Consider the following 72,089-nt stretch of genomic DNA (forward strand, 5'->3'; position numbering starts at 1 on the left):
TTTTGCATGCTTTGTTTTCTTCAAGATCTTATCAAATGACTTTGGGGTGAGAGAGAGAGAGAGAGAGAGAGAGAGAGAGAGAGTGTAAATATGAGAAGTTTGTTTTAGAGTATGTTTTTTTTATTTGATTTCCTCGGTTTCTTCTTTGCTATTATCTTCCCCTATGTTCTTGCCTTCTTTGATTCCTTGTGTTTTGCGCATTGGGTTTAGGTTTGTTGGCTTGCTTCTCTACTCTCAACTCGCTCTACCAAGTTTCTACAAGTTTCCAAATCTATTGTCACCTCCTCCATTGTCTTCCTAGAGTTTCCTCCCTAGCTCAACAAGAGCAACCTTCAACATATGGCTTGGTTTCTACCCCAGCTGATAGCTCCTTATCATCTCCAATGTAGTGCCCTATTATGCACCTTGTGGTATCCTCCCACAATTTCTTGGTAATGTGTGTTCCCTCTTCTCCCTCATCTTCATCACCGACAACTCTAATCCATTGCCTACTTCTATTAGGTCCTACCAAATTGCAGGCAATGCCCAATGTTCAAGCTCTTGCTACTGCAGAGGTTCCTTGTCATTTTCACTTTTGGTGGCTTCTAATGGTACCAGGTTTTGATTTGCGTTAGAAGAGTTTGTTCTTGGTGCAAGTGCCTTTCTTTTAGAGGCCGCTGTCATCCTCTCTACACTTAGCTTGTGAAGGGACTTTTTATTCCGACTTCTGGTTATTATAGTTGTCATGTGGCCAATTATTTGCAATTAATACAATTTCTAGATTATTGCCTTCATGCTTGCTTTATAATCAATGATGTATTTCCCCTAAAAATTGGCACCATAATAAAAATCAGCCTCCTTTGACGTCAAAAGAATGGGACATGGGGAACCCACACCAAAGGAAAACTATTGAACCGTTTAATTAGTCATCGGCAGCATAAACACGTGCATCTTCCCACTAGTGTGGCTTCTCTCTCTCTCTCTCTCTCTCTCTCTCTCTCTCTCTCTCATTGTCCTCACTATTGCCGGAGATGCAGGGCCACATTGCCGGATGAAGCAAATTGCACCACGTGGCCCCCTGATTGTCTCTCTGCTTAATATATAGAATAGATGAAATATCCAAATATTCGCAACTTGTTAATACACATACCAGTAGAATGCAACAGGCGAAGTGACTCTACACGTTTTTGCTGAGTATGGAGGAGAAGCTTGCAAAATTTGAAGGACAAGAGAGAGAAAGCACCACTAAAAAAGGCAAGAAATTCTTCAATTCCATTTGGCTGAGAGAGAATAGCCGCTTCTCTGAAGTAACTTTAGGGCTCTCTCTTGACTCCACATAAACCTGCAAAGTGTGCATGAAATTGACAGAAAAACATACTTTCTATTGAAAGTTACATGTGGCCTCCCTGTGACTCTCCCTAAAAGCCTGCAAAATGCAAACAAAATGAGCGCACACATGCCCACCCACCCACTCACTCACATAAAAGCACGCAGAGAGAAAACAAATTCAGAACCTTCTGTAGGGACAAAAGTTCACTGAAAAGAATTTACATTACTGAGTTACAGCCGTCTGTTTACAAAATTTTCATAATTGACGTCTCTATTTCTGTGATCGCTGCAATACTAAAGGTGATACAACGCACTACTGTGTGAGTAAGAATTGGCAAAATAATGCACACAAAATTTTGTTCCCCACCTTGCGTGCATCACGAGTGATGTTCATCGCAGTGGTAGGTCAGCAACGCTCCGCCAAATTGTGGCTACATTGCTGCATAAATTTTTGCCATATTATTTACGGCACAAGGCGCTTTGCCTGGGTGGAGGAAACTGTGCCAAATGTCAACAAGGCAAGTGTATGTTGAATTTGCAGTGCAATCAAGCTTACAAAATGTGCTCAAGATCTTCGCAACCGTCGCCACAACATAATGCATAAAACTAGCATGCCAGCCCCAGCCAATGCAACCTGCACACAGCATTATCGCGTCATTAATGACTATATCAAATGCCCTTCATTATTGAGACGGTCGTGTCATCAATCATGGCAAGACCATTGAATTGGGACTCACAGTATATGGGACACACAGACACAATATATACATGTGTGTGTGTGTGTGTGTGTGTGTGTGTGTATACATGTATGTGTGTGTGTATTGTATGTGTACACACACACACACACACACACACATATATACATGTATGTGGACGCAACCATGATGTAACCAGCAATCTCTTAAAGGCAAACAAGTTCCAATACCTTGCCCTCTGAACCTAATTTTCGTTCGAATCCATGAGCTAATGCCAGAAGTTGCCTTAGCTTTGGGAGCTGTGGCATCAGAATGACTGCCGTATACTGATGTTTGCATGGCAAGGGTAAAATCCTTTGCAAAGCGTCTTGCATTGTATCTGCTGTTAACATCAAGCGAACCGAATTGCGCCATTCATCTTGCAGCTGCAAAAAGTCCGGGAAAAACAAAAAAACGTTAAGGGACTCTGTGCCATTCTTTCATCTGCACGATTCATGAAGTAGTAAGCCTTCACGGTTCACAGTAGTAACAAGGAGCTCTACAAACTTCAAAGACTTGATGGATGTAAATATGGCAATGTTATAATGAAGGATTCCTCTGAGAGGCCGGGAAGGGGGGGGGGGGGGTACACTATGGCCTTCCTAACAAAAGATAATAAATAATTTCATCCTTCTAAAATATCACTTTTTCTGGCATTTTTACCTGAAAAGATTCACTCAAAGCCCCTGTGTAAAAACGGGATTGATATGCACGAAGTATTCGGTCAAGCCAAAAGCTATTTTCCTGAATCAAAGAAGCTCAGCAAGGTTAAATTTGGTTGAGTGTGTTAGCCTGCAGCACAAAACCAGAGATCACTTAACAAGTATTTAGTAGGAGTCTGTCAGTACCTGCTGGCCATTTTCAAAAGTTCTCTTCTCCAGTTCCAAGATGGTTGCCACATCATCTACTTTAGGAGCACTGCCTTGCAGAGCAGTTACCTCATCCAGTGCAAAATCAACCTGAAATTGTTTTCCTTATGCAACAGGTCCAGAATGAACACACACGCATGCAAGCATGCACGCACAAAAACAGAAGATTAAACAAAAAGGTGCTAGCATTTTACCAGCTTCCATGAACTTTCTGGATCACAAGAGAAACTTATAGCAATATCACCACGCACATTCCCCACCCTCGAGGGCTTGTTTCCACCCAAGAAGGCAGTGACAGCTGCAGAATATACCTGCACATACTAATGTTCAGACATTCCTTTTCTTAGGGGAACTGCTAGCCTCGAATCCGTATTGGTACTGTAGCTAACCTGGCCATGTTTGAAACGCAGCACTTGTATTATGCGTGTCTCAAGGAGCTTACATATGAACCCTGTAAGGTGTACTTCTTCCATCTTGCCAAGAAGAAAAAAAAGGGGGTGAATTTTCTGAACAATAAGGGTATTTCTCATCTCTCTCTCTCTCCAAATAATGAACATTGACAAATTGATTTGAATAACATAAGTTCTAACACAATGTGCTCAAAAAGAACTAAGGGAGCATTTTTCCGTTTTTCCAAACCTCTTCTAAGTCTCAAAAGAATTAGGAATACAAAAGACGATGACTAGGTTCTATTCAGGCAGATTAGGACAACAATTAAGACAAATGGTGCATGCTATTCCTAGGCAGTTAAGACGTTTAGAACCTTGAAAAGTTCAATGACAAAATTTCTAGAGTAATGCTAGCTTCAATACTTTATGCTCTTTTCATGAGATATTAAACCACACAAGGGGTCATCAGTCGGGCAATCACTTAGGCATGCGCAGTTCCTTCCAAAAGCAGCCCCAAGGAGTGATGAAGGTTGTTTCCAATTGATCCTCCAATGCAATCACATCAATACACTTCTTTACTTCGATTTAAAGAGTCGAGGTGTTTACAAGTTACAACCCATGATGTTGAAAATAAGCTCAAATATGCTTGAGTGAAGCCACTGAAGCAAACAATTTACATCCCAGCTAGTCGATAAGCATTAAGGATAGTCAACCAAACCCCACAATCAAGCATAAAGTATGTGTCACAAACTGCTGATGTGTCAAGTGTCACAAAGTGATGACGTGGCGGACAACAGAAACCCTAATTTCTGCCAGAAACCCTAAAATTCCTGCAAACCCTAATTTCCGGAAATCGCGGAGGCGGATTTTTTTTATTTTTATTTTTTTAAATTTGGAAAATGATGAGCGACGCAAATTTCGCTTTTTCTCTACTTAAATGAGAAAGAGAGAGAGAATGCTTTTGCTTTCATGTTTTGACTCTCTATGAGAGAGAGAGAGAGAGAGAGCAATTGCTTTTGATTTGAAGCTTTTGGGGCTTTGCTTTTGGGCATCCCTTGTAACCTTTAAATTAGTGGTGAGGGCCTCACTTCTCAGAGCATCTGGACGCAAAGTCTGAGAGTGAAACCCTACCGCTCTCTTGTACTTTGATGATTGATTAATACAAAAAGAAATACCGAAAGGGGCGCCAGTCTTTGGGGCCAATATCTCTAGGCACGGAACTCCGCCGGGCCAGTGCAAATCTATTGTGATCTGTGAATTGTTTTGAAGTGGTTATTTGGTGCGGTCGCGGTTGATTCTTGACTTGGAGTGTCCAAGTCTGTTACAGTGGTATCAGAGCACGGCCGATTTCTCTTCTACGGGAAATCCGATCCCCGAATTTTTTTCCGCGGCACCTATGGCTTCAGGCAATGATCAGTCGACTCCCTCTGCATCTGGAGATGCGGGCTGGGATCACAACGAAGATTCAGACAGAGAGTATGGCCCGCCTCGGCCTACTCAGGCGGAGCAAAGAGAGATGGAGCGTCGTCAATTGATTGGCGATGCAACAAAGATGATGCTCAATTTTGCCAAGGACCCGAAGATGGCAAAATATATGAACCAGACCTCTTTGGAAGAGGTACAGATGGAGTGGCAGAGAACCACAACACCACTCCCGAAACCCGCTCTCAAGAAACCTTCTGCCTCCAAGAAAATATACGGAGCAGGAACTGGAGAACGTGGTTGATGCACGGATTGCTCAGCTTATCGACGTGCAAAAGAAAGACAAAAAGCACGGCAAAAAGCAGAAGAAAGGCACTGACTTCCCGGGATATTTGGGTCGTCGGTTGACATTTGACAAGGCAAAGAAACGGAAGAAGCGTGTTCGATTTGAAGGAGTACCCAGTTCTTCTTCTTCTTCTTCTGACAGTTCTTCTAGCTCCTCGGATTAGAGCGAAGAAGACAGAAAAAGCAAAAAGCGAAGCAAGACACAAAGCTTCGGAAAGGGCAAGAAAAAGGCAAAGAAGGCTACATCTCGCCCAGAGACTGACAGTTCTACTGAGGACTCGTCTACAAACAGCTCAGATTCCGATGACGGAAAGTTTTATGCGAACAAGAAGAATTTTTTACAAGGCTAACTAGTATGACTTTCTCGAAGATAAAAGCAAGAAAGTCCGAGAGTTTAAGGAAGGTGGCCACTCGATCAAGTTTGATACTTTTCAGGATACTCAGATGCTTCGAAGGCTTTGTCTTTTATACAGCAATTTGACATCACTTTCGCGGGAGGACGCTATTCAGAGCACTCCAAGATTCGGAGAGCTGCCTCTTACTTTAAGGGGAATGCTCGTACTTGGTGGTCCACGCTTCTATTAAGCAAGACTGTGCCAGTTACATGGCTGAAATTCAAGAGGCTTTTTATTTCTTCTTGGTTGACCCAAGAGTTTGAGCGAGATATACGAGCTGCTTGGAACCATCTCCGGATGACCAAGAGCGATACAGTGAATTCTTATTGTGAAAGATTCTGGAGCTCTTTTCTACCCGCCTCTTCATTCAAGAAGATCTCGTTCAGAGAACAGATTGAGCGGTTTACCTTGGGTCTACCTACAGAGATCCGAGATCACTGCTTGGAACAAAAGTCAGCTTCTATTCAAGAGTTGATGAGTCATGCGAAGCGGGGCTTTGCCATTCACTCTGGCAGTCTGACCTACCCCACAGATGAGGCCATGACACAACGAGCCGAACAGAATTCTGGGAATGAAAGTAGAATGAAAAAGAGCAACCTAGAGAAAAAAAAGGATGCACGACCCAAGCTAACTCCTGAGAAGAGAGCTCGCTTCATGAGAGAGGGGAAGTGCTTTGGATGCGGGGAACATGGACGTATTTCCGCAAAGTGCCCTGATAAGGCACAAAAAGAACAGAATTATAAAGACGACGACAGATCTGAGAGTTCGAGAGCAGCTGAGGAATGTGGCAAAAAAGGCAGATAGAAAAGCAGAACTGGTACCACATGGCGTGGGACCTGCACCGAATCTAATGAATGAAAGTACAAACTTTGCCGCTTTCGGGGCAAAGTGAAGGATCAGGAATCTCTTTTGAAGGAGCCAAGGCCAACTTCTTTTCACTTGGAATTGGCGGCTCGATTTGGAACTACACCCGACAGACTGACGCCACAGGCAGAGGTAGTTCGACAGGCACCCGGATGGGATGTTGTCTACACCGAGCATTGGCAAACTTTGATTGCAATGACAGAGGTGTTCAGGGCACGCGAGTGACGTTCTACTCAGGATCCCTTGGTACCACAAGAACTACGCCGTGGTTGACTACCGGGCCGAGAAAGCGACTTTGATAAATGAAGGGCTTAGAGATTGTACTTGATGAACTTCAGTTTTCTTACTCATTCTTTTGGGAGAACTGAACGATGGATAAAGGTTGAATATGTTTTGACCTGAAGAAAAGAACGCCAAGATTTTTTCTCCACGCTCATGCCGATTGCTTTTGAGAGGGACTAAAGATCATACCATTGATCTGATATCTGGAAGCACGCCACCGAATCGGCCACCTTATCGTGTGAGCCGAGTACAGAATGAAAAGATTATGAACCCAGTGAAAGACCTCTTGGAAAAGGGTCTTGTCCAGCCTAGTACTTCACCGTATTGCTCTTTAGTGTTGTTGGTTTTGAAGAAAGACGGATCTTGGAGAATGTGCATCGATTATAGCACTCTCAACGAAATCACCATCAAGAACAGATTTCCGATTCCTAGGATCGATGATATACTCGACAGGTTACAGGGATCCTCGTGCTTTAGCACGATTGACTTAAAGAGTGGATATCATCAGATCAGGATAGCGCCAGGAGATGTCTACAAGACAGCTTTTCGGACGACTTTTGGGTTATTTGAGTTTTTGGTGATGCCTTTTGGCTTAACCAATGCTCCTGCGACATTTAACTGGATGATGGATAGGATTTTTCGAGAGTACAGGCTATTTGTTGGCACTTTCTTTGACGACATCATTGTTTTCTCCAAGAATGAGGCAGAACACAGAGATCATCTGCTTCAAGTCTTTCAGGCATTACGAGATCACACGTTAGTGATTAATGCAAAGAAAAGTGAATTTTTTCCTACCAGAGATACACTTTTTGGGACACATTGTGTCAGCAACAGGAGTGCAAATGGACCCGGCCAAGATAGAGACTATCCGTGATTGGCCCGATTTGAGGAATGTCCATGAAGCTAGAAGCTTCTTGGGACTGTGTTCGTACTACAGGCGGTTCATACGAAAGTTTGCAGAGGTTGCTTCCCCTTTGCATACCTTGACACAGAAAGGAGTACCTTTTTCGTGGGGACCCACAGAGGTGACTTGCCTTTCGGACATTGAAAGAGAAATTGACTACGAGACCTATTTTGACTTTGCCGGACTTGCAGAAGTCATTTGAAGTATTTTGTGATGCTTGTGGTCGTAGTCTGGGTGCGGTCTTGATGCAAGAAGGCCATGTCATAGCTTACGAGAGTCGTTTGTTCTCTAGGCCGGAGATGACAGCACAGATCTATGGGAAAGACCTTTTGGCGGTTATCCACGCTCTTACTCAGTGGCGGCATTACCTACTCGGAGCGGATTTTACTGTCTTTACAGACCATCAGATTTTGCGCTACTTCTTGTCACAGAAGCAGCTTTCGGAAAAGCACATGCGGTGGGTGAACATCTTGTCACAGTTCCACTTCCAGATTGTCCATGTGCAGGGACAGAAGAATGTGGTGGTAGATGCTTTGTCTCGAAAACCGTTGGTTCTGGCTATTTCCGCAATACATCATAGGAGCTTCGAGGATATGGTCGATCAGTGTGCCACAGATACAGATTTTGCAGATATTTTCACACGGATACGGGATGGGAAGACAATAGCTGGATACTCCCTTCGGGAAGGGTACTTGATGAAAAAGACTATGTTGTGCGTTACACAGCCGTTGAGGGAAAAGGTTATGACTGATTGCCACTGTCCACCTTTTACGGGTCACCGCGGCATTGCTACCACCATGAAAGGGGTGAAGAGAGATTTCTTTTGGCGGAGACTGAAGAAGGATGTGGAAGAGTTTGTACGCAGTTGCTTGGTATGCCAGAAGGTCAAGTTTGACAGGCATAAAGCACAGGGATTGTTACAGCCTTTACCCATACCCACCCGCCCCTGGGAAAATATTGAAATGGATTTCTTTTTTTTTTTTATCTCCCGAGAATACAAAATGATCACGATGATTTTCCGATTACATAGCACGCCTGAGACGATTGTCTCCGACAGAGACCCCAGATTTATCAGTTTGTTTTGGAAGGCAATTTGGGAGAACATTGGCACGCGGTTGCAGTTCTCGTCATCGTTCCACTGGCAGACTGACGAGCAATCTGAGATTGCCAATTCAGTGATTTTAGATTTATTGAAGTCTTGTATCTCGCATCAGAAGACTCAATGGGAAAAAAACTTACCTTTGGTGGAATTTACCTACAATAACACGATACACTCTTCAACGGGGAAGACGCCATGTGAGATTGTTGAAACTGCTGCGAAGGTTCCATCCTTCCTGAGCACGAAAGATTAGAAATTTGAAGCGGATGAATATTCGCGAGATTTGGATACGACTTTTGCCAAGGTTCGCGAGACTTTGCAGGAGTCTCAAGAACGACAGAAAAAGGCATCGGATCGCCATCGTCGCGACTGGAAACTGAAGGAGGATGATTGGGTGCTCTTACTTTTGAGAAGGCACGCCTGCGAAAGAAAAAGGGAAAGGAGAGGCTTTTTCCAAAGCTTAGTATGTGATACTACGGACCTTTCCATATCACTGACAAGATAAATGATGTCTCCTTCCGATTGGAACTGCCAGATACTTGGAGGATTCATCATGCATTGCATGTGAGTCTCTTGAAACCTGTTAAGGGTGATGTGCCTGATGATGGGGAGCCTGATGAGCAACCCAAAGTGGAAGAAAACGAGGAGATCCTTGTTCCTGAACAGATTTTGGCACATAACGATACGAAGAAAGGTAAAGTCCGAAGGCGGTTCTTGGTTAAGTTCAAGAACTTTCCTGCATTTGATGCGAAGTGGATGGAGGAGGAGGACCTAGCAGATACTCCTCGGATTGTGAAACTTTACCTCGATGTTTTGGTTTAGCATAGTCAAACGGAACCCAGAATTCAGCTTGGCCGGAGATCTGGTGCAGTGGGATGCACAAGAGGGGAGTCACTCCACTCCGTTGTCAACAGATGCCTCGATTTTGATACTAAAGTCACTGATGTCTCTTTGAGCTTCAGGGATACTGAGAGCTGACAGTATTCTGCTGGATGACTTTATGAAATGGAATTCCTGATAATGATACTGATTTGTTCTTGACTTCTTGTGAGTGCACGAACTGATGCCGAAATGACTGCAGCATTTTGGTCTGATTGATCTCGAATAGACATGGTTGCAATAGGGGTTAGTCAATCGGACATCGATGAGGTCCCGATTGGACCTAGATGTGATTGCTCGCTACATTGCCGATAAATCATGGTCTAAGATCCGAATGAATGTTGAATGTCATGTGATGTCCTGTGATGTCTGGTGATGTCTTGTGATGTCGTGTGATGTGACTGTCGATTTTGTACATGTGCTAGATGTGTGTTCCTAGTACGTAGGTACTAACAGTCAGTGTCTGCTAAGATGGTTTATGGCTTTTGTCGGTTTTGCAGGCGTAATCGCGGTCGATTACAATGTTTTCAAGAGGGGGGTATGTCACAAAGTGATGACGTGGCGGACAACAGAAACCCTAATTTCTGCCAGAAACCCTAAAATTCCTGCAAACCCTAATTTCTGCCAGAAACCCTAATTTCCGGAAATCGCGGAGGCGGATTTTTTTATTAAAAAAAAAAAAAGGAAAATGATGAGCGACGCAAATTTCGCTTTTTCTCTACTTAAATGAGAAAGAGAGAGAATGCTTTTGCTTTCATGTTTTGACTCTCTGTGAGAGAGAGAGAGCAATTGCTTTTGATTTGAAGCTTTTGGGGCTCTGCTTTTGGGCATCCCTTGTAACCTTTAAATTAGTGGTGAGGGCCTCACTTCTCAGAGCATCTGGACGCAGAGTCTGAGAGTGAAACCCTACCGCTCTCTTGTACTTTGATGATTGATTAATACAAAAAGAAATACCGAAAGGGGCGCCAGTCTGTGGGGCCAATATCTCTAGGCACGGAACTCCGCCGGGCCAGTGCAAATCTATTGTGATCTGTGAATTGTTTTGAAGTGGTTATTTGGTGCTGTCGCGGTTGATTCTTGACTTGGAGTGTCCAAGTCTGTTACAGAAGCCACTGAAGAACGGGGCCAACCTACAAATCCCGACCAAGAGGCCTAGGCCCTAAACCCTAAGAAGCAGCAGCAGCATAAGGAGTTTTTCACCAACTTACAAAGCCTTGCCGAGTGGCCTATTTTTTTAAAAAGAGTTCCCACCAACTTATGGGACCCATTCCCGATGGGCCCAAGTGACACAAAGGATATTAAAGAAAAGAGTGCGCAGCCAGCTGATGACGTGGCATGACTGTACGGATAGGTCGCAAATCGCGCTAACAAGTGCCACGTGGCAGGTGTATGCAATTCTGGGTTTCGCGCTGCAGTATGCTAATGTGGCAACTGTACAGATTTCCGCAAAACGAGCTGGCAGCTTTTTGGGCTAATGCTTTTGGACCAGATGCTTTTGAGTTTGAAGCTTTTCATGTAACTGCTTTTGAGAGGCCAAGGGCGTTTAAATATGTGCCATGGGCTCATTCTCTGGCACGCTTTTGGGTGAAGGTGCAAAGGATGGAGTATCGGCAATGTATTGAGTTCAAGTAGCATAAAGAAATGATGAAAGGAGCACCACGGTTTGGGGCCAATGATCTATTGGGATGGAACTCCGCCACTCCCCGTCTCGTGTTTCATGCACTCTCTATCTCTCTCAGTTTAGCTGTTATTTGAAGTGCTTAAAGTTGTTCAGTATGTTCTTTCCCTTGGCACGCGGTGCCCGTCCCCGTGACAATGGTATCAGAGCTTCACGCGTGTGCTTTTCAAAAGGCATACCGGTTCTCACAAAGAGCAAACAGAGCAAAATGGTGCTTCCAAGCTTTACATGAAACTTTCGCCACTCCCACTCTTACTTCATCGCGCATCGGGGCCTCCGGCGCACTCCCGTCTTCATCGCTCTATCTTGCAAGGCATAAGCCATAAGGAATTCAAGATCACTTGCACGAGAAGGATCGAATTTTTTGTCAAGCCACCATTTTTCTCAGAGGCAGAGCCATGCAGTGGTGGAAGTCTATAGGCTACCAAGACGCGCACTCCAAAGACTTCGCAAGCTTTTAAGAAAAAAATTTGCTTGACATTTGCCTTCAGACATGTTCCTTCAGATTTTACCTTCTGACAGAGTGGGGTATCTTGAAAGGCTTGCCACAAAAACCCTAGCACATTACAACTTGAAATTTCTCGACATCTCTCAGCAGGTGTCTCTTCTCGAACCGATAACCTTGGTCTAGTGAAATTGATATATCTTGGAGCTACCATCACCGCCACAGGAAGACTATCTGTCAAGGCTTGTTTCAACTATTCAAGAGTTTATGGACCATGTTGCGGTCGGTTACAACCTTATGGAAGAAATCTAACCCTAATCTTGGTGCAGGTCTCCAGATGGAAAGCCAGCCGTCTTTTCGAGCTCGGCTGATGTCGAGATTGCTTTTTAAGTTTGAATTTTCTTTAAGAACTTGTTTGGTGATCCTGTTTGGCATTTGTTTGAAATGGATGGTATCTAACTTAAACCTATCTTGGTGCCAATTTGAATTGTTTGACTCTGGTTTCAATACTATTTCCAGGTGAAGTAGTGAGGAATGCTATTTTGGTTTTGTTTGACCTCGGGACAACGCAGACGAGGTGTCTAGGGAGCGTTTCGTTATAAGCATGAAAACCTCCGAACAACGCAGACGAGATGTCTGGGGACCGTTTGGTTGTATGATTGAACCTCCAAACGACTCAGGCTCCGGTCTGGGGGGCATTTGGTTGTAAAAGGCCTCTATATCTCCCGGCTCGGACCTTTTTAGGTTATTTGCGAGAGAAGTGATGAGGGAATAACAACTCATGGCTCGGACCATTGTGGTTATTTGCGGAGGGAGTGTTGATCGGCGACTTTATGTTTCTATGTCTTGTAACATGCATATATGAGCATTTGTGTTGCATTGTGATGTGCCAACCACTGAATACTCCTTATTGGATGAGAGTTTTCTTGGAAACCAACGATCCAGGATATAAAGAGCTTAGATCTGGAATGAGACTCCTTATTGGATGAGATTTTTCGCCACATGAGATTTAAGGATTTTCTTACAAGGATATCAAAAGCTCCAATCTGGAATGAGAAAACTGATTGTCCCTCGAAACGACCCTCCGGAAATTTTTGAGTTAACTTAGTTGTTTTACAAAGATGCTATAATCACAGACAATTACTTTCTTTCAAGAATAAAGGATGACACAAACTGCTGACATGTAAGCCACTAAAGAACAAAGCCAACCTACAGATCCCGACAGAGAGGCCTAAACCCTAAGAAGAAGAAGCAGCATAAGAAGAAGCAACAACAGAAGAAGTTCTCACTAACTTACATAGCCTTGTCGAGTCGCCTATTTTTAAAAAAGAGTTCCCACCAACTTATGGACCCCGTCCAATGGGGCCCAAGTGACACAAAAAAAGAGTGTGCACCCAGCTGATGACGTGGCATGACCGTACGGACAACCCACAAATCACGTTGACAAGTGTCACATGGCAGGCCAAGGGCCTTTAAATATGTGCCATGGGCTCATTCTGTCACAAAGTGATGACGTGGCATGACCACCCCAACAAGCACATAAAAATGATTTTATAAGTTGTTCCAACTTATATGTTCCTTTCCGACGGGGCCCAAGGGACATAAGGCAATTAAAATATGTCAAGAAGTTCAAATTGCATAAAAGGTGCTAATCTGGCAGGCAGTACGGACGTCCGCAAAACGCGTTGGATGCTGACATGTCACTATGCACGGATTTCGGCAATTTGCGCTAGCAGCTTTTGGAGCGCTAGCTTTTGGACCAGAAGCTTTTGAGACTTGAAGCTTTTCATGTATTGCTTTCACAAGTAACAAGGCCCAAGAGCCTATAAATTGTAACTAGGACCTCTCTGTCCCTCAGATTTTCATGGGAGCAATGAGCACAGATGACCCACGGAATTTGTACTTTGCTCAATTGATAATATAAAAATAAATATTGAAAGGGGCGCCAGACTTTGGGGCCAATACCTCTGGGCACGGAACTACGCCGGGGAACTACGTCGGGCCATGTCGAATCTATTGACCAGGCGTCCCCAGGTGCAGTTCTCACGCACAGATGCAATGCAAACATAGATTCCTCGCGGGAAAGCATTCGCGCTTCCCGGAAAGTACTTAAAAATATTCCCCTTTTCAGAGAAAGCTTCTCAAAACCCATATATATTCTTGTGCTTGTGTCTTGACGCCTATTCCTTTTTCCCGTTCGGTTTCCTGCCATACCAACGAGATATCCTGTCACAAGACGAGCACCATGTGCCAATAGAAAAGAACAGACTGACAGACTTTTAGCACTTCAACAACAACTGAAACTGAAAGAGAGCGAGAGCACACGCGACACGGAGTGGCGGAATTCCACCCCAGAGAGTATTGGCCCCAAACCTTGGCGCCCCTTTCGGTATTTCTTTATATTGCATCAACACAGTATAAGCCGGTACTCGACTCTGCACCTTCTCCCGGAAGAATGCATGAGAATGAGCCCTAACCTCATATTTAAAGGCCCTTGGCCTGAAAAGCAGTTACAGTGAAAGCTTCAAACTCAAAAGCAACTGGTCCAAAAAGTACTAGCGCCAAAATCTGCCAGCACATTTTGCAGAAATCTGTACAGCTGCCAGATCAACATTGTCAGCACGTTTTGCGAAAATCTGCCACGTCAACGCTGTCAACGGAATTTCAAGGATGTCCATACAACTGCCACGTCATCGGTCCACGTGTGTGTGTGTATGGGTCCTGCTTTATTTTAATGCCACTTGGCCCCCATTGGACGGGGTCCCCATAAGTTGGTAGAACTTCTTGTTCTGCTGTTGCTTGTTCTTCTTAGGGTTTAGGCCCCTCGGACGTGATCCGAAGGTTGGTTCTGTTCTTCAGTGACTTGACACGTCAGCAGTATCTGACATTACCCCTTCTTGAAAAAAAGTAATCGTCCGTGATTACAACATATCTGCAAAACAACTCAAGTTAGCTCAAAAATTTCCGAGGGTCATTTCGGGGGACAATCAGTTTGCTCTTTTTGTTAAGGAGTTGGCTTCTCCTTTCGGTTCTTTTGATCAAGGAGTTGTACTTCTCCTTTCGGCTCTTTTGTTCAAGGAGTTGGTTTCTCCTTTCATCCAGATCGGGATTCTTGATATTCCGGCGTAGTAAAGTTAGCCATCACACCCAGACCGCACCGATCTTCCACGGGTGTCTTGATGCACTAAAACTAGATACCCAGCCAATCTCATCCAATTAGGAATATTCAGTGGTTGGCACATAACAATGCAACACAAATGCTGACATATGCATGTTACAGACACAAAAAACGCCGCCGTTGAGCGCTCCCCCAAGACAAACGGTCTACGGTATGAAGCTACTCAACGACTACCTCGTCACTCCCCCTGCAAATAACCTAAAAAGATCCGGGCCATGAGCTTAGAGGACTATACAACCAAACGCTCCCCAGACCGCAATCTGCGTCGCTTGGAGGTTCAACCATACAACCAAACGCTCCCCAGACATCGATCTGCGTCGTTCGGAGGTTTTCTAGCATACAACAGAACGCTTCCCTAGACATTGGCATGCGTCGTTATGAGGTTTTCAAGCAGGAATCGAACTACGTCGTTCCGAGGTTTTCAAACATACAACAAAACGCTCCCCATGCATCGGCCTGCATCGTTCCGAGGTTCAAACTATACCAAAACAGTATTTCTCACTTCACCCGGGAGAAAAAAGTCACCAAACAATGAAACCAGTATTAAAACCAGACTCAAACATTTCAAATCGGCACCAAGACAGGTTCAAAACAGATACCATCCATTTCGAAAAGTCGATTGAATTTCCATCCTGTAACATGCACCAAAAATTAGGGTTAGATTCCTTCCATAAGGTCGACCAAAACATGGTCCGTCAACTCTTGGACAGACAATGTTTCTTTGGCGGTGACAGTAGTCCGAAGACAAAGCAATCACACCGGATCTCCAAGTTTATCAGCTCAAGAAAAGACGTCTATTGAGAGATGTCGAGAAATTTCAAGATATAATCTGCTAGTGTTTCCATGGCAAGCATTTCAAGATACCCCACTATGCCAGAGGTTGTAACAAACTGCTACGTGTCGAAGCCTAAAGAATGGAGCCAACTTACAAATCTGGCCGAGGGGCCTAAACTGTCACAAAGTGATGACATGGCTGGCCGAGAGCAGAAACCCTAACCCTAATTTTTGTCAGAAATCCTAAGTGCTGAAACCCTAATTTTGGAGACCCTAACCCTAAAACCTGCAAACCCTAATTCTGGAAACCCTAACCCTAAAACTGCAGAAACCCTAACCCTAACCCTAACCCTAAGGGCAGCAGGGAGATTTCCGAAAGTTGCGTCGGCTGATGATGTGGCAGGCTGTACGGATTTCCGTGATTTACGCTGGCAGCTTTTAGGCTTTGCTTTTGGACCAGAAGCTTTTAAGTTTGAAGGCTTTTCAATGTAATTGCTATTTAGGCCAAGGGCCTTTAAATATGAGGTTAGGGCTCATTCTCTGGCATGCTTCCTAGAGAAGGTGCAGAGTCTGGAGTGTCGGCTTGTACTGTGTTGATACAATATAAAGAAATACCGAGAGGGGCGCCAAGGTTTGGGGCCAATACTCTCTGGGGTGAAATTCCACCACTCCGCGTCGCGTGTCGTCTCTCTCTTTCAATTTAATTGTTATTGAAGTGCTAAAAGTTTGTTCAGTCTGTTCTTTTCTATTGGCACATGGTGCTCGCCTTGTGACAGAGGTTGCACTACGAAGGAAGATGTCAAAAACCATATAACTTGGGGTTAAAATTTCTTGAAAGCTTGCCAAGTCCTTGGAGTGTGCGGCTTGGTAGCTATAGACATCAACATCTGCATGGCACTGCTTTTGAGAAAAACGATGACTTGAAACAAATCTTGGATCCTTCTGTAACACACTAGGACACTCCAAGTCGAGAATCTACCGCGACAGCACAAATAATCACTTCAAAACAGTTCACACTTCACAATTGATTCGACATTGGCCTGGCGGAGTTCCGTGCCTAGAGATATTGGCCCCAAAGACTGGCGCCCCTTTCGGTATTTCTTTTTGTATTAATCTGAGTTCAAAGTACAAGAGTACGGGCAGGCGCTCACACTCAGACACTGGGTCCAGATGCTACGAGTTATGAGGCCCTGCCTGCTTATTTAAAGAGTACAAGGGTTGCCAAAAGCAGAGCCCAAAAACTGTCCCAAAAGCTGAAAATCAAAAGCTTAGGTATATTTTAAAAGCCCTCATAAAATAAAGCAATCTCTTTCTCTCTCTTGCTTGTAAAAAGCAAAAAGTTCTCTCTCTCTCCTTGCGTAGAAAAAGGAAGCTTTTGCTGCCGCTTTGCTTTTTCTCCTGCTGCCGCAAATCCCGCCGGAAATTCCGGGCGTCCGTACAGCCTGCCATCCGTACAACCTCCGTTCGGGTACAGCCAGCCATGTCAACATTTAGGGTTTTCCCTGCTGCCAGCCACCATTTCAGCCCGCCATAGGGGGGTGTGTGTGTGTGCACAGGGCAGCCAAGTCATCAGTTTGTGACACCTTCTCTTGCAAGTGATCTTTTATGGCTTATGCCCTGTAAGACATGAGCGGTGAAGACGGGAGCGCGCCCGATGCGCGATGAAGGGTGGGAGTGGCTAATAAGTCCGGGGTGGGACACGAAGATTCTTTCAAATAAAATTTCCAATGAACTTTGGAAGTGCCATCTTGCTCTGTTTGCTCTTTGTAGGACCGGTATGCTTTCAGAAAAGCACACGCATGATGCTCTGATACCACTGTCACAAGACGGGCACCACGTGCCAATAGAAAAGAACAGACTAACAGACTTTTAGCACTTCAACAACAATTGAAGCTGAAAAAGAGCGAGAGCACACGCGACACGGAGTGGCGGAATTCCACCCCAAAGAGTATTGGCCCCAAACCTTGGCGCCCCTTTCGGTATTTCTTTATATTGCATCAACACAGTATAAGCCAGTACTCCAGACTCTGCACCTTCTCCAGGAAGCATGCATGAGAATGAGACCTAAATTCGTATTTAAAGCCCCTTGGCCAGAAAAGCGGTTACAGTGAAAAGCTTCAAACTCAAAAGCAACTAGTCCAAAAAGTACTAGCGCCAACATCTGTCAGTGCGTTTTGCTGAAATCCGTACAACTACCACGTCAGCACTATCAACGCGTTTTGCAAAAATCTGCCACGTCAGCACTGTCAGCGAAATTTCAGCGATGTCCATACAGTTGCCATGTCATTGGTCCACGCGCGTGTGTGTGTGGGTTCTGCTTTATTTTGATGCCTTTATGTCACTTGAGCCCCATCGGACAGGGTCCCCATAAGTTGGTAGGACTTCTTCTGCTGTTGCTTGTTCTTCTTCGGGTTTAGGGCCCTCAGCTGTGATCTGAAGGTTGGTGTCGGGTGCAGCGGAATAGAATAAGGATTTGCTCGGATCTAGTACTCCGCACACAAAAACAAAAGGACACTTGACTTCAATTTAAAGAACTGAACTGAACTAAAAAAAAGAGAGAGACGAGAGAGAGAAAAGAGACGACACAAGGATGTCGGGTCCCAACCCTCAAGGGCCCCTTTGCTCTGTTGCCAGAGCAAGTACTTTCTTTATTCTTGCACAAATGCTACTACAATGATGCTGATCTTAATGGGTATTGATGCTACTAATGCTGGGGACTGGGTACTTAAGGGGTACTAAGGTACTGAGGTTCTATGTCAATGACGAGGTACTAATGGGTCTGTGTCGATGACGATGATGTTGACGACGGGAACTACAGGTTCTATGTCGAAGACGATAAAGTCGACGACAAGGTACTAAGGGTCTTTGTCGACCACAATGAAGTCGACAACGATACTGTGTCGAAGACGGTGAAGCCGACAACGATTCTGTGTCAATGACGGTGAAGTCGACGAAGGTTCTCTGTCGAAGAGGATGATGTCTATGTCGACGACGACGACGATGGTGACTATGACGATGACGTATGGTGTCGTCATCAAGATACGGATTTGCGATGACGATGACAATGTCACAAACAGGTGACGTGGCACTGCCCCAGATATACACACTGTCGGACATGACACGTGGCAGACAATACGGTTCCCCGCAATATGTGCCAACAGGCTGACGTGGCATCCGTACGGAAATCCCAGAAATTGTGGCGCAAATTTTGTTGACATGCTGACATGGCAAGCATACGAACAGCAGTACGGAATTCCTTGTTTTTGCGTTGGCTGAATTAGCAGCTTTTGGGATAAGTTGCTTTATTTTTTGAAACCTTTTAAAATTGAATGCTTTTGGGGCTCTACTTTTGGGCATCCCTTGTACCAATAAATAAGTGGGCAAGGCCTCACTTCTCAGAGCATCTAGACACAGAGTCTGAGAATGAGCACCTACCCACTCTCTTGTACATTGAAGACAAATTAATACAAAAAAGAAATCCCGAAAGGGGCGCCAATCTTTGGGGCCAATATCTCTAGGCACGGAACTACGCCGGGCCATGTCGACTCAAGTGTGAATTGTGAACTGTTTTGAAGTGAATCTGTGTTGTGTCGCGGTAGAATCTTGACTTGGGGTGTCCAAGTTTGTTCCAGTGGTATCAGAACGCGGCCGATTTCTCTTCTGCCGGGAAATCCGATCCTTTTCTCGCGACACTTGTGGACTCCAACAGAGATCAATCGACTTCTTCTGCATCTGGGAATGCGGGAGGAGATCATGAAGAAGATTCGCATGAAGAGTACAGCCCACCTCAGCCTACTCAGGTTGAGATTGAAGAGATGGAACATTGACAAGTGGTTGACGGCGCAACAAAGATGATAATTAACATTGCGAAGGATCCAAAATTCGCAAAATTTTTGACTCAGTAATTCTGCGAAGAAGTGCACACTCAGTGGCAAAAGGCCACAAAGCCACCCATCAAACCGGCACTCAAGAAACCTCCTTCTCCGAGGATGTTTAGAGAACAAGAATTAGAAGAGGTGATTCAAACACAGATCGGTCGGCTTTTGGACGCGAGCAACAAAGCCAAAAAGCATGACAAAAAGCAGAAGAAAGGAACTGACTTCCCGGGTTATTTGGGTTGTCAATCTACTTTTGCATCGGCAAGAAAGCAGAAGAAGCGTGTACGATTTGAAGGACTACCCAGTTCTTCTTCTTCTTCTTCTTCTGACAATTCTTCTAGCTCTTCCGACTCCAGCGAAGAAGACAGAAGAGGGAAAAAGCAAAGCAAAAAGAAAAGCTTCGGAAAGGGCAAGAAAAAGGCAAAGAAGCCTAAGTTTCGCCCAGTTTCTGACAGTTCTACAGAGGACTCATCCTCCGATAGTTCGGACTCCGACGATCACAGGTTTTACGCAAAGAAAAAGCATTTCTAAAAAGCCAACCAATATGACTTTCTCGAAGATAAAAGCAAGAAAGTTAGAGAATTTAAAGAAGGTGGACAGTCAATTAAGTTTGACACTTTTTCTGGATTCCGAGATGCTTCAAGGGCTTTGGCCTCCATACAGCAGTTTGATATAGCTTTCTTTGGAGGGCATTACTCAGAGCACTCCAAGATTCGGAGGGCTACCTCTTTCTTCAAGGGAAATGCTCGAACATGGTGGTCCACCCTTCTACTGAACATGGAAGCTCCGGTTCAATGGTTGAAATTCAAAAGGCTTTTTATTTCTTCTTGGCTGACGAGGAAGCACGAACGAGACGACGAAGCACGAACGAGATATACGAACTGCTTGGAATCATCTTCGCATGACCAAGGGAGATTCTTTCGACGCATATTGCGAGAGATTTTGGGACTCTTTTCTACCCGCTTCTTCATTTAAGAAGATCTCGTTTAAAGAACAGATTGAGCGATTTTGCTGCGGACTTCCTACAGAGATCCGAGATCATTGCTTTGAACAAGAGTCAAATTCTATTCAAGAATTGAAGGGTCATGCGAAACGGGGTTTTGCCATACATTCAGGCAATCTGACTTACCCCACTGATGAGATCTTGACTCAGAGAACCCAACAGACTTCTAATAATGAAAGTAGAAAGAAAAAGAGCCTCCAAGAAAAGAAAGACAAGGATTCACAACCCCGGGCTAACTCTTCGAGAGAGGGCCAACTACATCACAGAGGGGAAGTGTTTTGGATGCGGGGAACATGGGCACGTCTCCGCTAAGTGCCCTAAAAAGGGACAGCAAGAACAAAATGAAGACAGGCCAAAGAGTTCGAGAGCAACTGAGAAGCGTGGACGAAAAGGCAAGATAAAAGCAGGACTGGTTCCAGATTGCATGGGTACTGACCCAAGCACGATTGATGGAAGTACAGAACTTTATCGAGCTTGGGGCAAAGTGAAAGATCAAGAAGCCTTGATTTTCTTTGAGGGAGGAGCCAAGGCCAACTTCATTTTACCTGAATTGGCAGCGCGGCTCGAGATTACACCCGATCGGATGGGACCACAGGCAGAGGCAGCTCTAGCGGCACCCGGCAAGGACGTGGTCATTACACTTGTCATTGGCAAACTTCGGTTGCATTGTCAAGGGTATTTGGGGAACGACGACTTCTACATAATGCCCTTGCAAGGTTGTGATGTTCTCCTAGGAGTCCCTTGGTACCATAAGAACAACAGCGTGGTCGATTATCGGGCGAAGAAAGCGACATTGACTACTGAAAAGGGCCGAACCATTGTACTTGATGTGAAACTTAAGGGCGAGTATTGGCTTCGGCCGTTTTGAAATTAATGAAATCCAGTCTGTTTGTTTACTCGATCTTTTTGAAAGAGTTGAATGATAAACATAGTACAAATATGTCTAAACTTGATAAAGAACGCCAAGATTTTCTCCACATTCATGCCAATTGCTTTTTTGAGGGCCTGCCAGGCGAGTTGCCACCAGCTTGTCCTGAGGATCATACCATTGATCTGATACCTGGAAGCACACCACCGAACCGGCCACCTTACCATGTGAGCCGAGCCCAGAATGAAGAGATTATGAACCAAGTGAAAGACCTCTTGGAAAAGAGTCTTATCCAGCTGAGTTCATCGTACTGCTCTCCAGTGCTATATTTTGAAGAAAGACGGATCTTGGAGAATGTGCATTGATTATAGAGCTCTCAACAAAATCACCATCAAGAACAGATTTCCGATTCCTAGGTTCCATGATATTCTTGACCGACTACAGGGGTACTCTTGTTTCAGCAGGATCGATTTGAAGAGCGGATATCATCAGATCCGAATCACGCCGGGAGATGTCTATAAGACAGCTTTTCGGATGACCTTTGGTTTATTCGAATTTTTGGTGATGCCTTTTGGCCTTACCGATGCTCCAGCGACTTTTAACCAAATGATGGACACGATTTTTAGATAGTACAGATCTTTTGTGGGCACTTTCTTTGATGACATTATTGTCTTCTCCAAGGATGAGGCAGAACATAGAGAACATCTGCTGCAAGTCTTTCAGGCATTGCAGGATCACAAGTTGGTGATAAATGCAAAGAAGAGTGTATTTTTCCTACCAAAGATACACTTTTTGGGACACATCCTCTCATCAGCAGCAGCAGGAGTGCAGATGGATTCGGCCAAGATTGAGACTATTCGTGATTAGTCCGATTTGAAGAATGTCCATGAAGTTAGAAGCTTCTTGGGCTTATGTTCTTACTATCGGCGGTTCATTAGAAAGTTTGCAGAGGTTACTTCCCCTTTCCATATCTTGACACAGAAAGGAGTCCCTTTCTCGTGGGAACCCGCAGAGATGACTGCCTTTCAGACATTGAAAGCGAAATTGACTACAGGACCAGTTTTAACTTTGCCGGATTTGCGGAAGTCATTCGAAGTTTATTGTGATGCTTGTGGTCGTAGTCTGGGTGCGGTCTTAATGCAAGAAGGCCATGTCATTGCCTACGAAGGCCGATTATATTCAAGGCCGGAATTGACAGCACAGATATATAAGAAAGAGCTTTTGGCGGTTATCCATGCTCTTACTCAGTGGCGACATTACCTACTCGGAGCCGATTTTACAGTCTTCACATATCATCAGAGTTTACGCTACTTCTTGTCACAAAAGCAACTATCATAAAAGCAAATGCGGTGGGCAAACATCTTGTCACAGTTTCACTTGCAGATTGTCCATGTGCAGGGACAGAAGGCGGATGCTTTGTCCCGGAAGCCATTGGTTCTAGCTATTTTCGCGATACATCATAGGAGCTTCGAGGATATGGCTTATCAGTATGCCACAGATCCAAATTTTGCAGATGTATTCGGTCGAATACAGAATGGAGAGGTAGTAGCGGGATATTCCATTCGGGATGGCTACTCCATGAAGAAAACGATGTTGTGCATTACACAGCCGTTGAGGGAAAAGATTTTAACCGAATGCCACTGTCCACCATTTACGGGTCACCGCGGCATTGATACCACCTTGAAAGGTGTGGAGAAATACTTCTTTTGGCCGAGACTCAAGAAGGACGTGGACGATTTTGTACCTAGTTGCTTGGTATGCCAAAAGGTCGAGTTTGACAGGCATAAAGCATAGGGATTGTTACAGCCTTTACCCATTCCCACCCGCCCCTGGAAAAGTATTGCAACGGATTTCATTTTTTATCTCCCAAAGACACAGAGTGGGCATGATGGTATCTGGACTGTTATTGAGAGATTTAGCAAGCAAGCTCATTTCATTCCAGTGAAGAAGATAGTCAAGCTGGATCACTTAGCGAGACCGTTCATTGCCCAGATATTCAGATTAGATGGCATGCTTGAGACAATTGTCTCTGAGAGAGATCCCCGATTCACGAGTTTGTTTTGGAAGGCTATTTGGGAGAACATTGGCACACGATTGCAGTTCTCGTCATCTTTCCACCCGCAGACAAATGGGCAATCTGAGATTACAAATTTAGTCGTGCCGGATTTATTGAAGTCTTACATTTCGGACCAGAAGACTCAATGGGAAAAGTTTTTGGCCTTGGTGGAATTTGCCTACAATAACACGATTCACTCTTCGACGGGGAATGCACCATTTGAGATTATTGAAGGTGCTACAAAGGTTCCACCCTTCCTAGCACGAAAGATCAGATTTTTGAAGCCGACCGGTACACGAGGGACTTGGACACTGCTTTTGTCACAAAGTGATGACGTGGCGGACAGCAGAAACCCTAATTTCTGCCAGAAACCCTAAAATTCCTGCAAACCCTAATTTCTGCCAGAAATCCTAATTTCTGAAAATCGCGGAGGCTGAAAAAAAAAACTTTTTGAAAAATGCTGAGCGACGCGAATTTTGCTTTTTTTATTAAAAAAAGAGAAAAGACTCTCTAAGAGAGAGAGAGAGAAAGAATTGATGCTTTTTATTTTAAAAGCTTTTAGGGCCCAGCTTTTGGGCATCCCTTGTAACCTTTAAATTAGTGGTGAGGACCTCACTTCTCAGAGCATCTGGATGCAGAGTCTGAGAATGAAACCCTAACCGCTCTCTTGTACTTTGATGAGTGATTAATATAAAAAGAAATACCGGAAGGGGCGCAAGGTTTTTGGGGCCAATATCTCTAGGCACGGAACTCCGTCGGGCCAGTGCAAATCTATTGTGATCAGTGAATTGTTTTGAAGTGGTTATTTGGTGCTGTCGCGATTGATTCTTGACTTGGAGTGTCCAAGTCTATTACAGTGGTATCAGAGCACGGCTGATTTCTCATCTACGAGAAATCCGATCCCCATTTTTTTTTCCGCGGCACCTATGGCTTCACGCAAGGATCAATCGACTCCCTCTGCATCTGGAGATGCGAACATGGATCACAACGAAGATTCCGGCAGAGAGCATGGCCCGCCTCGGCCTACTATGGCGGAGGGTATGTCCGGAATTTCCGGAAATCGCGGAGGCTGGAAAAAAAAAATGAAAAATGATGAGCGACGCGAATTTTGCTTTTTTTATAAAAAAAAAGAGAAAAGACTCTCTCAGAGAGAGAGAGAGAGAGAGAGAGAGAGAGAGAGAGAGAGAGAGAGAGAGAGAACTGATGCTTTTTATTTTAAAAGCTTTTGGGGCTCTGCTTTTGGGCATCCCTTGTAACCTTTAAATTAGTAGTGAGGACCTCACTTCTCAGAGCATCTGGACGCAGAGTCTGAGAGTGAAACCCTAACTGCTCTCTTGTACTTTGATGATTGATTAATATAAAAAGAAATACCGAAAGGGGCGCCAGTTCTTGGGGCCAATATCTCTAGGCACGGAACTCCGCCGGGCCAGTGCAAATCTATTGTGATTTGTGAATTGTTTTGAAGTGGTTATTTGGTGCTGTCGCGATTGATTCTTGACTTGGAGTGTCCACGTCTGTTACAGCTTTTGCCAAGGTCCGCGAAGCTTTAGCGAAATCTCAGAAAAGACACAGACGACAGCAGATCGACACCGTCGCGATTTGAAATTAAAGGAAGCCGCTTGAGAAAGGAAAAGGGAAGGAGCGGCTTTTTCCAAAGCTTAGCATGAGATACTATGGACCTTTCCAGATAAAAGAAAAGATAAATGATGTCTCCTTTAGACTGAAGCTGCCCGATACTTGGAGAATTCATAATGCTTTTCATGTGAGTCTCCTAAAGGCGATGTGTCCGATGATGGGGAGCCAGATGAGCAACCCGAAGTGGAGGAAAGCAAGGAGATACTCATTTTAGAACAGATACTGGCACATAAAGATAGAAAGATCAAAGGTAAAGTAATTAGGCAGTTCTTGGTTAAATTCAAGAACTATCCTACATTGGATGCGAAGTGGATGGAGGAGGAGGACCTAGCAGATACTCCTCAGATTGTGAAACTTTACCTTGAAGCATTCGGTTTAGCATAGTCTACTCCGATAAAACCCCGATTTCAGCATGGGCGAATCTAGTGCAACGGGTTTGCACAAGAGGGGAGTCACTCCGCTCCTTTGTCGACAGATTGCCCTGATTTTTGATAGTCACTGATGTCCCTTTGGGTTTCACGGATACTGTTGAGCTGACAGTATTCTGTTGTACGACTTTATGAACAGTAATTCCCGATAATGAAAATGATACTGATTAATTTGTACTTGACTTGTTTAAGTGCAAGAACTGATAGACGAATTGACTGCAACATTTCGGTCTCGTAAATCTCTATACACATGATTGCTATATGGATTAGTTAATCGGACATCTGTGAGGTCCCGAGTGGATCTAGATGCGATTGCTAAATACATTGTTGATTAATCATGGTCTAAGATTTGGAATGATTTTGAATGTGATGTCCTGTGATGTCAAGTGATGTTAAGTAATGTGACTATCTATTGGTACATGTGCTAGATGTGTTGTTCCTAGTGCATCGGTACTAACAGCCAATGTCTGCTAAGACAGTTTATGGCTTCTATCTGTTTTGCAGGCGTAATCGAGGGCAATTACAATGCTTTCAAGAGGGGGGTATGTCACAAACTGGTGACGTGGAGACTCACTGCCCTATACACACATTCAACTTCTCTTGGCATAGAACAGTCCTTGGCGGGCAGGAATGATGATGTGGCTGCCTTGTATGGATCCGGGAAAGGCGGAAAATTGCTGACGGGGCTTGCTGTACGGACGCCCGCGTTTTGCGGCGCTGTTTACAGCTGCTTTTGGCTACGCAAACCCGCCTTGCTTTATTTACGCAAGAGAATCACAGAGAGAGAGAGAGAGAGAGAGAGAGAGAGAGAGAGAGAGAGAGAGAGAGAGAGAGAGAGCTCTTTTGCTTTATTTTTAAAAGCTTTTGATTTACCAGCTTTTGGGGCTCTGCTTTTAGCATCCCTTGTAAACCTATATAATAGTGGCCTGGGCTCTCACTTCTCAGAGCATCTAAACGCAGAGTCTAAGAATGAGTCCCGACCACTCCCTTGTACTTTGAGTTGCAAATTAATACAAAAAGAAATACTGAAAGGGGCGCCAGTCTTTGGGGCCAATATCTATAGGCATGGAGCTCCGCCGGGCCAGTGTCGAATCAATTGTGAACTGTAAACTGTTTTGAAGTCAATTCTTGTGGTGTCACAGTAGAATCTCGACTTGGAGTGTCCAAGTCTGTTACAGTGGTATCAGAGCACGGCCGATTTCTCTCCTACCGGGAAATTCGATCCTTTTTACACGGCACTTATGGCTTCACACAGAGATCAGTCAACTTCCTCTGCATCCGAAGATGCGGGAAGAGATCACAACGAAGATTCACGCGAGGAGTATGGCCCGCCTCAGCCTACTCAGGCGGAGCTCGAAGAGATGCAGCGTCGACGATTGATCGGCGATGCAACAAAGATGATGCTAAATTTTGCGAAGGACCCGAAATTTGCAAAATTTATGAGCCGAACCTCCTTCGACAAGGTGCATTCATAGTGGCGGCAGACCACAGAACCACCCCTCAAACCAACACTGAAGAAACCTCCTACTCCAAGGATGTATACAGAGCAAGTATTAGCAGAGGTGCCTGATGCAAGAATTGCTCAGCTTTTTGACACGCAGAACAAAGCAGAAAAGCACGACAAAAAGCAGAACAAAGGAACTGACTTCCCGGGTTATTTGGGTCGTCAGTCTACATTTGGGTCGGCAAGAAAAAAAGTTATTTGTTCTTGCGCCAAAGAATGCTTTCCCGTAAAGCATCTCCATAGTATCAACAAGCAGAAGAAGCGTGTTCGATTTGAAGGAGTACCCAGTTCTTCTTCTTCTGAGAGTTCTTCTAGCTCCTCTAATTCGAGCGAGGAAGACATAAAAGGCAAAAAACGAAGCAAAAAGCAAAGCTTTGGAAAGGGTAAGAAAAAGGCAAAGAAGCCTAAATCTCGCCCAGTGGTTGCCAGTTCTACGGAGGACTCGTCTTCGGATAGTTTGGACTCTGACTGAAGCGGCTTTTATGCAAAGAAGAAGAATTTTTATAAAGCCAACCAGTATGACTTTCTGGAAGATAAAAGCAAGAATGTTATTCGTTACACAACCGTTGAGGGAAAAGGTTTTAACCGAATGCCACTGTCCACCATTTACGGGTCACCATGGCATTGATACCACCTTGAAAGGTGTGGAGAAATACTTCTTTTGGCCGAGATTCAAGAAGAACGTGGACGATTTTGTACGCATTTTTTTGGGAAAGTATTGCAATGGATTTCATTTTTGATCTCCCGAAAACACAGAGTGGGCACGATGGTATCTGGACTATTATTGACAAATTTAGCAAGCAAGCTCATTTCATTCCAATGAAGAAGACGGTCAGGCCAGATCACTTAGCGAGACCGTTCATTGCCCAGATATTCAGATTACATGGCATGCCTGAGACAATTGTCTCTGACTTCACGAGTTTGTTTTGGAAGGCTATTTCGGAGAACATTGGCACACGATTGCAGTTCTCGTCATCTTTCCACCCGTAGACAAATGGGAAATCTGAGATTGCAAATTCAATCGTACTGTATTTATTGAAGTCTTACATTTTGAACCAGAAGACTCAATGAGAAAAGTTTTTGGTCTTGGTGGAATTTGCCTAGAATAACACGATTCACTCTTCGACGGGGAAGGCGCCATTTGAGATTATTGAAGGTGCTACGAAGGTTCCACCCTTCCTAAGCACGAAAGATAAGATTTTTGAAGCCGACCAGTACATGAGGGACTTGGACACTGCTTTTGCCACGGTCCGGGAGGCTTAAGCGAAATCTCAAGGAAGACACAAGAAGGCAGCAGATCGACACCGTCACGATTTGAAATTAACGGAAGACGCTTGAGAAAGAAAAAGAAAAAGGAGCGGCTTTTTCCAAAGCTTAGCATGAGATACTATGGACCTTTCCAGATAAAAGAAAAGATAAATGATGTCTCCTTTAGACTGAAGCTGCCCAATACTTGGAGAATTCATAATGCTTTTCATGTGAGTCTCCTGAAGCCTTCTAAAGGCGATGTGTCCGATGATGGGGAGCCAGATGAGCAACCGGAAGTGGAGGAAAACGAGGAGATACTCGTTCCAGAACAGATATTGGCACATAAAGATAGAAAGATCAAAGGTAAAGGGATAAGGTGGGTTAAATTCAAGAACTATTCCGCATTGGATGCGAAGTGGATGGAGGAGGAGGACCTTGCAGATACTCCTCAGATTGTGAACCTTTACCTTGAAGCATTCGGTTTAGCATCGTCTACTCCGATAGAACCCCAATTTCAGCATGGGCGAATCTAGTGCAGTGGGTATGCACAAGAGGGGAGTCACTCCACTCCTTTGTCGACATATTGCCCCGATACCTTGATTTGGTATAGAGTCACTGATGTCGCTTTGGGTTTCAGGGATATTGCTGAGCTGACAGTATTCTGCTATATGACTTTATGAATTGGAATTCCCGATAATATGATACTGATTTGTACTTGACTTGTTTAAGTGCAAGAACTGATAGACGAAATGACTGCAGCATTTCAGTCTGATAAATCTCTATAGACATGATTGCAATAAGGATTAGTCAATCAGACATTTGAGAGGTACCGACTTGATCTAGATGCGATTGCTCAATACGTTGCCAATTAATCATGGTCTGAGATTGGAATGATTGTTGAATGTGATTTGTCATGTGATGTCTTGTGATGTCAAGTGATGTCCTGTGATGTGACTGTCAATTGGTACATGTGCTAGATGTGTTGTTCCTAGTGCGTCGGTACTAACAGTCAATGTCTGCTAAGACAATTTATGGCCTTTGTCACAAAGTGATGATGTGGCTACTGACAGCAAAAACCCTACTTTCTACCAGAAACCCTAAATTCCTGCAAACCCTAATTTATGCCAGAAACCCTAACCCTAACTGCTGGCTGAAACCCTAAAGTGGCTGGAAACCCTAATCTGACGGCAAATGCCACGTGGCAGCAGTGTACGGATTTCCGGAATTTGCGGGCTTGCTTTTTTTCTTCCTAGCGACGCAAATTGGGCATGCTTTTTGGGCTACGCTTTGGAGATAGAGAGAGAGCAAGGGAATACCTCCTTTAATTTACTCTCTTGAGAGAGAGAGAGAGAGAGAGATTGCTTTTTAACTGGAAGCTTTTGGGGCTCTGCTTTTGGGCATCCCTTGTACTATTTATATACGCGGTGAGGGCCTCACTTTTCAAAACATCTGGACGCAGAGTCTGAGAGTGAAACCCTAACCGCTCTTTGTACTCTGACATTGATTTTAATACATAAAGAAATACCAAAAGGGGTGCCAGTCTTTGGGGCCAATATCTCTAGGCACGGGACTCCGCCGGGCCAGTGCAAATCTATTGTGACCTGCGTATTGTTTTGAAGTGGTTATTTGATGCTGTCGCGATTGATTCTTGACTTGGAATTTCCAAGTCTATTACAGTGGTATCAAAGCACGACCGATTTCTCTTCTACGGGAAATCCGATCCCCAATTTTTTTCCCGCGGCACCGATGGCTTCACGCAAGGATCAGTCGACTCCCTCTGCGTCTGGAGATGCGGGCAGGGATCACAACGAAGATTCCGGCAGAGAGTATGGCCCGCCTCGGCCTACTCAAGCGGAGCTGCGAGAGACGGAGCGTCGTCAGTTGATCAACGATGCAACGAAGATGATGTTCAATTTTGCGAAGGACGCAAAATTTGCAAAATATATGAGCAAGACTTCTTTTCAGGAAGTGCATGCGCAGTGGCAGTAAAACACACCACCACCCCCGAAACCCGCTCTCAAGAAACCTTCTGCTCACAAGAAATATTCAGAGAAAGAATTAGAAGAGGTGGTTGATGCACGGATTGCTCAGCTTTTTGCCGCGCAAGAGAAAGCTAAAAAGCACGGCAAAAAGCAGAAGAAAGGCACTGACTGCCCGGGTTATTTGGGTCGTCGGTCGACATTTGACAAAGCAAAGAAACAGAAGAAGCGTGTTCACTTTGAAGGAGTACCCAGTTCTTCTTCTTCTTCTTCTTCTTCTGATAGTTCTTCTAGCTCTTCACATTCGAGCGAAGAAGACAGAAAAGGTAAAAAGCGAAGAAAGAAACAACGCTTCGGAAAGGGCAAGAAAAAGGCAAGGAAGTCTAAATCTCGCCCAGAGACTGACAGTTCTACTGAGGACTCGTCTGCAGACAGCTCAGATTCCGATGACGGAAACTTTTATGCGAACAAGAAGAATTTTTATAAAGCAAACTAATATGACTTTCTGGAAGATAAAAGCAAGAAAGTCCGAGAATTTAAGGAAGGTGGACACTCGATCAAATTTGATACTTTTTCAGGATACTCAGATGCTTCGAAGGCTTTGTCTTTTATACAGCAGTTTGACATCGTTTTCGCGGGAGGACACTATTCAGAGCACTCCAAGATTTGGAGAGTTGCCTCTTACTTTAAAGGGAATGTGTAACAGACTTGGACACTCCAAGTCAAGAATCAACCGCAACAGCACCAAATAACCACTTTAAAACAATTCATAGATCACAATAGATTTGCACTAGCCCGGCGGAGTTCCGTGCCTAGAGATATTGGCCCCAAAGACTGGCCCCAAAGATTGTCCGGCCTAGAGAACAATCGGCTCTCGTAAGCAATGACATGGCCTTCTTGCATCAAGACCCCACCCAGACTACGACCATAAGCATCACAAAATACTTCAAATGACTTCTGCAAGTCCGGCAAAGTCAAATATGGTCTTGTAGTCAATTTCTCTTTCAATGTCTGAAAGGCAGTCACCTCTGTGGATCCCAACGAGAAAGGGACTCCTTTCTGTATCAAGATATGCAAAGAGGAAGCAACCTCTGCAAACTTTCGAATGAACCGTCTGTAGTATGAACACAGTCCCAAGAAGCTTTCAACTTCATGGACATTCTTCAAACCGGGCCAATCACAAATAGTGTCTATCTTGGCCGGATCCATTTACACTCCTGTTGCTGAGACAAAGTGTCCCCAAAAAAAATATATCTCTGAAGCATATGATCTCTGTGGTCTGCTTCATTCTTGGAGAAAACAATGATATCATCAAAGAAAGTACCAACAAATAGCCTGTACTCTTGAAAAATCCTGTCCATCATCCGGTTAAATGTCGCAGGAGCATTGGTTAAGCCAAAAGGCATCACCAAAAACTTAAATAACCCAAAAGTCGTCCGAAAGGCTGTCTTGTAGACATCTCCCGGTGCGATTCGGATCTGATGATATCCACTCTTCAAGTCAATCCTGCTAAAGCACGAGGATCCCTATAACCTGTCGAGTATATCATCGATCCTAGGAATCGGAAATCTGTTCTTGATGGTGATTTCGTTGAGAGCGCTATAATCGATACACATTCTCCAAGATCCGTCTTTCTTCAAATCCAACAACAGTGGAGAGCAATACGGTGAAGTACTATGCTGGACAAGACCCTTGTCCAAGAGGTCTTTCACTAGGTTCATAATCTTTTCATTTTGTACTCGGCTCACACGGTAAGGTGGCCGGTTCGGTGGCGTGCTTCCAGGTATCAGATCAATGGTTTGATCTTCAGGCCCTCTGAAAAGCAATCGGCATGAATGTGGAGAAAAATCTTGGCGTTCTTTTGATCAGGTCAAAACATATTCAACCTTTATCCATCGTTCAGTTCTCTCCCAAAAGAATGAGTATGAAACTGAAGTTCATCAAGTACAATCTCTAAGCCCTTCATTTATCAAAGTCGCTTTCTCGGCCCGGTAGTCAACCACGACGTAGTTCTTGTGGTACCAAGGGATCCTAAGTAGAACGTCACTCGCGTGCCCTGAACACCCCCGTCATTGCAAATGAAGTTTGCCCATGCTCGGTGTAATGGCAACATCCCATCCGGGTGCCACTCGAACTACCTCCGCCTGTGGCGTCAGTCTGTCGGGCGTAATTCCAAATCGAGCGGCCAATTCCAAGTGAAAAGAAGTTGGCCTTGGCTCCTTCAAAAGAGCTTCTTGATCCTTCATTTTGCCCCAAAAGCGGCAAAGTTTGTACTTTCATTCATTAGATTCGGTGCACGTCCCATGCCATGTGGTACCAGTTCTGCTTTTCTATCTGCCTTTTCTGCCACATTCCTCAGCTGCTCTCGAACTCTCAGGCCTGTCGTCGTCTTTATCATTCTGTTCTTTCTATGCCTTTTTAGGGCACTTCGCGGAGATATGTCCATGTTCCCCACATCCAAAGCACTTCCCCTCTCTGATGAAGCGAGCTCTCTCCTCAGGAGTAAGCTTGGGTCGTGCATCCTTTTTCTCTGGGTTGCTCTTTTTCTTTCTACTTTCATTCCCGGAAGTCTGTTCGGCTCGTTGTGTCATGGCCTCATCTGTGGGGTAGGTCAGACAGCCAGAGTGAATGGCAAAGCACCGCTTCGCATGACTCATCAACTCCTGAATAGAAGCTGACTTCTGTTCCAAGCAGTGATCTCGGATCTCTGTAGGTAGACCCAAGGTAAACTGCTCAATCTGTTCTCTAAACAAGATCTTCTTGAATGAAGAGGCGGGTAGAAAAGAGCTCCAGAATCTTTCACAATAAGCATTGATTGTATCTTTCTTGGTCATCCGAAGATAGTTCCAAGCAGCTCGTATATCTCGTTCATATTCTTGAGTCAACCAAGAAGAAATAAAAAGCTTCTTAAATTTCAGCCATTTAGCTGGCACAGTCTTGTTTAAAAGAAGCGTGGACCACCAAGTACAAGTTCCCCTTAAAGTAAGAGACGGCTCTCCGAATCTTGGAGTGCTCTGAATAGCGTCCTCCCGCAAAAGCGATGTCAAACTATTGTTGTATAAAAGACAAAGCCTTCGAAGCATCTGAGTATCCTGAAAAAGTATCAAACTTGATCGAGTGGCCACCTTCCTTAAACTCTCGGACTTTCTTGCTTTTATCTTCGAGAAAGTCATACTGGTTAGCGAGAAAGAGCTTTTGGTGGTTATCCATGCTCTTACTCAGTGGCAGCATTACCTACTCGGAGCGGATTTTACTGTCTTTACAGACCATCAGAGTTTGCGCTACTTCTTGTCACAGAAGCATCTTTCGAAAAAGCAGATGCGGTCGACGAACATCTTGTCACAGTTTCACTTCCAGATTGTCCATGTGCAAGGACAGAAGAATGTGGTGGCAGATGCTTTTCTCGGAAGCCGTTGATTCTAGCTTTTCTCGGAAGCCGTTGGTTCTGGCTATTTTTGCGATACATCATAGGAGCTTCGAGGATATGGTCGATGTGTATGCCACAGATATAGATTTTGCAGATATTTTCACACGGATACGGGATGGGGAGATAGTAGCAGGATACTCCATTCGGGAAGGCTACTTGATGAGAAAAACCATGTTGTACGTTACACAGCCGTCGAGGGAAAAGGTTAAGACTGAATGCCACTGTCCCGCTTTTACGGGTCACCGCGGCATTGCTACCACCATGAAGGGGGTAGAGAGATACTTCTTTTGGCCGAGACTCAAAAAGGATGTGGAAGAGTTTGTGCGCAATTCCTTAGTATGCCAGAAGGTCAAGTTTGACAGGCATAAGGTGCAAGGATTGTTACAGCCTTTACCCATACCCACCCGCCCCTGGGAAAGTATTGCAATGGATTTCATTTTTGATCTCCCGAGAACACAGAGTGGTCACGATGGTATCTGGACTGTTATTGATAGATTTAGCAAACAGACTCATTTCATTCCAGTAAAGAAAACAGTCAAGCCAAATCACTTAGCGAGACTGTTTGTGGCCCAGATCTTCAAATTACATGGCATGCCTGAGACAATTGTCTCCGACAGAGACCCCAGATTTACGAGTTTGTTTTGGAAGGCAATTTGGGAGAACATTGGCATGCGGCTGCAATTCTTGTCATCGTTCCACCCGCAGACTGATGGGCAATCTGAGATTGCAAATTCAGTGGTTTTAGATTTATTGAAGTCTTGTATCTCGGATCAGAAGACTCAAAGGAAAAGTACTTACCTTTGGTGGAATTTGCCTACAATAACACGATACACTCTTCGACAGGGAAGACGCCATTTGAGATTGTTGAAGGTGCTACGAAGGTTCCACCCTTCCTAAGCACGAAAGATGAGATTTTTGAAGCGGATGAATATACGCGAGATTTGGATACGGCTTTTGCCAAGGTTCACAAGACTTTCAGAAGTCTCAAGAACGACAGAAAAAGGCAGCGGATCGCCATCGTCGCGACTTGAAATTGAAGGAGGATGATTGTGTGCTCTTACGTTTTGAGAAGGCACGCCTAAGAAAGAAAAGGGAAAGGAGAGGCTTTTTCCAAATCTTAGTATGCGATACTACGGACCTTTCCAAATCATTGAAAAGATAAATGATGTCTCCTTCCGATTGAAACTGCCAGATACTTGGAGGATTCACAATGTATTTCATGTGAGTCTCTTGAAACCTTTTAAGGGTGATGTGCCTGAGGATGGGGAGCCTTATGAGCAACCCGAAGTGGAAGAAAACGAGGAGATCCTTGTTCCTGAACAGATTTTGGCACATAAGGATATGAAAAATAAAAGTAAAGTCCGAAGGCGGTTCTTGGTTAAGTTCAAGAACTATCCTGCATTTGATGCGAAGTGGATGGAGGAGGAGGACCTAGCAGATACTCCTCGGATTGTGAAACTTTACCTCGATGCTTTTGGTTTAGCATAGTCTACTCCAAACGGATTCAGCTTGGCCGGAGATCTGGTGCAGTGGGATGCACAAGAGGGGAATCACTCCACTCCTTTGTCAACATATGCCTCGATTTTGATACTAAAGTCACTGATGTCTCTTTGAGCTTCAGGGATACTGAGAGCTGACAGTATTCTGCTGGATGACTTTATGAAATGGAATTCCTGATTATGATACTGATTTTTTCTTGATTTCTCTTAAGGGCAAGATGTCATGTGATGTCTAGTGATGTCCTGTGATGTCGTGTGATGTGACTGTCAATTTGGTACATGTGCTAGATGTGTGTTCCTAGTACGTAGGTACTAACAATCAGTGTCTGCTAAGACGGTTTATGGCTTTTGTCGGTTTTGCAAGCGTAATAGCGGTCGATTACAATGCTTTCAAGAGGGGGGTATGTCACAAAGTGATGACGTGGCTACCGACAGCAGAAACCCTACTTTCTGCCAGAAACTCTAAATTCCTGCAAACCCTAATTTTTGCCAGAAACCCTAATTTTTAGAAAACCCTAATTTCTGGAAACCCTAACCCTAATTGCTGGTTGAAACCCTAAAGTGGTTGGAAACCCTAATCCGATGGCAAATGCCACGTGGCAACAATGTACGGATTTCCGGAATTTGTGGACTTGCTTTTTCTCTTCCTAGCGACGCAAAACTGGAAGCTTTTGGGGCTCTAGGCATCCCTTGTAATCTTTATATACGCGGTGAGGGCCTCACTTCTCAAAGCATCTGGACGCAGAGTCTGAGAGTGAAACCCTAACCGCTCTTTGTACTCCGACATTGATTTTAATCATAAAGAAATACCGTAAGGGGCGCCAGTCTTTGGGGCCAATGTCTCTAGGCACGGAACTCCAGTGCAAATCTATTGTGATCTGTGAATTGTTTTGAAGTGGTTATTTGGTGCTGTCGCGTTTGATTCTTGACTTGGAGTGTCCAAGTCTGTTACAGCCTCTATCTGTTTTGCAGGCGTAATTGAGGGCGATTACAATGCTTTCAGGAGGGGGGTATGTCACAAAACAGTGACGCGACAACTTGGATACACACACACACATACACCCCGGCTGGTAGGTTCGTGAATTGCAGAGGCAGGCTGACATGGCAGATTCCTGGATTTCACGTTGATGGTGCTGCCGTACGGACCCTCCGCAATTTGCGGCGCAAAAAGCGCTGGCAGGCTATATGGAAATTCCAGCTTTTGTGCTGCTGAAAATCTAGGCAAGCTTTTGGGAATAATTGCTTTATTTTTACAAGGCTTTTCAGTGAAATCTTTTGGGGCTCTGCTTTTGGGCATCCCTTGTAACCTTTAAATTGGTGGGCAGGGCCTCATAACTCAGAGCATATGGACGCAGAGTCTGAGAGTGAGCGCCTGCCTACTCTCTTGTACTTTGAACACAGATTAATACAAAAAGAAATACCGAAAGGGGCGCCAGTCTTTGGGGCCAATATCTCTAGGCACAGAACTCCGCCGGGCCGTGTCAAATCAACTGTGAATCGTGAACTGTTTTGAAGTGAATCTTTGTTGTGTCGCGGTAGAATTTTGACTTGGAGTGTCCAAGTTTGTTAACACTTTTCCCAAAGCGTAAGCACTTACTAGCTAAATCCTTACAACCCTCCACCGTTGACGCTCCATCGATGGCGTCTCAGAACGCTTTGCGTTGTGGAGACACGCGCCTCCCAAAGCATCTCAAAACGTTGGGCTTTGCTCAGGAGTCTGCCTACCTTGCGCTCCACAACACCCAGCCAGCAGGAGATGCCTACGCCTAGTGTATCAAAACGTTGGCGTTTTGGCTCCTTGCTCAGCCCGCGCTGCCCCTGTTCTCCAGCGTTTTAAAATGCGCGATGGTTCTCCAACTTGGTCGCTGCAAGGCTTTGAAAAACGCTAGCATTTTGACACACTATCCGCCGGCGCCTTTTCAGGAAGGAAGCCCAAAGCAACTACTACTTCTCAACACGTGCCAATCCTCTCCACCTAAGTTTGATACCGTGTCAAAGTCGAGGATGCGGAAGCGTAGAGACCAAGGGGAGAGAGAGAGAGAGAGAGAGAGAGAGAGAGAGAGAGAGAGAGAGACTCTTGAACCAATCAACCTTGGCAATGAATAATTGATACGATGTACAATGGGGGCAAGGAGTCACATATATACCCACCTCAGTAAATTGCCCTACCCAGACTTTAACAATAAGTAAAATAAATACCTAAAAGACAAAATAAATAATGGGATCACTTTGGGCAGTTCGCTTGAGATGCCAAAACTAACACAAAGATGGTGGCCTCAAATGTTAAAAGTTTCACTTCTCTACAATTAAAGATTCCAAAAACCAATAGAAGTCTTTCCCACTATTTGTCATCTTTTGCACACGGGAAACTTCATAGAAGAATATGAGTGAATTCGAGTCAAATCTTTCTTAAGGCGGTGCAGGAGGAGGTAGCATATTTTAATAGGAGTAATCCAGCAGTTAAGAACATGAAATGCATTGAGCGACTTCTGCACAGCAAAACGGCCAAAGAATAAATCCAACGCAGACAAGCTTTTGCATTATCATGTGAAAGCCAAGATATAACTACTGAATAAATTATCATGTAGTGAGGTAGCCAAATTCCTTTGAGCTATTGTTCGAGGTATGATTGAACTACTTAAGCAGCTGGGAGTTACATGATCACAAAATGTGCTAAATTTCGTTTACTTACCTCCAAATGATGATAACAAAAGATTGGCATCTAGACATACCACATTTTGGCCCTTCAATTCAACTGGAAAAGTTATCTGAACCGAACATTGTGCCTCTATCATTTGTTTTCGAACCTCTTCTCTGCAATTTGGCAGGAACCACTTGTTTGTCAAGTCCAGCTGTAGAGTAGAGGTAGCCACAGATTGACATAAATGAAACAAGTTCAGTATTTACCTTACGACACCAGCCGGAAATGAGAAAGGAAGCCCCTTCAGCTCATCTCTTTGAAAATACATAATTGGCTCCTTTGGCTTCGGTATCCCTCCCTAGTCAAATTACTAAAGTTAAGCCCCAACCTAAAATGATTTTTGCTTACCAGGAATAAAAGGTATAGCATTTCAATACCAGGTACTGTAATATGAGTGGCAACGCAGTTTCAGGGTCTACATTTCCGACAATAGCAACAGTAAATGTAGACGGATCTTTAAAGCAGCTATCAAAATACTGGCAAGCTTTTTTAGGATCAATCTTTTTCAATTCCTTCACTGTCACCGGCTGAAAAGGTTCGCCCATTACGCAAAACAAAGATGTAAAAGCTTTCATAGATGATAGAACACAAATGTGAAACCAAATTAATGCCCCCATTTTTTGTACATGTGAACCTTTATTAATGCAAACCATCTATATGTGAGAAGAATGTACATATCTACCTTGAAGTAATAGGAGTCCCCATAATTCAGCTCTCGTACACGGTTTGCGAAGGCTGTAAAGGGGTCCCTTTCTTGTGCCAAAATTGCTTCTTTAGTCATTTGCATGACCAATTTTACTTCCTCATCACCAGGCACCACATTGGTGACAAAAAGCTGGTACACAAGCTGTAAAGCAGAGGGAAACACAAAAGGCGATTGAGATAATCTCTCCCAAACCTAAAACCAGCAAAGCTGGACAAATGTGGACTATATGAGAAATTTTTTTACATATACTGCACACAACCTGAAGAGCTGTCTCAAGGTCAGAAGGTGAACAGTCTCCAGAAAATGTGCGCATATATGCTCCCACCTTCATTCCAACCTCTGCTCGTTTACCGGCCAGCATATCTAAAAGCATTGATGGCTTATGCCCAAAGACACCTATTTCACCAGCAATTGTGGAGCCCATTGAACAAGAAAGGAATTCGCTCTCTGCAACTTCTGACAAACCTCCATATGAGAAACCGCTAAACAAAACCTGTGAAAACAATCAACTTAAATAAGCCTGCCTAAACATTGAGCTCTATGCAAGCTTTATGCCTATGCAATGAATGCATTCATCAACCTGATCATCAAGGAAATCTGTGCATTTGTAGCACACTCGCATCCCATTGCTGAGCAGCAATTCCGTGGAACCAAACTCAGGAAAATCTGATTGTAATATAATGGACCTACAAAATAACAAAAAATAAAAGCCATGAATGCTCAAAATGCAACTGTACAGCTAAAGCAATGAACTCAGGAAAATCTGACTGTAATACAATGGACCTACATAAATTAAAGCTATGAATGTTCTAAATGCAACTGTATAGCTGAAACAAACCTTGGATTCTTTGCATACGAAATTCAACGGTAACGCCTTACCCTGGTAAAGGTTTATCGTCCACAATTTCTTCTGGTATTTGCTCTTCATCCCACTGCAATATTAAGCCGTCATCCTCTAGAGCCTTAACTTTCTGAACAACTGCTTTTAGATCTTCAGGCGATGCTCGTGTGCGAGGTTCTACAGTCTTTATGACACAACTGCAAGTTGTCTGATAGTTTTCAGCAACTTTAGATACCTCTGCTGCAGTAATCTCTGTTGAATAAAGTTAAGAAAAAAATAATTTAAGAAGTGATCATAGCATGCACAAATGCTTCAGATTCCAATTTGAAACAACCGTACGTGGCAGAAGAGTCTTTTGAAGCTGTGCTTCATATTCGATGCCCACTACTGGCTCTCCCCGTAAAAAGTGCTACAGTTAAAAGCACCAAACAGATTGAACACACGCAATTCAGACCAAGAGGAAAACTATTATCATACAAAGATACTCAAATGAAAGTAGCCTTGTTCAACTACAAAGCCCACAACTTTAAGGTGTATAATGAACTTTACTTGCAAATACTCATCCCGTAAACTGGTAGACTGCATTTGCTCTTTCTCAAGGTAAGCTGACTCAATATCTGCCATCAAGAAAGCTCGAACGATCGCAATTTCACGATCCGAAAAACCATGAATTCGTACTCTTGCAATCTGACCCATGTGAGTACGACAATTTAGGCTAGCATGTAGATGCCAACTATAAAGAAAACATCTCTTTCAAAAACCATTAGAAAAAGCAAATTAAAAATCTGCCGACCTCTGTCAAAACAGACTCTAGTGCCAGAAGAGTCCCTCTTTCTTTACAGCTTGCTGAAAGAAGATAAGCTTTGACCGGATGCACCAAATTATCCCCTGCTGAGGAGCACGAAAAGAAAGGAGGATCCTTTTGCCTCGATATCTTGAAAAACCTTTGATTCAAAGCATTATGGAACATTCCTTCAACCAATGACAACTTATAATCCTCAATGGTTTTAAAACTGGTAGCTGGCAATTTGCAGCTCACGACAACTGCAGACTGAGATAATCAAAACTTAGGACCTCCAAGTATCAGAACTTGGGCACACATGTTTGACGGAACAAACAATCACTTCTTACCCCTCCTGCCTCAGCTTCTCCAAAACAAGAAAAGCGAGGCTCGTCATGACTAGGGACAGGGTACACAGGAATAGTTGCAGGAACTTCCCCATTCAAATCTGCATACTTGTCCTCAAAATGGGTGCGAATAAGGTCAACAACGCTCTGAAACAGTACAGAAACAAGAGTGAAAACAAGAAAATGTCAATGTTACGCATCGGTACAAGCAGGAGCTACTAGCTTGAAAACTCCATTTCCTTATCATTACAACACCAGTACATATGCTTCAAATTAATGCATGCCGTTGAGGTCGACAATGGTACAAAAACGAAAGTGAAAACTAGAAAGTTGTCGATGTTTAACCGTTGCTACAATTATAAGTTCCTGGTTGAATACGCCAAACTTCCTCATCAGACAGCACCAGTGCAAATGCTTTGAGTTAATATTATTTGGTGATTAGCTTTTATTTTGTGATTAATTTCTTTTCGACCATCACAACTTGATATAGCACCAGATACTTCTTACCTGAGTGTCTGGAAAATCTCCTATGGCAACAACCGCCATGTGCTCAGGTCTATACCATTTGTGATAGAATTCTTTCACACACTTTGCGGGCACCGTTCTAATGACCTTTTCAAGACCAATAGGTTGTCTCTCAGCATACTGTAGAAACAGAAAGCACAGCTGGCTGAGTCCCGCAGACTTCTCATACGAAAATTAGCAACTCTATAACTACGTACTCGTGACCCTTTCATCATGAGAGTCCAGTGAGCTTCTTGCATCCTTCCCAAAGCATTTCGCCCACCTCTATATTCTTCGAGCACTGCACCTCTTTCTTTCTCTAGGTCTTCTTCTGAAACTCGAATCTGTACAAAGAACATACAGTAAAAAGACTGGAATCCCGATGTAAGCCTAACAGCTCGCACTACAAGTGGCCCAAACCTCAGTGCTGAATTCAGCAAGAACAGAGATAGCCTGAGATAATAGTTCTGGCTTATCAATTGGGACGAGCAGCTCGTATATTGTCTCATCTGGTGAGGTAGAAGCATTCTGACAAGCACCAAATTCAGCCCCTATGCTTTCCAAAAACTTAATAATATCATGATTTGTATATCTTTTTGTGGCACTGAATGCAAGGTGTTCCACAATATGTGCCACGCCACGCTCGTCTTCCTCTTCCAAAACTGACCTGCCATAGAAATCGAAAAGAGAGGAATCATTAGAAGTGATATCTTGCAAGATGCCTCCTGGCATGAAAGTCCCACCTAATGTTTTAAGCACCAAGGCTTGTAACCGGTTCACCTGCTACGCATAGAGTTAGCAAGCTATTTAATCCAGCACAATAAGCATATTTGTCACGAATCCTATCTCCTAGTATACAACTTCTACACTTCAAAATCTCCAAAAACTTGCATTTCTTAACCAAGACAATGTTCCTGTCGTGGCCTTCATTATCAAGCATAAATTTCTGTGAACAAAATACAAAAGATGAAGGTGAAATCTGCATGCGGCTGCTTATATTTGACCATGTTCACTAGTATTTTGACTCCATCATAGCTCACATCATTTCCAATAAATCTTGACCTCTATTATTTAACGTATGCTCTTAGCATCGCGATTCAGTGAGTAAATATTGACCTCTATTGCTTAAAGTATGGCCTTAGCATCGCAATTAAGTGAGATGGGTCTTTCTACAACCCCACAACTGCTATAACAAAATGGCCTACAACTCTGAGAGGCATTGCTTACAAAGAGCAACGATTAAGCTAGGAAGCAACCTCAAAGACGAAGTAAGTCCCGCATATCCTAGGGAGAAATTCAAACACAAAAGAAAGAATTTTATAGTTTTGCCCCACAAAAGCATGTCAAGTGTAGAAGCTGCATACATAGCTTTTGTATAACGCTCCACAAATTGCATAGTCAAGAAAGCGAGCATCCAAAATTCATCAAATGTACGAGCTTAAAGGACATACCCGACTTTCACTCCAAGGGCAAGGGCTGCACGATGACGAGGTTTTGCATTGGACCGGACGTAGTAACGAATGCCATTTCGTAGAACTCCATACTCTGCACCAAAGGGATGATCAGAGAGAGCGTCTTGGAGCTGCACTTGGAGTAACTTGAGGGATTTGAAACCCCCAGTAGGCTGAGGTGGCAACAATTCCATAACGGGCTGAGCTGTTGTACAACCTAAACTCCTGCTTCCGATGAAGTACAGGCGGGCTTATCCAAACCCTAACATAAGTGGATATGGAACACAGGCCTGCTGAAAAGCTTCTTTCAGAACAGAGTGCAGCTACGGTATTTGGCTGAAATCATGAACCCCTTTTCGGAAAAAATTCGGTCAATCTTGTGTCCAAAGGATCGCCATTAAAGCTCAATTTGAACAGCAATAGTCAAGAACTTCACGAACAATCAATCAGCGAGACCCACTCCTTCCGAGAGGACGAGCGACTATTTAGAGTTTGAAAATATTTGTAAACCCTTACTGTTGCAGTTGTAGAGAGTCTGGAAATTTTGTGTAGCGTATATCTGATATTTTAGGGTGCTTACAGACCGGGGTGCCCAAAGATGGGCAGGCATTGCCAGCGCCAGCGTGGCAGGGGCGTGTCAAAAAAGTACAGGCTGCGCGAAATTCGCTGTGGACATGAGATGGGCAGCGGAGCTCCCCCGTCCAAAGATGGGCAGGGGTTGAGCCGTGGACCCCACGCCTGAAAAGGGACAGTTGAACCAATCAGCTAACCAGCGTTGGCTGAAATATGGCTGCGAAATTAAATACATAAAATATTGCTTTGCGCAGTCTGTAAACGCTGCCCGCCCGTCCCATGGTGAGATGGGCAGGCGCGTTGTTGGTGTGTATCCAGCCTTACTATCTTTACTTGGTGAGCCAAAGGTCCTTTTCTGGATCTTTGAGCTCACAAGTAGCCACTTGGCATGATCATAGCCTTTGGCCACATGATCAAATCGTATGGCGTATGGCCACGCGCTTCAAGTAAAAAGCCTCAAGTGAAAAGCTTCACGTTAATAAAATAAAACCCAGCACTTCGCAGCCAACGTTCGCAGCAGCATTAGCGACGCAGGCACGTTCACAGCAACAGGGCAAGTTCGCAATTTTGCACCAGCATCAGCGCAACATGCAGTTTGGACGTTTGCAGCCACGTTTGCAGCAGCATCGGCGCAGCCGGCAGCAACCAGGCAAGTTCGCAATTCTGCTGCAGCATCAGCGCAGCAGGCAGTTTCGCACCAATCAGCCAGTTTCGCACCAATTAGGTAGATCTGTACCAGCACTGCAGCAATTTCGAGCAATTCAAAAACCATCAGCAGGTTCGCAAGCAATTATGCTTTTTCCAGGAGAGAGAGAGAGAGAGAGAGAGAGAGAGAGAGAGAGAGAGAGAGAGAGAGAGAGAGAGAGAGATTATGCTCATTAACCAAGTAAAAAGTTCTCCATAACACACACACACACACACACACAGAGAGAGAGATTATGCCTGTCGAGGCACTTGGGATACGCCATGGGATTAGATCCTGGCATTCTTTGCAAGCGGGGATTGCCAATGATAATCATCATGATGATGGTATCGCGCTGAAGCATTTTCGCCATGAGAGAGAGAGAGAGAGAGAGAGAGAGAGAGATTATGCCTGTCGAGGTCAGCACCTCGAGAGTCGAGACTCAACAGCACAACACTTTTCGAAACTTAGAAGGGCGATGATGGGTTGAAAGATTTCAAGTACTTGTCCCTTGTTTTGGGTTGCAAATATACAGAGCTGGAAGCCTCGTTATGATAAAGTCTTAGCAAATTTTATGATTGACCTCGCCTAGAAGAGTGAGAAGCAAACAAAAAAAAGTGAGAAACAAGCAACGTTTGATGAAAGCCTTCTGTGAAAGCTATGTCGATAACAACGGCACAAGGAGATCCGCAACACAAGGAGTCGATTCATGCAAAGAGGCAAGCAAGCTAATACTGTTGTAGCTTGCGTTTTACTATCGAATAGGAAGCGAGCAATGCGTGAGCCGCCCCAAACCTTGACGAGTGTGCGTTTTTGCAATGAAGGACAGCCTCATGTAATACGTAGCGATGGCGATGGATCAACAAAGCGCCTTTTCAGTACCCTCCTCGACTTTCTTCTCTTCGGGATGATCATACCCGATTATGAGTTCTTCAGAAAGGCCGAGTGCACGTTGGATAAGCCATGGGATGAGCTCGTGGCATTCTGTGCAGGCGGGGACTGGCAATGATAATCATGATGATGATGGCGTACAGCAGCACGATAATACTAATGACGGCTGAGGTAAACGTGGCCATGCCACGTGATAAGGAAAGCAAAGCAGAGCAGCCTGAGTTGATGAGAGTGATCAAGCAAAGTGCCGTGTGGTAAAAAGAGAGAGAGAGAGAGAGAGAGAGAGAGAGAGAGAGAGAGAGAGAGAGCGAATTACGCTAACTAATCATGCCTACTTTCAAAAATCATAGTCCCTTGCCTTTGAATTGTAAGCATTGCCAAGCTTCTTTTTCAACTATTCACATTATGTAACCTACTAATATGGTTACGTAGCCCTAGAACAGGCATGTGCCATGAGAGAGAGAAAGAGAGAGGATTATGGCACCTAATCATCGATCCATATCTGATATCTTCTCTTTCAATAGCACTAGACCAGACCTGTGCCATGAGAGAGAGAGAGAGAGAGATAGGAATATGCCAATTAAACATCGATTCAAATGTGAAATCTTTTATTTTAGTAGGACTAGACAGACCGATGCCGTGAGAGAGAGAGAGAGAGAGAGAGAGAGAGAGGGAGAGAGAGAGTCGTGTCCGTGTCTGTTACTACTGACTCGATTCTAGATTATGCCAAATGACCATCGATTGAAATCTGATATCTTCTGTTTCAATAGCACTAGAACAAACCTTTTCCAGTCAGAGAGGATACACAGGATTTTGCAAGTTAATCATCGATTCAAGTCTGACATCTTCTATTTCTATAGAACTAGATCAAACCGATGCCGTTTGAGAGAGAGAGAGAGAGAGAGAGATTCATGCCCATGTCTATTACTGTTGACTCGATTGCCAAATGATCATTGAATGAAATCTGACATCTTATATTTCCTTGCATGCCCTGTATTATGCTAATGCGTATTTTGTGTCTTGTAGAGAGAACATATACTCACAACACTGGACATTTGGATTGCAACACAAACGGTACTCTAGCTGGACTACACTGCAAGGTTCGTTATTTCCATCCAACTCCTCATGACTACATGTTTGCTTGGCGCAACACATAAACGCTACGGGGCAGGGCACGGCTTCCGTTTCTTATAACTTTTGGAGAGACCACAGTGCCAACTATCCACCATACTTTTGTATGGCACTTCTGCATGTCGTGCACTGTTTACTTAACATCTTCAATTTATGGCACTTCACTATAAGATGAAATGTTTAACTATTCACATTCCTTTTCTGTAGCTCGAGCCAAATATCGGCGTGTAGCTTGGACAATCCGAAAACATTTGTACCACATTCCAGGTCGGTAAAGCACGGCATTTTAAATTGCAATCATTGATGCTTTATCAATTTGTTTGTTTTAGAATTTTGTAGCTCGGTTCCTTCAGTTTTCTTTGCTTGCATACTGCTTTTATAAGTATACAATCGATGACGACCAACATCTATATATATTATTTATACATACAACTCTTTGACTAGTAAACACAAGTAGTATATGCAATCATAAATCCAAGTTTTTGCATCTTTACTTTTCACCTAAACAATTGATGCCATACTGTATTTGTCCTCATTTCTCCTATACTAGGTATCAATATGAAGTTCTCAAGGCCTACAAGGTTACAGTCCAAGCGTCATGATGCCAGGAAACGAACTGCGGCCAAGTTGAAAGCAGCTCACCGTCCATATGCTAGGTCATGGTTTGAAATTACTCCATTATATAAAGATTGGATCATGCAATGTGACATCCTCGCTCACAATCTAGAACTATGTCCTTCTTGCGCGGTGACAAACCTCACGTACAACGACAAACGAGGCCGTCAGACAAATGAAATAGACAGTCTTGCTGCACAGATATTTGACATATGAATATGTCAGACGAAACATGAGCATCATACTTGCTGCATCGACCGGAGCTGCAGCAACAAGACTAAGCAGCATTGCATCTACAGTCCATTATCAATTCAAGATACCAACAAGAAATCAACAGTATCCTCTCTCTATTCATGAAACCGATGAACGATATTTGGATATAAAAGAAGCAGTTATTATAATCATAGACGAGCTCTCTATGTTAACACGGACCACTTTTGACCTTATCATAAGACAGATTGTCAATGTAAGAAGCGGCACACTGACAGATCCCTTCAACAACACATGTATTCTCTTGCTTGGTGACCTTGCACAGTTGCCCCCAGTTTGTAACCACGCACGAGACCTTTGTGAAGCATGCCATATCACAAGCTCGGTGCACTGGCTGCATGCAACTTTCTACAAGATGTCATGCTCCATACGACCTGCAACGGACCCTGAACTCCTCCAATTCTTGACCATTATTCGTGAAAGAAGACCAGCCACAGATGAGATCAATTGTACCTTGGGAGCATGCATTATAGACGAATCACATGTTCATGACTACATCAACGACTCCACTACAATAATTTGCACTTATAGATCAGACGTCCAACACTACAACAACCTTGCCTTGAATAAGTTGTACAATCAAATTGACATTACAAAAGTTGACATGAAGACGAACGCAGGTAACATAAATGTACTTCAGCAATGGCTCCTAGACCCTAAGTTCAACGAGCTGGACTCGATCGCAGTTGGGGCTCACTGCATGATCACTGAAAACATCGACTTAACAATCGGTGCAGCAAATGGTGCAACATGTACTATTGACGCCATAACGCATAACAACGAAGGTCAACTTATATGTATCGTCGTTCTCATTCATTGCACTGGTAAAAAGATGGCACTTCGTCGAACAAAGCATAAACGAACTACAATCAATGGCACATGGTTTCACAAATCCACATTCCCCTTGACACTTGCATACGCCATGACTGGACACAAGGCACAGGGTGCAACAATTTCTACCAAAGTTCTTCTTATCTTCAGAGATGCATTTGCACCGGGGCTTGCATACGTCATGTTATCGCGCATCACAGATCGGCGAAATCTCCGAATTCTCAATCTACTGACTCCTGATATATTTCGCCCTGTTCCACTCCATGTTATACACGGAACTCATTAAAAATGTTTTGGTGGCTAGTAAATCATGTACTCTAATAGTTCATAAAATTTCCATATGCCTTTGGTTTCCAGCATCTGTGCAAAAAATACTCTATAAACATATAACTGATGTCTCAAGAGTTCTTCCATTTTGATCTTTCGAAACTGTCATTAACTTGCACTGCACTCTTTGTAGTGTTATCTTGCGCTCTACTTTTGTCTCGATTCTTATGAACAATTTCTCATCACTTTTGCACAATTCTACAATTGGTTTTTCCAGTATGAACTCTAACCATGTCACCATTGCAGGCAACATAAATAACGAAGAGAATAAAAAGAGCAATTCAAAGGTATACTGCTCTATGAACCATATCACATTATGATCCTGCAATGCACACAAAATACTGATCTCATTTGTATAACCCTTGCAGAGACTTGTTACCCTTTTCAAGCAAAACATTGCCTCAAAGAAAAAACCCCAAATCGAACCACGTCAGTATCCAACAGAGAGACAAATGCATCTGCTTAACCGGGCAGGTTGCCGGCCGGACACTTACGTCAACGGTTTTGCAAACTATGTTGAACTACGATTGTTAATAGACAGATCCGTGAAGCAGCTCGAACAAAACAAGAGCATGGGTATTAATAGAGCAACAGGTTAGCTCTACACGCATGCAATTTTCACTTTTTTTTCCTTCTTCTCATTGCTTTAAACATTAAAAAAACATGCTTTTTTACAAGAAATACAAATTTGTTTGTCCCTTCTAATACTCCTTCTTTTTCTAGGTCTAATGAAAGAGATCATTTGCAAACTATCTATAGAGATTGACGTGCCCGAGGATCTCATGACAGTCGAGGATGGTAATCGTCTGCTTCAATTGAAGACACCAATAAAGCCCTACATTCTTGAGATGTTGCACTATGGCTACGATGTCGCGCTCGAGGACCTCTTAGATACAACGAACAACGACGCAAGTGAGATCTTCGCAGGCTTCAAGAAACAGTGCAACGACGAGCCACCATCAATTACATAACAAAAGTTGACGTGGCAACACTACAAGGATGTTTACAAAGCACGCTTTGGAAGTGACTATCCATACGCTTTCATCAACATCGACAACCCACCCACAAGTGACACCACCATGATTATTTTTTTCAAGAAATACCCCACTCAATTATATAGTCTAATATTCTCAAGCTTCAGCATGCAAACTTGCATTAATCCTGTTTCTTTCTTTCTTGATTTTGCTATGCAGAACAGGACAACAAGCCTCAAGTTCTGCTTCTCGACCACGACAATCAACCGAGCAAAAAGCAACGGACATTGAATACACCGTCTACTCCATCACATGCTACCAAAATGGACGAAAGTACATAGGTGTACAAACAATTTTGAAGACGAAAGGCAGAGCACATTCGACAACCACCTTCAAAAATGCGATCCGACGTTAATCGCTACCAACCATTCAAAGAAAACTTCATTTTTGACATACTTTTCGTCTCCAAGAATTTACACGTAGCACGTACATTAGAAAAAACATTCATCAATACACATAGTAGTACAAGTTCATTTGGATATAATATTCTACGAGCTCATCCCCCTCGCTGCAAAAAATACATGTTCTTGAAACAAAAAAGAAAGATCTAAATTATCCTTGTCGCTTTCGTGCACGTCTCAATGAAATCTGATTTTTTCTGTCTGCTAACACAACATCTTTTTTCCTTCAGATGTTAAATGTCAATTTCCATATGTGCTACTGTATTCTATAGATGTTACGTAGCAAGGCCCACCAAGCAAGACTAGTTATTATTTAGTGGGCTTTTTTTTGGCACTCCCCACTTGGGCGTATATATGATATTTTACTATTTTGTGTAGCGTATATATGGTATTTTAGTATTTTTAATATGTAAAACAAGGTGAAAAGTGAAGCAAGCCTCCCACGGTCAATTGTAAGAGCCATGCAATGCACTGGCACAATTGCCATGGTCACCATACGATGCAAATAAACAACAATACGAGAGTCTATAAATTTTATGTAGCGTGTATCTAATATTTTACTATTTTTATTATTCAGTGGGATTTTTTTGGCACTCCCCACTTGGCACGTATGGGCGTGTATCTGATATTTTACTATTTTGTGTAGCGCATATCATGTATTTTACTATTTTTAATTAATAGCATTGAAAACGAGAAAGTAGCATGTAAAACAAGGTGAAAAGTGAAGCAAAGCTTCATATAGGCCTCCCACGGTCAATTGTGTACTACTCATTGTAATGTTGAGCAAGAGCCATGCAACACGCTGACACAATTGCCATGGTCACCCACATACGATGCAAATAAACAACAGTACAATATGGTTGATATGCTCTTTGCCAGGCCAACGGCCAAAGGGTCTAAATGGCTCAGTAGGGCTAGGAGCCGAGGGCAAGCATAAGGTTAAGGGGTCCTATTTGCAAGGGTCAAGGGCTATAACTAAGGAGGTTGGGAGGAGATCATTATGCTATACCACCCTTTGGTCTTAGATTGGTATCAGTAGGATGTGTTAGCTTAAATGCTTTCATTTTGCTCTTCAAAGACATGACAAGGTCATGTAGAAGCAAAGTATTTTGGACCGTACGGTCCGTGATACATTTCTGTATTCTGCAGCTATGGACCTGCAGGTAGCATTTTGTTTCGAACATGTTGTCACAAGAGGAGCAACATGGTCTAGGAACTCAAAGAGTTCATTTTAGCCAATGTGGAGTAAAAATAGCGAGGGTCCCTCTCACTCACGTCGCACAGTGTTTGCAGTTACCTCCACACACAAGTGACACGTTCCACATGTGGAGAATATGAGTCTCTAAGACTAGCACTTCTATCCAGTATTTGAATTATGTGTTGCGATAAAGTCCCTAGGTGCTAGTCAAATCCGTTTATTAGACCATTCTCAACACATTGTATCAAGAAAAATTTCAGTGGTAAAAAATTATCGGATACTTAGTAAGACTTGTTAAGGTTGCAAGTTTTGTTCAAAACTTTAACGGGTGGTTGTTTATATAAGTAGAAAAGTTATGTTCTATTATTGAACTAGTTCAGTCGGTACCTAAATGTGATGGAGTTTCACATTCTATTATGGTCCAAAAATGTTGGCATGTTTTTCACATCAAAAGTATTTAGTTCTTTTTCGTGAGTCGTGAGCATAACATTAGGCATAAGCATTGGCAAGTACAATTACGCATGTGTAGATTCGGATCTGCTTTTGCTAAATGCATGCACACTAGGTGTTATGGGCCCTAGTGTTTAGCAAAAGCTGGTTTGGAATGGCATGCACATTCACCACATTAGTAGCTTCTAAAGTATTTTGCACTTTGTGTACTTTCTCTATGAGATTAATTGTAGATACATCAATCACCAATAGAGGTAATGGCTCGGTTTGGGTGCTTATAGATCAGCTCACTGCAGTTAACCAAGATGGTTGCTCCTAGAATTATTGATTAATCAACAATAATACAAGGAACTGTGATCCCTATTTACCAGTCATTTTTTAGGACTATCTGTAAACAGTGGGGGAAACACACCTCAATATTGTCAGTTATCCAGAGAGGATAGGCAATTTACAAATTCTAATCTTGTGCTAAAAGATATGATAAATAAGTGCGTACGTTAGCACCAAGCAATCCAATTGGAATGGTTATCTCTCTAGTTGGAGTTTGCTTATCGTGAGGCAAAGCATGTAGCGAAACTAAGTTTAGCCTCTTCATATTCTCAACCTTGAACACCAGTTATGGTGGGGTTGTTTATTGATGAAATTGATAACAAGGACTTATACTTAGCTGATAAAATACGTCAAGCAGTTACTTTCATGGAAAGTGAAAAGAGGTACATTTTAGTTGTGATAACTCGTTTAGCGTACTCAAATGAGTTCTAAATGGAGTTTGTATGTTATGTTGACGGATATGGGCCGGTTATGCCTACATAGGAGTACGGCTCGATGGAGATGAGCATATGAAGCCCTTGGTGCCCTTCCATTCATAGAGGTTGTGGAGTTTGCCTTGCATGGAATCTCCATGGCATGTACTCTCTCTCTCTCTCTCTCTCTCTCTCTCTCTCTCTCTCTCTCTCTCTCTCTCTCTCTCTCTCTCTCTCATGCACAATATCCCCATGGTGGGTTCAACCACCCGAGGAAGCCACATTGGAAAGGCGGTTTATGTGCAAAGAGGGCGAGGACGGGCATCAATTGTTGGAGGTCGAAGTAGCACCGAACAATAGCACCAAGGGAAGGGGAACCCCCCCCCCCCCCCCCCCCCCCCCCCCCCCCCCCCCCAAGACGTACTTCACATTAGCGACGCTTGCAAAGTGATGCTCAAAAGTTTAAAATCCACGGCGTCGCTATTTTCTTTGTTGCATAGTGACACCGACATGGATAAAAAATAAACCGAGAACACCAAAAACTCAGATCTCGGATCTGAGTTTCGACGCTCTAACGAAACAAGTAAACCCATGCTCTCTCTCTCTCTCTCTCTCTCTCTCTCTCTCTTCCCCACACACACACACACACACACACACGGAGAGGAAGGAGAGCTAGGTATGCTCCTTCTCTCTCCTCTCTCTCATGTTCCCTTCCCCTCTTTCTCTCCTCCCTCACACACACACACATTGTGTCTTTGAGAGAGAGAGAGAGAGAGAGAGGAAAAAAACCAAAGAGAGAGAGAGAGGGGGGGGAAGACGAAAAGAGAGAGGTAAGGGAAGAAAACAGAGAGAGAGAGAGAGAGAGAGAGAGAGAGAGAGAGAGAGAGAGAGAGAGAGAGATAGATTAAAAAAAGTAGAGAAAATATGAAATGCAATGCTATATTAAGATTTAGGGTTAAGTTAAATTTAAAATTACATTTAAGATTAGGTTAGATTAAGATATAATTAAAATTAAGTTAGATTACATTTAACTTATATTTAAAATTTATGCTAAATGTAAAATTAGGTTACACTTAAGGTTAGGTTAAAATTTAAATTAGATTTAAAATTAGGTTAGATTTAGGTTTATATTGAGTTTAAGATTATATTAGATTTAGATTTATGTTAGATTTAAAATTAGGACAAGATTTAAAGATTAAATTAAGTTAGATTACATTTAGGTTTATGATTTAAGATTAGATTAGATTTATGTTAGATTTAAGATTAAAGCAATATTTAAGATTAGCTAAGTTAGATTTAAGAATAGATTAGATTTAGATTTAAGTTAGATTACATTTAGGTTTATGTTGAGTTTAAGATTAGATTAGATCTAGATTTATGTTAGATTTAAGATTATATTAGATTAGATTTACGTTAGATTTTAGGGATTAGATTTAGGTTAAATTTTAGGGCATGTCAATGAAGGCTTTGCCTAAAGAGCAAAGATTAGGTACACAACAATATGTATATTCCCATCAGAATCTGACACCTATTAACTCACCCACTAACTGTGTTCAATTAGCTCAGAATCACCATATGTTCAATTAGGTTAGATTTAAGATTAGATTTGAGATTACGAAAAAAAATTAGAGTTAGGCGAACGGTGATCCCTCTCTTCCTCTCTACAAATGCGACCTTAAGTTGGAAAGCTTTCAACGACATGATACTCAGATTGGAGGCCAACATGTAATGTGCTAAGTAATGCCTCGAACAAGGATCTACTGTGAAGAGATGTTAAGATGCTGTGAATTGCTACAGCTAGAGAAGAGGCAAAGGGGTTTTATCCACTACATGCACTGTCATGTAGACGTGGGTGTGTAGATTTCTCCTACCCACAAATATAGGCATTGACCAATGAAGACGAGATTATAACCCGGTGTTTCTGATCTCTGTGCACCTCTAGACCGAGGTGTGCAGGGATCGGACATGACTAGAGAATGTGAGGTAGTTTACAGTGCGAACAAAGAGAGAGAGAGAGAGAGAGAGAGAGAGAGAGAGAGAGAGAGAGAGATAAAAGACGGAGGATGCCAATAGAAGATTAAATTTATGTTCAGGTTATAAGTTTTTTACATTTATTATGAGTAGTGATGACGATGTGGGGCCGTCCAACCGAAATACCTATCTCTCAACAAGGATCTTATGTCCTTGTAATCAATGCAAACATGTTGTGCGACGGACAAGACGCGTTTCTTTGCAGCACGTTCGCGAATTTGGCGAGTTTGATCCATCTGTTATAGATCGAGTTGCTGCCAATTATAACTCGCCGAACTCTGACGCTGGCCAACAGGCAGCAATCTTGCAACCCAATAGATGAGTTCGCAGGCGCTTTGGTCAAGCAGTATACGTAAGGCCACAAGATGTAGCCTTTGACAGCTCGGAGGATGATCATGCAGACCACATTCCCAACCAGGCAATGTTTGAGCCCAAGATCGATGAAATGATTGAGATGATCATGGATTCAGAAAGGCTTATATATGATGATATGAAAAGTGAAGCCAATACTCCATTGTATGATGGAGCACCTGTGTCTAGATTTAAGGCGCTCCTGGTTCTTCTCAACATGCAGGCAAAGTTGGATGGAGTGACACTAGCATCACAACGCTTTTCAGATGATCTATTACAATGTGTTTACTTCAATAAAAAACTCTAGATGTATAATGATCTGATGGATTACTTACACAAGTGTGCCGCATTTTTTTCACTGTGTAGATTGCTCAAAGAGCACATACTACCAGCTGATAATGTGATGCCAGATTCCAGAGAGAAAGCAAGAAAGATCTTGCGAAACTTGGGGATGGATTACAATTCAATTCACGCTTGTCCTAATGACTACATTCTTTTCAGAGGGGAATACATAGACATGGAGAAGTGTCCGAAATGTGATTCCGAGAGATATCGAGTAGATCTCCACGGACAAAAAATTCCACAAAAGATTTTGCGACATTTTCCTCTACTTTCTCGCATCAAGCATTTCTTCGAATATAAGTCCATGGCCGCCCTAGCATCATGGCACGAGGAGAATAGATCTTCGGATGGTGTGCTACGGATTCTTGCATATTGCGCAGCCTGGAAACATATAGACGATACATGGCCAGATTTTGCCAGGGAAGCTCAAAATTTGTGCACAGGCCTTGCTATGGATGGCGTAAATCCATTTGGTCAGAGATCAACATCTTACAGTGTATGGCCCGTTGTCATCGTCAACTATAACATTCCCCCGTGGTTGACTACCAAGAAGGGGCACCTGTTCTAAGCTTGATTGTGTCGGGGCGGTATAAAGTGAAGAATATGGATGTGTATCTTCGTCCACTAATGAAAGAGCTACAACAATTGTGGATTTGCATAGAAGTGGTGGATATGAGCCAACACACAGGTCGACGGAATGCTTTGATCAGAGGCATTCTAATGTGGACCATTCATGACTATCCTAGACTAACAAAATGCTCAGGTGATTTACACTCAAACTCAAACATGGTAAATGTTGGTTTTTCTCAAGCTTATCTATTGTCATGTGTATACATTTAGGGCTTCAAATAAGCGGATATAGAGCATGTGTCACATGTGGACCTAGACTTAATGCACATCGGGTGCCCTCAATGAAGAAGCAAATTTTGGAAGAGAGCCACCGAGGATGTCTGCACAAGCGTGGTTAGAGCAGAAGGAGATGTGTGATGACGGTTTGCCCCCAGGGATGAAGAGACTCTCTCTATGGTATGAGTTACCATATTGGCCCAGACTCATGATCGATCACTTGCTTGATCCAATGCACATATTCAAGAATGTGGGTAATTTGTTGTGGGACCATCTGACCGGCAAGAAAGATACTTTGGGAGCCAGGGTTGACCTTAGAAATGTGGATCTTATGGAGCAATGTTGGTCGCAGATTGCACCAGATGGATCGATAAAACTCCTTGAAGCGCCATGGATTTTGACAAGAGCCTAAGAACGCAAAGTAAAAGAGACCATTCGATCTGTGCAGACCCCCACTCGCGTAATGCACTCACTCCGAACGTGTTTCACTAAAGAAGGGAAGCTTACCGGTTTGAAGTCACACGACTAGCATAAAATGTGTCAGGTATGTTTGAAGTAGAATATATCGTAGTGGGAATTGTGTAACAAATTCGTGTGTGGACTTTAATATCATTGCTAGACGTGTTTTGCAGTTTATTTTACCGGTGGCCATTGACGGATGTTTGTCTCCTGACGTCCGTAACACAATCTACATACTTGCGAAGTTGGTGCAATGGATCTCACAAAAGGAGATCAATGTAGACTCCATACCATTCGCCAAACTAAACACTGTGGAGGTTGTGTGCATGTTTGAGAAACACTTTCCTACTACCATGCTAACCATTCAGGTGCATCTTCTTGTTCACATAGTTGAGGAGGTGGAGATAGCTGGCATAGTACATTCCAGATGGATGTTCTTTTTAGAACGTTTCATGAAAACGCTCAAGGGATATGTGCGTTAGAAGGCAAATCCAGAGGGTAGCATGGCAGAAGGTTGACTGGTATCAGAGTCCCTAGTTTACATTGGAGAGTGGCTAGACGGATTTGATAAAGCCTGAGACATGCTATGGTGAACCATAGATGATGAGTGCATTGTTATATCATCCGCAAACAAAGCGTATTCTGGTTTCTCGGGATGTAGTGTTTGTGGAAGATTCTATTCAGCCCTTGCTGTCATGTACTAGAGACAGTAATGTAAGCTCACAGGACATTTATGACACTTTGTTGCCTCTTTTCAGTGGTGGAAATACGAATGTAATTTCCAATGAGGAAAATGTACAGCCTATGGGGGTTTCTGAAAATGTTACAGATCAGCCTATTACTGATGCAAATGTACATGATGTACTTGATGAGGAAAGGGCTGAAACTGAGCAGGCTAGAGGTATGCCAAAATGGCTGGTGCACACTTTGCGTGACACTAATTTGGATGCACCTTTGTCTAGTCATACTCGTTCAGGCTCTTGCCATGCATCTTATGCATCAGATTGTGATGCTTTGGCTATGTCTAGCTTACATGATGTTGAGAAGCCTCTGTCTTTTGATGGAGCCAAAATTCAAAAAATTGGATGGCTACCATGTAATCAGATATGATGCACTTATAGAAAATGACACATGGACTTTATGTGATTTGCCTCTTGGCAAAAAGGCCATTGGTACAAAGTGGGTTTACAAGTTGAAACGCAAGCCGGATGGTGAGATCGATCGACATAAGGCTCGACTTGTTGCGAAGGGTTATGCACAACAAAAAGGCATAGATTATGAAGAGAATTTTGTTCCCACTTGTCGTATGACTATTGTGCGTTTTCTATGTGCATTGGCAGCTCATTTTGGTTGGGATGTACATCAATCAGACATTGTTACTGCTTTCTTGAATGGTGACATATTTGAGGAAGTTTATGTAACGCAGCCTCACGGTTTTTTCATAAAAGGACAAGAGGACAAAGTGTGCATATGTAAGAAGGCTTTGTATGGGTTGAAGCAATCTCCTCGTTCTTGGTATGAGAAAGCTGACACTCATTTGGTTAAACGAGGCTTTCGTAACTGTCCAACAGAAAGCACATTGTATGTAAAGCATGAGGGTGATGTACTTCTCATTGTGGTTCTTTATGTTGATAATTTGCCAATCACTGGACCAAATGAGAGACATATTGCTGAATTTAAGGCTGATTTGAATGCTACTTCAAGATGAAATATTTGGGGTTGTTGCATTGTTACGTGGGTATACAGTTTAAGCAGTGTGATGGTGGTATTGCCGTGTGCCAGAAAAGTTACATAGAGACATTGCTATGTAAGTTTGGACTTGAGGATTGCAAACCTATTGCCACTCCCATGGAAACAGGTTTGAAGTTGAGTCTACATGATGCTGGCGATCCTACTGATGTCACTCTTTACCAAACTACTGTTGGCTGCCTCATTTATGTATGCAACACCAGGCCAGATATTCAGTTTGCAGTCTCACAAGTCAGCAGATTTATGCATAGCCTAGGGTCTAAGCATTGGCAGGCTGTCAAGAGGATTTTCCGCTACCTTAGTGGTGTTATGGAATTGATATCTTATTATTTATTGCAGTTGTGACAGGTGGAAAAGGCTTGACCGAGCTAAGCTATTGCAAAAGGATATCATATTTTATGTACATTTTATTATTCAAGTGCTCTTTATGAGCTTTGGCCAACTATGTCCGGCCGGCCAGTTTGTAACCAATTTGACCATTTAAGAAATCTATAAATGAAATACGTGCAAGAGGGAAATGGTCACTCTTGCACGGGGGGAGATTGCACCCATTGTCTGTGTATTCTTCTCTCCTCTCTCTCGCCGTGCCAGGCGTAGCACTCCACTCTAGGAGGTGCGCCTGTGTATGTTCTCTTCTTCTCTCTCGCGCGTTGTCTCACTCTGTTCGCGTACGTCACGGTTTCTGTGCTATGGAAATTGCCAGGTATGAAGATTTGTCGGTTTATGCTAGATATTGTGTTATCTTGGGTATTTTGCAGGGCAGCCGCGACTTCCGTCAGTACCAGTGGTATCAGAGCATGGGCTACACTCAAACAACTGAAGATTTCTATAATCAAAAGCTAAGTACAATTATGCACTTTTATTTTGCTTCATCTCATTTTATTGTTTCATTACTACTTGATGAGCATGATTCCTGTAAATGTTTAAAATCTCAAGGTAATTAAGTATCATCCCTCATGAAATTGATATATTATACAGAAGGATCTATTGTAATGGCATGATAAATTAATGTGAGGCTTTAGTTTGCTACAATAGGGGTAAATCTTTGACAGTGCGAAGAGAAGACGAGTGCATCACGTCCAAGATCATTAAGACCTAGTTAACGTCCCATAGAAAAGGAGAAGTAGAAAAAGAATTTAAGACACACTGTTGTAGGAATAAATACAAGAGACCTTGGGAGTGTTTGAACTTTCTTGTGAGAATGATTGGGAGAATCACATGTGATCTGCTGTTGACAAGGAACTCGATTGAGTTTAGTGGGAATGACCCTCATGCAACTTTTGCAAGAATCACTATTAAGCCATAATAACATTTTATTTGAATTAAAATAACAATAGAGGGAGCAGTAACCTCCAAATTCCACAGAAGGTGGCGCAAGCTAGCAAACTGCATCGCTTTCATCATCGCTACAAGCATCGTAGCTAGTGCTAGCATGTCGTGAAGAGCACGCAGGGTGGCTATGAGGGTCTACATGTAGGGCAACAGCAACCACCAACAACCATCCACCCTCTTCCACCCCTACATGCGACAGTGGCAGCACCCACCATCCAGCAAACAATCAACTGATGGTGTCGTTACGTCATCAGCCACCATCCATCCAGTTTTCTTTCTATCTCTCTCTATCTCTCTCAAGACTGCCGTTCTCTCTCTCCACTTCAATCACCATCCACTGACCGCCACCCGATTGCCATGCGGTGCTCATTTCATTCTCTCTCTCTCTCTCTCTCTCTCTCTCTCTCTCTCTCTCTCTCTCTCTCTCTCTCTCTCTCTCTCTCTCTCTCTCTCTCTCTCTCTCGTCAGCCGCCTATGACCACAGGCTCAACGAGCACCTCTCACTCTCCCATTTTGATCTCACTGAACAAGTGACTGTAGCTACTATGGTTTGCCAACCCACACAACCACAGAAGCGGTCGTCTCTCTGCACTTCCACTACCACTCTCTCTCTCACATATTTCTGTGAATCGACCTGAGTCCTCTAACTCTTTCTCAATGACGAGCATAGATACATAGTTTATCTCTCCCTTCCTACCTACCAACCCACCCTCTTCCTCCCTTGTCGCAGTTCACCTCTTTCTCTGACCTCGTTCTCAAGCCATGCATGCAGAGACAACATGAACCTCCACTCGGGCGCTTAAAGGAAGAGCGGGGACTGGCGCAAAATCAGCTTCACACTCCGGCCCACCCCCTTTCCCAGCATGCACGCATGCATTGGCTACTGCCGTAATCCTTCCACTCACTCTAGCCGCCATGCAGTCCTCTTGAAGTTTCCAGCTGCGCGATCTCTCTTTTTCTCTCCCTCTCTCATCGAACTGCAGCCCAACCACTTGGAATACATGAGATCTACCAACCATAACCAGATGACTCTACTTTGGACGTCCTCATCCTCAGAGGACACCAGCTGCCATGCAACAACCCAAACTGGCGTCATTCCCCAGCCGTCAATTTGTTTTCTCTCACCCGTAGACTGCGGAACACTCACATGTCTCACAACTGGTGCATGCGGGCTTGGCTCAATAGCCACCCTAGCAGTCACAACTCACCTCACCCAGAAAAACTACTTCTCCTCCTAGTGGCGCTGCATCTGCACGACGATACTTTTCCCTCACACAATCTCCGGGATCGTTTCCCACACCAACTGGTTATTATTCTTCTTCTTCACTCTGTTCTTGTACAATTACCTACCAAAGCGGACATTGACAAATCTCTACAGCGGCCGGTGCACCTTGATGAAGCTCTTGCAGAGGCAGACCTTGATGAAGCTCTTCAACGACATACACCCACTGTCAGTCATCCTCCGGCAATGATAATGATGACGACATCGATGATGATGATCTCAGCTTAACAAAATCAAGAACGAACATAGACGAAGCTCTTCAATAAGCATGCACTAGCTTTTCGGACATCACCGGACTGCAAAGCATATTGGGACAGCGACAAAAGCTCCTCAGTGACCAGCTTCCTGCGACAACGGTGCGTGTTGCCGACCATCCTGAGCATTGAGATGATCATGATGATGATGATTTCATTCACGCGATATTACTTTAAGTCTTTTAATTTGATTTTTCACTACACTTCATCTTATTTTGTACTCGATATTGTATTCGATCCAGGAGGATTATACGAGTTTGACCCCATGGCTTCTTAATTAAAGACGAGTAATATAGTTTCTTCGCTCTTGATGCAATACTTCCTGCAACAACGCTAGCATTGACGACGACGATGATGATTTTGTTTTGTACCCAGACTTGATGTCCTTTAGTGTATTTTAATTTCTTGAACTTATAAATTTCCCATTACCTCTTTTGATTGCTTTGATGAACAGTCACAAATTTCCACAAGTTTAGTGAAATTATCAACGACAGCTTTAGAATATTTGACCTAATACCGCACGAATTTCAAGTCTACACTTATTTTCAAGTGATTAGCACAGAATGTATTTTTCCTGCCCTGTCAAAGATCACCACACAACATGCGAACCATAGCAGTGATGGTAATAAGCGGCACACGGATATAATCTCTCTCTTCCTCTTTACAAAATCTTCATAGTACACTTTACAAAGCGTCTCGAATAATGCAATCTAAATCCTCCTTAGGGAATGACATACTCACTAGGTATTGGACTGTACGACTCATCACTATGCATAGCCTTCTAGATTAGTAGCAACACATATTCGGTAAGGTACCCACCTTTGGCCACGTAACAAGCTGCTACACCAACTACGCAAAAGCCTTACAACATCGTAACACTATAAAGAAGATCTTTGGCATGGTGTTTAAACTATATGCTTTTGAATATGGAAACCTTACCTCCTTGAAAAGTTCTTAATTTGGACTTTACCACTCGTTCAAGTTCATTAACCTAAGGAATTTATGGGATTTACAAGAGCTCGATATTTTTTTATTTTTTTATTTTTCTCAATAATCTCATTTATGGAACTTTCTCATTCATCAATTCGAGCAAGGGTACTACTTTAGACCTTTTCAATAACTATCGCGAAGGACCACCACTAGTCCGTTTTTTAGGCTCTTTTGATTTAGGCCGGTGTGAGACTAAGACCATGCATTACAAAGAAAAGTATAGAAGCTCCCTAGAAGATGACTTGTAGCCATTGGATTGAATAACTAGGTAAAATATTGCAATTAAAGCATTTGAAGGCTTGCTAGTTGGACACACACTCATCATGACTGCATATTAATGTTGACTTACACTACATAATTTTTGGAACACTCCTTCATAAGTTAATACTATAAAATGTTACAAAACGCATTCGTACGGTGATACTTACAAATTTGTACAACTTTCTTCATTTATCAGATTTACTTTACTCATTCTTACCTTTTCTTTATCTATGGCTATCATATTTCTTAAGATCTCATCAATTACACAACATATCTTGTCTGCCTATACTGCACTAACATCCCTTATCATACTCAGGTACAATAACACTCACTTTCTCTACTTGTTTGGAAGTTTATTTTGGTTGTGCATATATTTAAGGACACAAAGTCAAGCAGTTTGTAATAGGGATAATACCATTGGACAATTTTGAAAGCAAAAAGATCTTTTACTTCTTTGCATTTTTTTATGGCATATGAAATCAAGAATCCCTAAAGTTCTGGCTTGTGCTTGCACTACATGAGAGGATCTGACATTAAGCTATGCAGCTACTCATATGAGCTATGGTGCTTTGAGTTAGTGAACAAAAATTTGTAAGTACTCTGCTAATCAACTATACTCCAACGTGGTGTCACACAGGTAGTAAATGTTTTGTCTGTTTATGTCTTGTCTAGTCCATTGGTCACATGCACACAGATCTGCCGATTTAGGCAGTGTGTAAATACTCACCTTGGTGTAGATTCACCGATTTAGGCAACACCAGTTATCTGTGCAAATCCGCCGATTTAGGCAGCACACTGACAAATTGCAAATTCACAATGGTAAATGCAGATCCGCCGATATAGGCAGCATTAGTGCAGATTCGCCGATCTAGGCAGCACGTCTTATTGGTGTAGATTCGCCGGTTGAGGCAACACTGATCACAAAATCATGTTGCAGTGGCTGGCCACCACTGTAACTGGTATGATTTTGTTACCCGGGTACATAATGAAAGTGATTTGGATTTGGACTTATATTGTGGAATTGGAATTGGATTGGGATTTGGTATCTGGTAATTATTATGGAAGTGTTTATGTGATGAGACTTGACATTATGAGATTAATGATGAGTGTGACCAATGATATCCTGATTCATCAGGGTATGACATATACTGCTTATTCTAGTGGTATGGGACACTAGAATAGGTAGTATGTGGATGACGGCAGGCATAAGCTAATGTTGTTGTTTAGTTTCATAAACTTTTCTTTTATTATGTGATATTTTTGACACAACATACTAATCACTGTTTTTGACAAGTATTGTTTGCAGATTTTATCTTTGCAACTGAGGACAGTTGCTTTCCAACAGAGAGGTATGTTATGGAATTGATATCTTATTATTTATTGCAGCTGTGACAGGTGGAAAAGGCTTGACCGAGCTAAGCTATTGCAAAAGGATATCATATTTATGTACATTTTATTATTCAAGTGCTCTTTATGAGCTTTGGCCAACTATGTCCGGCCGGCCAGTTTGTAACCAATTTGACCATTTAAGAAATCTATAAATGAAATACGTGCAAGAGGGAAATGGTCACTCTTGCACGGGGGGAGATTGCACCCAGTGTCTGTGTATTCTTCTCTCCTCTCTTCTCCTCTCTCTCGCCGTGCCAGGCGTAGCACTCCACTCTAGGAGGTGCGCCTGTGTATGTTCTCTTCTTCTCTCTCGCGCGTTGTCTCACTCTGTTTGCGTACGTCACGGTTTCTGTGCTATGGGAATTGCCAGGTATGCAGATTTGTCGGTTTATGCTAGATATTGTGTTATCTTGGGTATTTTGCAGGGCAGCCGCGACTTCCGTCAGTACCAAGTGGCACTTTACATCTTGGCTTGTTTTATCCCAAGGGGGGATCATTGCTGCCAGACTTACGTGCTTTTTCGGACTCAGATTGGGCTGGTTGTTTTGACACGCGAGTGTCCACAAGTGGTTTTTGTTTCATGCTTGGTAGTTCATGTATATCATGGTTGAGCAAGAAGCAACCTACTGTGGCCACTTCGAGTTGTGAGGCTGAGTACAGGGCAGTCTTCATAGCTACGGTTGAGTGTGTATGACTCAGACGCCTGATGGCTGATTTGGGTGTTGGACAGGACACTGCCAACACTATCTACACTGACAGTGAGAGCGCATTGGCAGTTGCGAGGAACCCAGTTTTTCATGCTCGCACAAAGCACATTGAGGGGCATTACCACTATGTCAGGGAGAGGCTCTCAACAGGAGAGATCAGCTTGGCTTATGTGCCAACACAGGACAACCTTGCAGATCTTTCACAAAGGCATTGTCTCGTGAGAAGCTTGAAGCTTTCCGCAAGCTTTGGGCTTACTACCCTTTGTGGATTGATCATGTCCTTAGGGTATGGCACTTCCCTTTACTCATGTGCCAGCTCTCGTTCACCGCATCACTCCAGGGGGGATTTGTTACCATGTACATGTGGTAGTGATGTGTGTGAACACACTAGGACCGCCGAGGCATTTTTTCCCTCTTTAGGAGGTTTTTTCCCCCGTGCATTGTATATACACCCATCACTCTAGGGCTATCTATCTTTCCATTGCACACTAAGTAACACACTCTCTATTGTGTCCCTTGTGCTTCCTTCGTCTTCTCCAAGCTGTGTGTGTTTCTCTGCAACCCTATTTCCAACACTTTGGTGAGCATGAATAGGTCAACAAATACTTTGGGAAGGCTCGTAGATTTTTGGGTAGGCTTTGGGATGTTGCAGGTTTTGGTGGTAGGATTGCTGCTACTAGAGATGTTTTGCGTATGGCTGAGTAGGCTCGTTGGGATGTTAGAGATGCGTAGGCTCATGCATTGATTGTATCATCTGTGAAGCGTACTATTACTCCTCACATTTTCTCAGTTAAATTAGCTAAACAGGCTTGGGATATTCAGGTTGGTCTTTATGCAAGTCATAATGAGGTTGGCTCCACTACAAGTGCATCTATTGTAGAATCTTATGTGAAAGGAGATTGTGATGCTAATGTAGATGCAGAGTGGGCATTTAGTGCAAAGTGCACGTACGATCCTTCTGTTCATGATGCATGTATGCCAGTTGCTACAAATTCACATGTGTGGTACTTTGATGCTACAAAGCACATTACCTCACATCGTGACTTTTTTTACCTCTCTCTCATCTGTCCCTCATGGGAATACAAACTTGTGCCAACAATGCCTCTTATTCAATCCAGGGAGTTGGAAAGATTGTGCTGATTGCTACGAATGGCAGTTCTTTCACACTTGCTGATGCACTTTATGTACCTAGGATAAAAAAGAACCTTTTGTCAGTTTCTACACTTGCTATACTTTGTATTGTTGTGAAATTTGTGGATGATAGATGTACATTTTATAAACTTAGTTTTGGTGATGAAATTGTTGCATTTGGCATTTTATGACGTGGGCTGTATAAGCTCACTTTGTATGACAAGTGTGGGCAGAATTTTGCAAATGCGATCGCGGATTCAAAGGATGTTTCAGATGCAAAACTTTGGCATGCACATTTTGGGCATCTGAATTTTACCAGTTAGCTGTGTTTGCAAAAATTTGACATGGTTTTTCTTTGCCGCCTCTTGAAGCACCTATGACACATGTTTGTGAAGGTTGTATTTTCGGTAAGATACAAAGTTCAAACTTTCCAAAGGATGGTTCAGCTAGGGCTACATGCACATTGCAACTTGTGCATAATGATGTTTGTGGGCCTATGCAAACTTCTTCCTTAGGCAATTACCTGTACTTTGTGACTTTCATTGATGATTACTCCAAGCATGCATGGGTGTATCCGTTTAAATCTAAATCTGAAGTGTTTATGTGCTTCAAGAAATTTTAGCTATGGCTGAAAATGTCTCTAAATGTACTATGGGCACCCTCCATTCAGATCAAGGGGGGGAATATATGTCTCATGAGTTTGATGCATTTCTGGCTAGTCGTGGGTGTATCCGCTTAAAGCTAAGTCCGAGGTGTTTATGTGCTTCAAGAAATTCCTTGCTATGGTTGAAAATGTTTCTAAATGTACTATGGACACCCTCCATTCAAATCGAGGGGGGGAATATTTGTCTTGCAAGTTTAATGCATTTTTGGCTAGTCGTGCCATCTTCGTAAGCGACATGTTTTTCCTTTCAACAACACCATTTTGCTGAGGTGTACATTGTCCTACACACCTCAACAAAATGGTTTTGTTGAAAGGAAAAACAGGTCGCTTATGGAGATGGCACGATATATGGTCAAGAGTCAAGCTTTGTGTTAACTGAACCAACATTTAACTCAGCTGACATTTGTTTGCAAAGGTTAGAACCAAGCAGAGGGAAGCGTTGGTCAATCACCAAGCCCCCTATTTGCCTAGTTCTGACCCCACTGCATGACCCGTAATCACATCATCACACGTCTCCCAACGCCAGTTAACAAAAGCTACTAAAAGGCCCAAGCCTTATGAAGCACATCGAAGATGAATATGAAGAAGCAATGAAGATTGGAGTTACACACTTTTTACATTTTCTAAAATGGTCGTGTATTGTAATTTCCCAATTTATTTCAAGCCATTGTAATATTTGTAACATGTTATGGGCTCAATGAGAGTTCCAAGTTAGTATGCCTAGGTTACAGATTCACTAACTTGTGGAGCCCTAAAGGCCTTGGGCACCCAGACATTGCATATTTTTACCCTAGGTATATAAGGCAGTGTGTAAAAGAAATTAGGGTTCTCAGCCTCATTTGTTGAGACCACTCTTTGGTGAGGGCTCATGAGGTGTGTGGCTATGGAGTCCTTGAGCTTCTCCTTGCTCATGTGACTTGATTAACACTAATCAAGGCTTAATTCTCTTTCACTATGCCTCTCTCATACTTCTTTTGATTGTTAATGATGCTTTGCTTAACTAGATTATAACTAATTAGTGGTTAATCTCGCTCTAATCTTGTGTGATTGCCCTCTAATTTTTGTGTGTGCATGTAGGTTTGATTGGAGTACGGATGCTCAATAGATCTATGTGTGTGTGCTTATGATTAGTGTGTTGTATGATAGGATTAGTGATGTGTGCTTCTTACAATCGTTAGTGTGCGTGATTGGGTTGATTTGAGGTGAAGAGAAATGGATGTGGAGATTTTCAATCATTGTGGCTTAGCTTAGCTCCTCCATAGGCCAAGAAGCCGACTTCATAGAGTTACCATTTGTGTTGCCATGATTAGCTCACTAATCGGTGAGTGTCCCTAGCTGGGTAGCTCATCCCTCTGGATTGACAACTAATGTTGGTCATTGGAGCTATGCTACGATGGTACCATCAGCATTTGGCGCTGTTGTTGAGGAGCAATGGCCTACGCTGTTGTAATTATGGCATAATCGGATTGGTTTCCTCACTAATTTCACTTGTGTGTGTATGGTTTTGTGGATTTTGGATGTGGATGCATGAAGGATGTGCTCAATTTTCCCTAATTTGATACCATATTTTGCTAATTGTGTGCCTACACACTAATTTCACACTAACCCTTGCTAATTTCACTAATTTTTGCTAACTTACACACTAATTTTCTACTAATTGGACTAGCATTTGTGCTTATGCTTTGATATTTGCCTAATTAGAGGCTTGGATTGCATTCTAATATTGCAATTAGTGCTAATTGCTTAATGATTTGTTGATTTTGGAATGCAACCTTAGGGCTTTGGAGCATCAACGGAATCGGCCTACACATGGTGTAATCGGCAATTGGATGGTGCTATTGGATTCAAGATTTGTGCGGTATGCTTCGCCATTGTCAATTTGATGATTGGGAACTTTTGACTTTGCACATTTGCATGCCGTTGTAATGTTGAAAATTTCATAGAATTGAATGTGCAAAATGATGGTTTCATGTGCTAATGTGCATTGTGAATTAGCCTAATTGCATGCTTGAATGGTCAATTGCAATTGTGTGCACTAAAATCAAGTGTGTGTGCATTCTAATTGAGTATGTGTACGCCTAATTTTAGGGTATGTGCACTATTTTGCTCTTGTGTGTGCACCTAAAAATCAATGTGCGCATAAAGATTTTGCTAATTTGATGATTGATTTGTGTTGTGGCCATGGCCAATTAGACATTTGTGAATTCAATTTGCAAATTTGACATGATCAAGCTTTGTGTATACATACCTAAAGATTGGTAAAAACTACCAATTATTAGAGTGTGTGTGTGTGTGTGTGCGCGCGCCTAAAAAGTGTTTAGTGTGCATGATTAATTTACATTTTTAACCTAATTTTGTCAATTTAATTGCTTAGTTTTGGTTTTTATTGTCAAAATTAATTGACAATTGAATCAATGTGATTATTGTGATTTGACTTGGCTGCACTAATCCCCTATGTGTGGAGATTTTTTTTAAAAAAAACCTAGGTATTTTTTGGGTAATTTTTGTATTTTTGGTAATTATTCGCTAAATTTTTCATTAATTTACGCTTAATTCCATAAAAATTTGATATCTTGCGATCTTGATGAGATATTTTGTGTGCATAATTAGGGCATGACTTGGAGCGCTTTGGTGCTCTCGTTTGTCGAGTTTTGTGTGTTTCGCTATTTTCGAGGACCAGATTGTTGATTCTGTTGTAATTGGTGTTTTTGGCAAAAACTACTACTTTTGGTGTGTTGTACGTGTTGAAAGAATTTGATTGTGATTGTCGATATTTTTTGAGATTTATTGAAAATTTTAGGAGTTTTTTGGATTTTCTAGACATTTTTTGGATTTTTAAAGGTGATTTTTAACGTTTTTGGCTAATTTTCGACCTAATTTTGGCATTTTCGAGCTTTTAAAATTTAAACACTGAAAAATTGGGTTCGACAGGCGTCGGCGGTTGGTCACAAGCTTGGGCAAATGCTCCGGCAAGTTTTTGACTTTCGTGCGGATTCAACGGGTAAGTTTCGTGTTTTTCGACGTAAAAAACAGATTCCGACTGCTTGTGTGTGAGAATCACCCCTTGCGGTGATTAAAGGTTAAATAAGTTTAAAAAAAGAGACCCCTTCCAGCCCACCTTGAGCGCATTGAAGATACTCTCTCTCCTCCCTTGGACATTCGCTCTTATCCTCACCCCACTCTCTCTCTTCACTCTCACTTTTTTTTCTCTGCCTTTTCATAAAACTCTCTCTCTCTCTCTCTCTCTCTCTCTCTCTCTCTCTCCCCATCAAAGCCTACTCCCGCCATCGCTCCACTCCTCTTGTCTTTTTCGGGAGCTGCTAGGGACCACCGCCCTCTTGTCTTGGCGTGACACACACACCCACACACACTCTCTCCTCTCTCGAGCCCAGTGCCGTCAAGGGCTTCCAAAACTCTCTCTCTCTCTCTCTCTCTCTCTCTCTCTCTCTCTCTCTCTCTCTCTCTCTCTCTCTCTCTCTCTCTCTCTCTCTCTCTCTCTCTCCCCCCCCTTCAGGCGCGCGTCAGTGACAAGCGCATGGCCATGGACCCTCGCTCTCATTCACTTTCTGTCTCCTTCGATCCGCAGCCCACTGGCGCACAATCACACACTCACACACACACACACCCATCCACAACTCTCTGTCGCTTTCTTTGTGGGTCCCGCCTGGTCGCCATCACTAGCTCTCTCTCCACTCGTTGCTGGGCCCGCCTACCCTCACATGCCGCTGCGCTCGAGACCCCACCGCCACTGCCGCTCGTTTACTTACTCTCTCACTCTCTCTCCCCCCTCGTGAGTCGTCAAGCCTGCAATCCGCCACATCAAACTCTCTCTCTCTCTCTCTCTCTTGTGCTCTCTGTTGTCGCCATTCGTTGTCAGGCTTTTTGCACCACATGGCCATGTCATCATTCACCCCCCTTTGTCGTTTGCACTGTGCCTGCCACTTGTCTCGCCACCATTATCAGCTGCCAGTACACCTCGCCACCGCTGACAATATAAAGGGTCAGTCAATAAGTTAGTGCTTGGTAGTTTTATTTTTGTGATTTTTTTAATTTTTTTAATAAAACCTAAAAAAAGAAAAAAAGAGGCATTTAAAAAGCCAAAAAATTTAAACAAAAAGGGGAATAATTAAAAAAACAACAAACATAAAAAATAAAAAATTTGAAAAAAGAAAACTTCATTTTTTTTAAATCATCACAAAAAAAGACATAAATTTCACCCAAAAAACCACAAAAAGATTTTAAAAAGCAAAAAAATGGATTTTTAAATTAAAAACAAGTCAAAAGTCAACCAAAATTCATAAAAAATAATTTTAAAAAACTTCAAAAATTCACCAAAAAATCAAAAGTTTCACAAAAAAATCATTAAAAAATAAAAAATAGCACACAGAAATCACAAAAAATTTACACAATTCATAAAACTTTCAAAAAAATCCATAAATATTATAAAACTCACAACAAAATCTTTAAAAATAATAAAATATACATAAAATATCAAAAAAGCAAAATTTCACCAAAAAAAGGGGAGTAGTCAAAAAACAAAAAAAAAAGCCAAAAAGCTGCCAAAAATTCACATCGCAAGCAATAAAAAAAAGGACAAGATGAGCAGAAGAAGTCAGCATAAAGAAAGTGAAAAAGTAAGCAAAACGAGCCGAAAGGAACATTTGAAATTTGTTGGAGAACAAGTAGAAAACACCAGAAGAGCTTGCAAAATCGAGAAGTGTGAAAATCGTCGAATCGAGCTGAGGTAGTCAAAAAACATTCAAAAATTGGTTGAAAACAAGCAGAAAGCGAAACCGCAAAGAATCGAAGTTGTGTCGAAAGCCGACTTGGCTAGGACACATTCACCGGAAACTCAATTTGAAACTGAATTTTGAGTAAAATTTGGCGATTAGGGCATTTTTCACATGTCGTAGTTGCGAATCAGGGCAGAGATTAATAGACTTTGGTAAAATTTGATAAAATTTCAATTGTAAGTCTTGCCAAAGTCTAGAATTTGACCTACAATCAGGGAAACCCCTTGGGAACTGGACTTAATCTTTTTGCCCAAGAACATCACTGTTCTAGCCCAATTTTGGATAATGACTCCACAATTCAATCAAGAAGCTAAAAGTGACTATGCCGATCAAAAACGGGCAAGTGCAAGTAATTGGGTCTATAATTGGAAGACCAGGGACATACGTCACATTGGATTGCAAATTAGGCTATTCAGAGCCCAGATTTTCGACATCTCAAAGACTGCAACCAATCCTGACACTTTCAAGCTAGAGTTTACCCAACCTTTGTGAGTCTAAAGAGCAATCAACTACCAAAATTGCTTTGTATAAGCAATATTGTTGACCCGAGTAGGAGAAATTTTTCTAGTCAACACCAGGATTTGCTAAGAGACAGTTTATACAGACCAAGTCGGCACGGAGTCAAGTCAAGCCAAGAATTCAAGTACAACAGAGCTAGCCAGTAGTAGTGGCAACATAGGCACAAGTGCAACAAAGCAAATTTTACACCTCTATGGCCACAATGGAGACAAAGTCTTGTAGATTCGGAAGGCCATAGGTATCTTATGAGCAGCACAGGAGCCAAGTGATGAGTGCGCGTGTGCGTGTACGGAGTGTGTGCAAGAGAGAGGGAAGAAGAGAATGGGGAAGGGGGAGATGCACAGGCAGCCACTGTGTGGGTTAGTGGAGAAGAAAGAGAAGAGTCAACACTTCCTCTTTTTCTCCCTATATTGATTAGGTAAAATTAAGTGTACAAGGGTGGTTTCCCACAGCCACCTGGCCTACACCCCAACAACCTCCCACTTGAAGGTCACGGTGGCCAATAGTGTCATTAGTATAGTTAGTCTATACAAAGTTGATGAAGCATTGCCGAGGCTTCATTCTACACCCATAAGTTCTATACAATGTGTAAATCGCTCCGAGGCTAGGCTCTTTGTGAGAGCATCTGCGGGGTTGTCGTCAGTGTGAACCTTGACAAGCTCGATACGCTTGCCAGCCAATGCATCTCGTATGACATGGTATCTTACCTCTATGTGTTTCGACTTTGAGTGAAACACTGGATTCTTTGCCAAAGCAATGGCACTCTGACTATCACAATGTAGTACTGGAACCTCGTGAATGCCCAAATCTCCCACTAGACAAGCCAACCATATGGCTTCCTTGCTGGCGTCAAACGCAGCAACATATTCTGCCTCAGTGGTAGATGAAGACGTGCAATCTTGGAGACATGATCTCCGAGAGATAGCTGCTCCAGCAAACATGAACACATAGCCAGATGTGGATCTTCTACGATCCACGCAACTTGAGGCCATAGAGTGCCTTTTTAAGTCTACAAACCAATTCTGTCCTCGTTGGTTTTTGGGTTTCACATAGGAATCCCTCTGGTTGTTTCATGTAGACATCTTCATCTAGATCCCCGCGAAGAAATGCCGTGTTCACATCTATTTGGACAAGTTCCATGTCCTGGATAGCAACCAAGCCAAGCACGGTGCGAAGTGTAGTCAGCTTGACTACCGGAGAGAAAATCTCATCGAAATCCACACCTTTTTGTTGCTTGAAACCCTTGGCAACTAGACGAGCTTTGTATCTAGGCTCGAGATCTTCCGTTGTATACTTCTTCTTGTATACCCACTTGCAAGGTAAAGCATTTTTGCCTTTTGGTAATTCAACCAAATCCCATGTCTCATTAGCCACAATCGAATTGTATTCTGATTGCATAGCCTGCTCCCACTTAACGCTATC

At 43.0% G+C, this 72,089-nt stretch overlaps 1 protein-coding gene and 1 pseudogene across 1 annotated transcript; one reads left to right on the forward strand and one right to left on the reverse strand.

Annotated features, from left to right (window-relative positions):
- Window positions 1-1,511: 1,511 nt before the first annotated feature.
- On the reverse strand, window positions 1,512-42,948 carry LOC147440897 (Insulinase (Peptidase family M16) protein). The gene is made up of 21 exons (XM_086482701.1): window positions 42,422-42,948; window positions 41,391-41,637; window positions 41,189-41,314; window positions 40,974-41,111; window positions 40,470-40,613; window positions 40,132-40,389; window positions 39,888-40,025; window positions 39,678-39,747; window positions 39,377-39,590; window positions 39,078-39,183; window positions 38,757-38,990; window positions 38,474-38,638; window positions 38,169-38,318; window positions 37,998-38,089; window positions 37,823-37,904; window positions 3,301-3,384; window positions 3,106-3,222; window positions 2,891-3,001; window positions 2,706-2,786; window positions 2,234-2,428; window positions 1,512-1,942 (listed from the first exon to the last, which is right to left on the reverse strand). The coding sequence occupies exons 1-21, from the start codon at window positions 42,613-42,615 to the stop codon at window positions 1,874-1,876; spliced, it is 3,015 nt and encodes a 1,004-aa protein (XP_086338827.1). The 5' UTR covers window positions 42,616-42,948; the 3' UTR covers window positions 1,512-1,873.
- A 5,521-nt stretch (window positions 42,949-48,469) lies between these two features.
- Window positions 48,470-49,056, forward strand: LOC147440898 (uncharacterized; annotated as a pseudogene).
- Window positions 49,057-72,089: the final 23,033 nt, after the last annotated feature.

The sequence above is a fragment of the Adiantum capillus-veneris genome, chromosome 15 (assembly GCF_014529385.1).
Source record: "Adiantum capillus-veneris isolate H3 chromosome 15, ASM1452938v2, whole genome shotgun sequence".
Taxonomy (NCBI): Eukaryota; Viridiplantae; Streptophyta; class Polypodiopsida; order Polypodiales; family Pteridaceae; genus Adiantum; species Adiantum capillus-veneris.

Coding starts and splice junctions, on each gene's coding strand:
- LOC147440897 (XM_086482701.1), bottom strand. CDS start 42,615: ATGGAATTGTTGCCACCTCAGCCTACTGGGGGTTTCAAATCCCTCAAG. Junction 40,614..40,973: donor GAGATTTTCCAGACACTCAG/GTAAGAAGTATC, acceptor GTACTGTTTCAG/AGCGTTGTTGACCTTATTCG. Junction 40,026..40,131: donor TAGAGTCTGTTTTGACAGAG/GTCGGCAGATTT, acceptor CACATGGGTCAG/ATTGCAAGAGTACGAATTCA.